This window comes from Coloeus monedula (assembly GCF_965178545.1).
Source record: "Coloeus monedula genome assembly, chromosome: 2".
Classification (NCBI taxonomy): Eukaryota; Metazoa; Chordata; class Aves; order Passeriformes; family Corvidae; genus Coloeus; species Coloeus monedula.
This window is the reverse complement of record NC_138782.1, coordinates 76,600-147,655: the sequence shown is the minus strand read 5'-3', so window position 1 is coordinate 147,655 and position 71,056 is coordinate 76,600. Positions and strand designations below refer to the sequence as shown.

General features: G+C 49.5%; 1 pseudogene across 1 annotated transcript; it reads right to left on the bottom strand.

Annotated features, from left to right (window-relative positions):
• Positions 1-50,968: 50,968 nt before the first annotated feature.
• LOC309586201 (epidermal growth factor receptor kinase substrate 8-like protein 2) lies at positions 50,969-66,373 on the bottom strand (annotated as a pseudogene). Its single transcript has 10 exons — positions 66,299-66,373; positions 65,489-65,637; positions 65,217-65,343; positions 64,748-64,863; positions 55,061-55,172; positions 54,175-54,294; positions 53,177-53,324; positions 51,906-52,089; positions 51,367-51,499; positions 50,969-51,040 (listed from the first exon to the last, which is right to left on the bottom strand). The product of its transcript is annotated as an epidermal growth factor receptor kinase substrate 8-like protein 2 (transcript).
• Between the last annotated feature and the right edge of the window lie 4,683 nt (positions 66,374-71,056).

Sequence of the window (71,056 nt, the reverse complement as noted above, 5' to 3'; positions counted from 1 at the left end):
GGCAGGGGCGATTTCGGGGGCTTAAATCACCTCGGCCCCGCCCTGCGCAGCCGCCCTGGGACCCCGCGCACCTGTGCGGACCCCGCCCCGCGCACCTGAGCCGGGCCCGGCCCCGCCCCTGAAGCCGCCCCCGGCCCCGCTCGGCCCCGCCCCAGAGCCCCGGCCCCGCCCGGCCCCGGGGCCCGCCCTGCCCGGCACGGGGGCGGCTCCATCGCTCGGGGCCCCGCCCCTCTCTCCCGGGCCGGGCCCGCCCCGCGCACCGGGGCCGCACCGGGGCCGCTCTCGGGACCCTCCCCTGCGCTGACAGACACCGCCCCGCTCGCTCCCGCTCCTTGCCACGCTCGGCAGCCACCGAGGCCGCCGCCCTCTCGGCTCAGCCGGCACCAGGCGGCAGCAGCGACGCCCAGCTCAGCCCGGGGGCAGGCACAGAGCACAGGGAAAAGCCGGCTCCGGGCGCTCTGCAGCTCCTGCAGCCCGAGCGTCTCGGCTCCTGGGGCCAGGCGCTTGCTGCTTTCCTTCCTACAGAAAAACGCCGGCTCGTTATTCTCAAAACCTGCGGATCTCTATTCCCAGCTTCTTATATTGCTGTATGCGACAGAGTAGACAGAGAGGGCTGGCTCATTTCAAAATGAATTTACATCTACATCAGTAGCATTTGCCTATAGATGTAAAAGTGAAGAACTTAACAGGTTTTAGTATTCTGCACACAGCCCTCCCTGGGAGGAATGGTAAAAAGTTAAAAACAAATGAAACTTTAAAAGTAGAAAGTTAGAAACAAAGTTACAACGGCAGAAATTTAGAAACAAACAAAGAGGTAAAATACAAGAAACAAACAAATTTCTAAAGGGAGAAAGTTGAAAACAAACAAAGTTAGAAACAAACAAACAAAAAAATTAGAAACAAACAAAATTAGAAAGGTAGAAATTTAGAAACAAAGTCACAAAGGCAAGTGTTGAGCCTTTGACAGGGTACCCCTCCTTCTCGGACCAGGGTGAAAGAGCAGAGGATGCTGCTGTTCTGCTAAGTTCTTTATTTCACGGTCTCACAGCTGTCTTGAAGGCAGAGTTCGAATGGGGTTACATGATACAGCCAAGCAGCAGCAGCAGGCAAAAACAGCTTCTTCTATATGCTCCATACACTCTATTTTTTCTTACAGAAGTGTGGATTCCATTTGTTCATTGACCAGTAAGATTAACACACGATTCTAGTTTTCCTTAAACCCATCCCGGTCTAAATCTAACAGTCGTAAGCCTCACACAAGTGTCATCTGCCCTTGTTCCATAAGGAATCCCTCTACAGACAGGGAGTTGTCACCGGCCCCGTGCTCATGGGCTGCAGGGGACACCTGCACTGAGGAGGAAATGGAAATGGGAAAGAGGGAACTGCAACCTGATGGGACGCACCTCTGGCACCACATTTCCTCTTCTTCCTGCTGTCCTGGAAAACCCCAAGTAAATCCAGTCCCTCAGACCTTGCATCCCTGAACACCAGGAGAGCCGGTGTTTTACCCAGATCCCAGTGCCCTGCACGGCTGCGCTGACACGAGCACAGGCCGATCGCTCCGCCCAGCACCATCCCTCATTTTCTTCCCATTGCTCCCCAAGTGTCCCCAAACCACCCCAGCGTGTCTGTGCCGGGGCCAGGGCCTGCCCCGAGCCCGACCAGAGGCTGTCACCCAGCCCTGCACCAGCTCCCACCCCTGGGAGAGCTGGGAATGCACTGAGAGCTCGGCTCCCCGGGCTCCCCAGCACCCAAACCGGTCCTCAGACACACAGAAATGCCCAACCTGCCCCTCTGGGCACAGCCAAACACCACAATTCCATCATCCCCAAGCAACTCTGGCACTTGCCTCTTCATCTCTGCCCATTTCCAGTACCCGGGGCTGGGACCGGGCTGTCAGTAATAGCATTCCCTAGGCAGTTCATCCCAGCGCAGAGGAGAAGAGGAGCCTGTCCCTGACCCACACCATGGGCAGGACAAGGGGGGCCCTAGCTGGCTTTGCCTACTCCAGCACCACAGCTCTTGGTCCCAAAGATGGGGCGAGTTCAGTGGTTTTTCCTGTCCTGAAAGAGAGCAGAAAAGGGAAGTTAATCCCACTGTGGAATCCAAGACTCCTGCATTTCCTATTTCTGCTCTGATTGCTCACCGTGGAGTTTTAGCTATGGAAAAAAAAGGAGAATGACACCATATCAAATAAAAAGTTGATTAATCCACGTAGGGGCTGTGGAGAGGATACAAAGGAGCTTTTCCATGATTTTGGGGCTTGAAGAGGGACTGAATTTCCCTCAAAGCTGGGAAGGGCCTGAGGATAATAAAGCAAAGGAGCAGCTTCATCTCTCCCTGGCAGAGAGCTCGGGGCTCCATTATGGATACAAATCAATCCCAGCAGGATTTCAAAGGGTTTCTTTAGGATGTCAGGTCCCTCTTTATCAGATCCCTGCTGGGATTCAGGGCCTGCCTGGTCACGGGGTGCTTTGATAAGGGCTGGATTTAAATCCCAGATCTGAGAACAGACATGAAAGGTCCCTGGGTTTCTAGGGGGTTGAAAAACTCAAGCTGGATTTGCTGCAGAGCTGAAAAATCAGGGTAAGAGAGAGCAAGGAGTGGCCAGCAGGCCCAGGCTCCTGATCACGCCCCTGGGATCCATGGGATCCATAGGATCCACGGCCTCTGGCACGCTGCTCCAGCACCCTGCAGGGTGACTGACAGCCGGGCAGGGGAAGGAGCCACCAGCAGCTCTGCCATGTGCACCATCATTCACCTTGCACGTGGCCTAAACAGCCACCAAGCACTGATGGACTGACTGAGCCGAAAATATCGGAGAGATCTCAGTTTGCACTCCAAATTCCCTGCAGCCTGTTCCCTTCCTGATCCATCCCTTCAAGCAGCAAGAGTGGAATTCCTTCCATCGTTGCTCTTTCCCTCCTGTTTTCCACTCAACAAGAAAAAGAGCAGCCACGTGAACAGGAGTAAAAGCCCCAAACCCACAAAAAAGCACATTCTCAGCATCACTAATCCCTGCCAAACTGCCAGGAACCTTCCAAAACTACATCCAAGCTTGGAAACAGGGATCCAGTTGTTTGTTTAAGCAGCTATTGATCCAGTCTCTTCCAGCTAATTAAACTATTCACTATTTAAACTCATTAAACTGCTCATCCTGCTCCTGGCAGCCAGAGGCAAAGAAGAAATCGTGTCTAGATTAAATGGTGATGGTGAATGTGCCCATCCCAGTCCTTGGAGAGGTTGGAATTGCATCCCTGTTCCTCTGCTCTCTTTTCCTTCCTTTTTCTTGGAGTGATTCCCACCCGGATTCCTCAGCTCCAGCTCTCTGAGCAGCCTCAGGGGGAGCATTTCATCCCCTTGGAGCCAACTCCATTTGTTGCATCCTTCATGCCTCAACCACCCCTAAAAGCAGGCAAGTGCTGATGGGCAGTGCAGCTGCTTCCACTTGGGAATGTTTCCAGTGGAACAGGGAGGGAATTCTGAGAAGCTTCCACCCACTGCACGTTATTGCTGGATAAGAGGTGAGGCAGCAAAGGATCAACAAAGGGAGATTTCAGCAAGACAAAGTCCAGACAGAGAGGCTGCAAGTGTGGCTGGGGCTGCTAAACTGGGAAAACTGCAAGGTCAGGCTGTGGGAACATGGATTATACTGAGGTCTGGAACTGGTGTTGGGAAGAGAGGGAGAAGGAGAAGGAGAAGGAGAAGGAGAAGGAGAAGGAGAAGGAGAAGGAGAAGGAGAAGGAGAAGGAGAAGGAGAAGGAGAAGGAGAAGGAGAAGGAGAAGGAGGAGGAGAAGGAGAAGGAGAAGGAGAAGGAGAAGGAGGAGAAGGAGGAGAAGGAGGAGAAGGAGAAGGAGAAGGAGAAGGGCCCGAAGTAACTGCACAGTGAATTTCCTTACCATGAGCCAGGCTCATTCCCTGAGCTGACCAATATCTCCGAGCTCCCCTTCATGGCACAGCCCTGCCAGTAAAGAACAGAAGTTCCTGCTGCTCCCACTGGAATTCTGTAGCGTGCCTGGCATTCCATACGTTCTGCTGCCTGAGAATTCCTGCAGCCGTCCTCGGGAAGAGCACTTCACTGCCACAGGAGGAACAAGAGGAAAGCAGCTGCCACTCTCGGGTTCTGTGCCCTGTAAAAAGTAAAAGCAGATAAAGATCAAAGCTCCATAAAGCTGGAACCATCTCCAACCTCGGGACAGCACTTCTGTGGGAAAAGCGTGGATGGGCAATTAGGAAGGAGATCATCATGCAAATGGGCAAGGGGGGGGAATTAAATTCTGCTGCTTTCTGATTGAGGCCTGCTTCAATTTGCAGCCTTTATAATATCAGTTTAATGGGACTTTTTGTGCTTTTAAAAGGTTTTTATTAGCTGGGGGTTGTCCCTGCCTGGACTGAGGCACAGCACAATGAGTCTCCTGCCTCCTGAAGCCGTGTCGTTATCCCAGCATCTGAAATTAAAAACCAGCACTCTGGGAAACCTCTCTACTCTGAGGAGAAGTGTGAGGAGCGTTTGGGTCTGTGGAAAGCCTGGAACAGCTCTGAGAGACACCAAACATCCTGTGGATCCCAATAAACAGCAAAACATTCCAGCAGCTCCTTCCAACACCGCCCTTGTAGGGAACTCTGTCACCCCAGTGGGTATTTGTGGGAGTAAGGAAGAAATCCCACTAATGACCTCAGTGTGATCACCTCTGGTTCGTCTGGGGATAAATCTCCTTTATCCTTCTGGGAGAATAAAGGAATCCAATGCTGCCTTAATCCCCTGCTCCTCAGAGTCTGCATTTCCAGAATCCATCTCCTGGCCCAGCATGGGAAGGGTTGTCCAGCGCTGGAACAGCTGCCCAGGGCAGTGGTGGAGTCACCAACCCTGGAAGTGCTCATAAAATACATGGATATGGCACTTGAGTGTTCATAAAATACCTGGGTAAATACATGGGTAAATATAGGGATAAATTCATGGGTAAATACGTGGATAAAAATATGGATAAATGTATATGGATAAACATATATGGATAATCCATGGATAAATATAGGGATAAATATGTAGGGATAAATATGTATGGATAAATACAGACCTTGCATCCCTGAACACCAGGAGAGCCGGTGCTTTACCCAGATCCCAGTGCCCTGCACGGCTGCGCTGACACGAGCACAGGCCGATCGCTCTGCCCAGCACCATCCCTCATTCTCCTCCCACGGCTCCCCAAGCGTCCCCAAACCACCCCAGCGTGTCTGTGCCGGGGCCAGGGCCTGCCCCGAGCCCGACCAGAGCCCTGCACCAGCTCCCACCCCCGGGTGAGCTGGGAATGCACTGAGAGCTCGGCTCCCCGGGCTCCCCAGCACCCAAACCGGTCCTCAGACACACAGAAATGCCCAACCTGCCCCTCTGGGCACAGCCAAACACCACAATTCCATCATCCCCAAGCAACTCTGGCACTTGCCTCTTCATCTCTGCCCATTTCCAGTACCCGGGGCTGGGACCGGGCTGTCAGTAATAGCATTCCCTAGGCAGTTCATCCCAGCGCAGAGGAGAAGAGGAGCCTGTCCCTGACCCACACCATGGGCAGGACAAGGGGGGCCCTAGCTGGCTTTGCCTACTCCAGCACCAAAGCTCTTGGTCCCAAAGATGGGGCGAGTTCAGTGGTTTTTCCTGTCCTGAAAGAGAGCAGAAAAGGGAAGTTAATCCCACTGTGGAATCCAAGACTCCTGCATTTCCTATTTCTGCTCTGATTGCTCACCGTGGAGTTTTAGCTATGGAAAAAAAAAGGAGAATGACACCATATCAAATAAAAAGTTGATTAATCCACGTAGGGGCTGTGGAGAGGATACAAAGGAGCTTTTCCATGATTTTGGGGCTTGAAGAGGGACTGAATTTCCCTCAAAGCTGGGAAGGGCCTGAGGATAATAAAGCAAAGGAGCAGCTTCATCTCTCCCTGGCAGAGAGCTCGGGGCTCCATTATGGATACAAATCAATCCCAGCAGGATTTCAAAGGGTTTCTTTAGGATGTCAGGTCCTTCTTTATCAGATCCCTGCTGGGATTCAGGGCCTGCCTGGTCACAGGGTGCTTTGATAAGGGCTGGATTTAAATCCCAGATCTGAGAACAGACATGAAAGGTCCCTGGGTTTCTAGGGGGTTGAAAAACTCAAGCTGGATTCGCTGCAGAGCTGAAAAATCAGGGTAAGAGAGAGCAAGGAGTGGCCAGCAGGCCCAGGCTCCTGATCACGCCCCTGGGATCCATGGGATCCATAGGATCCACGGCCTCTGGCACGCTGCTCCAGCACCCTGCAGGGTGACTGACAGCCGGGCAGGGGAAGGAGCCACCAGCAGCTCTGCCATGTGCACCATCATTCACCTTGCACGTGGCCTAAACAGCCACCAAGCACTGATGGACTGACTGAGCCGAAAATATCGGAGAGATCTCAGTTTGCACTCCAAATTCCCTGCAGCCTGTTCCCTTCCTGATCCATCCCTTCAAGCAGCAAGAGTGGAATTCCTTCCATCGTTGCTCTTTCCCTCCTGTTTTCCACTCAACAAGAAAAAGAGCAGCCACGTGAACAGGAGTAAAAGCCCCAAACCCACAAAAAAGCACATTCTCAGCATCACTAATCCCTGCCAAACTGCCAGGAACCTTCCAAAACTACATCCAAGCTTGGAAACAGGGATCCAGTTGTTTGTTTAAGCAGCTATTGATCCAGTCTCTTCCAGCTAATTAAACTATTCACTATTTAAACTCATTAAACTGCTCATCCTGCTCCTGGCAGCCAGAGGCAAAGAAGAAATCGTGTCTAGATTAAATGGTGTTGGTGAATGTGCCCATCCCAGTCCTTGGAGAGGTTGGAATTGCATCCCTGTTCCTCTGCTCTCTTTTCCTTCCTTTTTCTTGGAGTGATTCCCACCCGGATTCCTCAGCTCCAGCTCTCTGAGCAGCCTCAGGGGGAGCATTTCATCCCCTTGGAGCCAACTCCATTTGTTGCATCCTTCATGCCTCAACCACCCCTAAAAGCAGGCAAGTGCTGATGGGCAGTGCAGCTGCTTCCACTTGGGAATGTTTCCAGTGGAACAGGGAGGGAATTCTGAGAAGCTTCCACCCACTGCACGTTATTGCTGGATAAGAGGTGAGGCAGCAAAGGATCAACAAAGGGAGATTTCAGCAAGACAAAGTCCAGACAGAGAGGCTGCAAGTGTGGCTGGGGCTGCTAAACTGGGAAAACTGCAAGGTCAGGCTGTGGGAACATGGATTATACTGAGGTCTGGAACTGGTGTTGGGAAGAGAGGGAGAAGGAGAAGGAGAAGGAGAAGGAGAAGGAGAAGGAGAAGGAGAAGGAGAAGGAGAAGGAGAAGGAGAAGGAGAAGGAGAAGGAGAAGGAGAAGGAGAAGGAGAAGGAGGAGGAGGAGGAGGAGGAGAAGGAGAAGGAGGAGGAGAAGGAGAAGGAGGAGGAGAAGGAGGAGAAGGAGGAGAAGGAGGAGAAGGAGGAGAAGGATCCGAAGTAACTGCACAGTGAATTTCCTTACCATGAGCCAGGCTCATTCCCTGAGCTGACCAATATCTCCGAGCTCCCCTTCATGGCACAGCCCTGCCAGTAAAGAACAGAAGTTCCTGCTGCTCCCACTGGAATTCTGTAGCATGCCTGGCATTCCATACGTTCTGCTGCCTGAGAATTCCTGCAGCCGTCCTCGGGAAGAGCAGTTCACTGCCACAGGAGGAACAAGAGGAAAGCAGCTGCCACTCTCGGGTTCTGTGCCCTGTAAAAAGTAAAACCAGATAAAGATCAAAGCTCCATAAAGCTGGAACCATCTCCAACCTCGGGACAGCACTTCTGTGGGAAAAGCGTGGATGGGCAATTAGGAAGGAGATCATCATGCAAATGGGCAAGGGGGGGGAATTAAATTCTGCTGCTTTCTGATTGAGGCCTGCTTCAATTTGCAGCCTTTATAATATCAGTTTAATGGGACTTTTTGTGCTTTAAAGAGGTTTTTATTAGCTGGGGGTTGTCCCTGCCTGGACTGAGGCACAGCACAATGAGTCTCCTGCCTCCTGAAGCCGTGTCGTTATCCCAGCATCTGAAATTAAAAACCAGCACTCTGGGAAACCTCTCTACTCTGAGGAGAAGTGTGAGGAGCGTTTGGGTCTGTGGAAAGCCTGGAACAGCTCTGAGAGACACCAAACATCCTGTGGATCCCAATAAACAGCAAAACATTCCAGCAGCTCCTTCCAACACCGCCCTTGTAGGGAACTCTGTCACCCCAGTGGGTATTTGTGGGAGTAAGGAAGAAATCCCACTGATGACCTCAGTGTGATCACCTCTGGTTCGTCTGGGGATAAATCTCCTTTATCCTTCTGGGAGAATAAAGGAATCCAATGCTGCCTTAATCCCCAGCTCCTCAGAGTCTGCATTTCCAGAATCCATCTCCTGGCCCAGCATGGGAAGGGTTGTCCAGCGCTGGAACAGCTGCCCAGGGCAGTGGTGGAGTCACCAACCCTGGAAGTGCTCATAAAATACATGGATATGGCACTTGAGTGTTCATAAAATACCTGGGTAAATACATAGGTAAATATAGGAATAAATACATGGGTAAATACATGGATAAACATATGGATAAATATAGGGATAAATATGTAGGGATAAATATGTATGGATAAATACATGGCACTTGAGGTCATGGGTTGGTGTGACCATGGTGGTGGTTGATGTTTGGACTTGATGATGCTAAAGGCCTTTGCCAGCCTCAACAACCCCAGGATTCCATGATTTTCTGCCTTTTTCTCCTGCTCTGGGGCTGAGAAACTCCTTGAGCGGAGCAGCAGTGGGAGCAGGGAGCCACAGGCTGCACATCAGAGCTCTGCAGGCACTTTTAATCCACCTCTCTTCATGTTCATGGAAGATGGCACAGGAAATCTCTCAGCCCGAAAGCATCTCCCCAGCTCTGCACACCCGGGACAAAGCCGAGGTGAATGATCCCCTCCAAGCTCCTTCCAGAGCCATTCCAGCGGCAACCAGAGGCAGCAGTTCCTAGAGAAACGGCTCCTATCCAATTCAGGAGCCTTCCCTTGGGGAGGAGACATCCATTTCCCCTTCTACCTGTCATTCTTCTTCATTCATGGACTCGATAAGGCAGGAAATCTGGCAGGCTTGAAGTAAAAAACGAGCTGTTCACAGCAAAGAGAGCCTCAGCGGGTAAAAAAAAAACAAACCCCAAACTGTTGGAATCAAGATGAAGTTAATAGGAGCAAAAATAAATAGAAACAGACCCTAAATGTAAATGAACATTACATCACCACTGGCATTTCAGCTCCTTTTCAAATACAGAAATAGCAGCAGATTTAACTTGCAGAAAGTTGCTGTGTTCACACAGCCAGAGCTGCTTCAGGGGCACAGCCCTGAACCTTCTGCTCCCCAAAACAACTCAAGACTCGAGAAAGGAGAAACAGGGATCAGGCAGAGGGGGAAAATCCCAACTTCCCGGTCAAAAGAGGTTAAGAGAAATACAATTCCATCCCTTAACCCTGTGGAGATGGGATCTGTTGGCGTTTGCCAGCTCCAGAGGAGTTCACTCCACCTCGGGCAGATCGGAGGTGAAAGCAAATAATGCAACTGCAGCCCCGGAGAAGGCTGGGCTCTTAATTGACAGAGATTCCAGAGAGAGGGAAATAACCTCCAGTACCATTTGGGCAGCAGGTTTCTCTCCCAGCTGCCACCTCAAATCCTCGAGATCCCCGTTGGCCACCCAAAATTCCAGGCACCATTTCCAGCCTGGAAACAAACTCGGAGTGCTCTCAGAGTGAGACCTTAAAGCTGGAGCACCTCAGCCCCCACACCTGCTCAATCCCTGCTCTCCCAGGGGCTCAGCCTGGAGAAAAGGAGGCTCCAGAGAGACCTTTTCTCTCTCTGGAATTCCCTGACAGGAGGGGGCAGCTGGGGGGGGGGGGGCGGGCTCTGCTCCCAGGGAACAGGGACAGAAGTTCTGAGTCATTTCAGGGAGTGAAGAGTTACAGGGCAGGAAACAAAGGCAGCTGAAGAAGATCTGAGACGATTTTCCCTTATTCTTACACACCTCAGACATTCAATTTTGTCCAAGTTTGTGTCTCGAATTTAAACCCAACTCCTTCCCTGTGGGAAGGAGGAGATGATCCCGGCCTGCCATGTGCCAGAGCGAGAGTGACAGAGGGAAGGATGTTACTTGGGGAAGGGTGGCACACTGACATTTCATCGTGGCTGATATGGCAGAGAGACTTCATTTTTTTTAACAGCAAAAGCTTCAATATTTCACAAAATCTGTGTTCCCTGTGATTATTTGTAAAGCATTGTGGATGGGCTTGGCACTTCCCTGACAGAATCACTGGCAGGGCTCTGCCTGGAGGGATCTATAATTGGAGATGGGAAGAGTGGATGGGAGGACAGGGATGCAGCAGAGGGAGATCAGAAAGAGAATTACGAATTCTTTCATTCTTTTCTGGATTTTTTGGGTTCTTTTAATGTGATCCATTTTAAATCCAGGCTTAAGATCTGATTCAACTTCAGATTTTTTTTGCTGCCCAAACTTTCTTCTGTCCCTGGCTGGAGCAGAAAACCAAAATTTCAAAATTCCTCATGAAATAAATAGGAGGGTGGTGTGGGAACAGCCTCACTTTCCCAGGTGGAAACACTTCCCTCCGGGTTTATCATTCTGGGAACAATTCTGGCCCAAAGAAGGGGAAGCACAGAGTGGCACTGCCAGGGTGTGACACGGCCAGGGCACAAGGAGGCCCTGGGTTCTCCTCCAGGTTTGTTTGTGGAAGGTTTGGGGTGGTTTGGGGTGGCTGAAGGGTTTCTGACAGCATTAATTGGGAGTCAATCCCCCTACGGATCCCCATTCCCAGTTCTCCCAGGAAGCTCCTGCAATGGTCTCTAAGGGGTTAATGGAATATCTGCTTTTCCCTGCACGGATGACGGGGCCCAAAGCACTTCCCTGGCCCTGCAGGATCCCAACACTGCAAATCCCCGAGCAACACCTCGGAGCTGCCGCAGGCACCCAGACAGAAGGGGAAGGTGCCCATTCCCTCAGCTCCCGGCTGCCAGATGGGGGAATATTTTGGGCTTTTGGGAAAAGCGTTGGGTTTCCACCTTTTCCCTGCGTGTGAGGAAACGCCTGGCACCAGGGAATGCTCTGCTGAGCTGGGAGGCCCCGGCATTCCTGGAGAGAAATCTTTAGGATTAGGTGGGGGATTACACCACCTGCTCCCTTTCCCTGTGGCTGGGGGCACCAGGCTGAGGGCACAGCGGGCGGGATGTGCCGGAGACCCAAATCCCACTGGAACCACGGCGTTTTCCATCCCCTTGGGTCCAATTCCGGGCAGGAGCAGCACCTGGAGGACAAAGCTGCGCGGCAGCCGAATGCCGGGTGACAAAACCCCTGAAAAACAGGCTTGAGGAAGTGGCTGGGTGGAAGGGTGAGCTGAGGGAGGTGCTAATTAGAGCACTGGGGGAAGGTGGTAATTAGAGCACTGGGGGAAGGTGGTAATTAGCTCTGCTGCTCACCGTGGCTCAGCCTTCAGCTGTCACTCACCCACGCCTGGAGCCTGTGGAACACGTTCCTGTCCCATCTGCGAGGGAAACGCTTCCCCTTCCCTCTTCCTGCAAAAGCAGAGGAATCCTTGTCCCTGGATGACCAAGGCCGGGCCAGGGGTGGAGACGCCATCCCTGCAAGGCTTCAAAAACCGTGGATGTGGCGCTGGAGGACAGGGGTGGCTGGGGAGCGTGCTGGTGGGGCTGGGTTGAGGGTTGGACTTGGCGATCCCAAAGGTCTTTTCCAGACATTCTCCTGCAAATGGAATGTTTATATAATAAAGCACACAATTTGGAGCTCGTTAAACAGTTACATTTCAGTCAAAACTCTGCACATAATCTCTTCATGAGGGGTTTTGAATTCCACCTCCCCTCTGCAGCAGCGATCCCGTGATTCCAACACGGATCTCCAGTCCCCTTTGGCATTTTCTGATTTCCAGGCAACATCTCATGGCCTCAAAAGCCTTGGTAGACTTAATCAAAGCTGGGCTGAGTCTAAAGTGGACTCGAGCACAACGTTCAGGTGCAATGGATGCTGCTGGAATGGGGGCTCTAATGCCAGGTGTCACATCCTCCCAAACTTCCAGCTCCCGGAACTAGAAAGGAGCTTTAATGGATGGAAAAGAAATCCCCAAACCACAACCTGAGAATGAGTTAATGACTTGGAAATCACCGGGAAGGGCAAAGCGTGGGGGCTGGAAGTCAAAGGGGTTCAGAGTTGGCCTCAGGTGCTGGTGCAAGGATGACACGAGGAGGGGAGGTGGAGGTTGCACTGGTTCCTCTCCCGAGGCAGCCGATGGCATTCCGCAGTGGGAAATGCAGGGAAAAGAAATCCAAAATTCAGAACTGGCTCAGGAGAGCCAGCAGCTGCCTGGGAACACCAGCGGGAGCAGAGACAAGGAGCAGGACAAGGAGAAGGCAGGAAAGGAGAAGCCACTCGGGCTTCTGAGATGGCTTCCAGGGGAGGGGGAAGGGAGCCCTTCCCGTGCCTCAAATACCGGGAGCACAGCAGCAAAGGGATGTGTGTGACAGGGATGTGCAGGACCGGAGGGCACCGGCTGGAATCTCCCTGGACACAGGTGATGCAGCTCCCTCAGGGCACACCTCACCCCAGCCAGGGTGCAGGGATGGCTCTGCCCAGGCTCAGCTGCGCCTCTGGAAACGCCAAATCCCAGCTCCCTGCCCTGGAGCTGCCTCCTTCCTGCCGGGAAAGGAAAAGCAGGACTGAATTTTCCAGGTCCCCCCCACCTGGTTCTGTCTCAGCTTTGAGCTGGAACTTCCTCAAACCTCCCAAGCCAGTCCCAGCCTTTCCCACCAATTTCCTCTGTGGAACCTAAGCAGCCGCACCTCCCTCTCTCTAAATAATCAGAACATTGGCAGGGCTGCTCTCTCCACACTTTAATTCTCTCCACAGTTCAATTTTCTCCTTTCAGAGGTATTAGGAGCTGTTTGCACTTCAGTTTTTTCCGGCTCTGTGCTTTGCTCCTCTGTTCCCAGGCACCAGTTCTCCCTGAGCTGCTCCCTACCTTGTTTAAGAGTTCATTTGTTTGGAGCTCCTTGGAAGCAGCCGCAGGCACTGAGGAGATGCCAATTAGTGTCAGGGCAGTTAATTTGGGGGGGGGAAGGAAACAGGACTTTAAACTGCTCCAAGGCCTGTTCCTCCTGCACTGGGAAATACAGGGAGCACCTGAGCTGCTCAGCTGGGCTGCTTTAGGGTGCAGAGGTGAATTTGGAGCTGATTTATTTGGGGTGCTCAGCAGATGCTGGCCATGATCTCTGCACGTGCAATCCCAGCTGCTCTGCCAGGATGGAGCCTTCCTTAGCTCCCAATAAATCTCAAACCACTCCTTAGCTCCTCATAAACCTGAAACCAGAAGGTTGGCACAGCAGCCTCCTGAGAAGTAGCATTTTGACAGGGATTTTTTCTGAACCATTAACTTTTGTTTGCTGGAGCTTTCCCTGCAAAGCGCTGGATCCGCATCCCGACACGTTCGGGTGGGATTCCTCAGCGCCGCGTCTCGTCCTAAAAATACTCTGAAAAAGGAGATTTGTCCTCTCTAGGTACACTCTGCCCTTTAACAGAGAAAGCCTTTGGAAAGGATTGATGCCGGTCTTATCACATTCATGTATATTTTAATTATGATTATCAGCAGAAGTCATAATTAATGACAATGGAATATCTCCATATTAACAGCTATCAGGAACAGCCCACACAATTTCATGGGGGTGACCTCAGTGCTTCTGTGGGAATCTCAGCCCAATTCCCAGCTGTCCAAAGGCTCCTTTTGCTGGCACTGATCCCACTTTCAGCAGAACTGTGCAGCTCAGTGATATTAAAGTCAGCAAAACTCTCAAGTATAAACCCATTTCCCAGGTTTTTTCACGAGGGAGTGTTCCTGAGGTCAGCCCTGCACCGTTTGCTTCAGAGGACTTCAGCCTCCCGTGCTGGCACAGAGCTCCAAGGGAAGCAAAGTGCCCCAGGAAAGCTGCGCTGGGGGAGAACAAACACCACAAAAACTGGGATTTGCTGGCACAGGGGCTTGGACATCACACATCCTTCCCTGTTCTTGGGTAACAGAGTTATCACAGATCTCCTGAGTAGCTACACCAGTAAAAAAGTGACTTTTCCAGCCCAGATGCAGCTGCATAAGCGTTCGGAGTGGCAAAATGAAAAGAATGTAAAAATCCCACCATGGAGTGAGATGGTGCCGCCTCCTGCACCTGGGCCACCATGGAACACTCCAGGCTGGGGGAAGAGGGACTGGAAAACTGGGAAAGGCCCTGGGGGTGCTGGGGAAAGCAGCTGGACACGAGCTGGGTGTGCCCAGGTGGGCAAAGCCAAGGGCACCTGGGCTGTGCCAGCTCGGGGTGACAGCAGGGCCGGGGCAGTGCCCGTCCCTGTGCTGGCACTGCTGGGGCACCTCCAGTGCTGGGGGCAGCTCTGGGACAAGAGGGACACGGAGGGGCTGGAGCGAGTCCAGGCAAGGGAACGGAGCTGGGAAGGGGCTGGAGAGTTCCTGAGAGAGCTGGGAAAGGGCCACAGCCCGGAGCAAAGGAGGCTCAGGGGGGACCTTGTGGCTCTGCACAAGTCCCTGACAGGAGGGGGCAGCCGGGGGGGTCGGGCTCTGCTCCCAGGGAACAGGGACAGGAGGAGAGGGAACGGCCTCAGGCTGGGCCAGGGGAGGCTCAGGGTGGATATTGGGGAAATTCCTCCATGGAAAGGGCGCTCAGGCCTTGGCACAGCTGCCCAGGGAGGTTTGGAGTGCCCACCCCTGGGAGTGCTCCAACACCTGTGGCTGTGGCATAGGCGGACGTGGTCAGCGGTGGCCGTGCTGGTGCTGGTTACACTCAGTGATCTCCGAGGTCTTTTCCAACCTTGATTCCGCTCTCAAGGCAGCCCCACGGAGGAGCAGCACAAAAGGCACCCCCAGGCTGCGAGCGGAGGGTTCAGAACACGCTGCGGCAGCAGGAACGAAGCTCTGCAGGATGAAACTGAAAAGGGGAGAAATGCCGGGCTCTGTGAAAGGGAACAACTGAGAGAGCCACAAAGGAGCCACCAAACTTCTCACAGGGGACACCACCAGCAGCACAGGTGTGAAGGGACTTCTTTTTGCCCCAGAAGTGTGAATCCACAGCCCAAGCCACGTGCACACACTGCAGATGTGAAGTGTATTTTTACTGCCAGCAAGCACTTGGGAATAAAAAAACCTCAGCCCCAAAGCTTGATGTCTAAACAGCAACACAGAAGTTCTAAACCAGCTGTCGAGAGAAACAAAACACAGCAAAAACAAAGCAGACAGGGAGCAAAACCTTGTCACACTGGCTGTGTTTCCGAGCGTGACAGGTTCTGCCGTGCTGGGAATGCAGCACAAAACACAAAAATCCTACTGCAACTCCTGGATCCCATAGCAGGAAGGACATGGAGATTCCCCGTGGGAATCAGGGATGCAGGACTCGGCTGTGCTGCCATCACTCCCTCAGGAATAGCCAGGTTTAGCTCATTCTGTCTGCCCAGAGAGGGGGATTTGCCCCTGGATCCCCTGGAATGTTCCAGGCCAGGCTGGACACTGGATCTGGGAGCAGCCCGGGACAGTGGGAGGTGTCCCTGCCCGTGGCAGCGCTGGCACTGGATGAGCTTTAAGGTCCTTCCAAGCCCAAATCGTTCTGTGAGTCTTAGAGCCCTGAAATTCTCATGACAGAGGTGGAACTGCAAGAGCTTAAGGTCCCTTCCCAAAAAACCCCCATTGCACGACTCTTCAGCTTCTGGAGCCCTGGGTCCATGGAAATGCAGTTTCAGAGGAGCTCCGAGGAAATGGGTGTTTTGGGGAGAGCAGAGTGGCTGGAAGAGAGGAACAGGAACAGTCTCCTCGAGCAAGCCCTTGTGTCTCAGGGAGCGGGATCGGCTCGCTCCTAACGCACCTGGTGACTCCCAGAGCGGGAGATGGAAATGCAGCCCTGGTCCGAAAGAAACCTCTCCGCATCATGCGCGGGCGCGTTGCCCCATTGCGCGGGGCCCCCGCGCGGGCGCGGTGGCTACTGCGCATGCGCGGGCGCGGTGGCTACTGCGCATGCGCGGGCGCGGTGGCTACTGCGCATGCGCGGGCGCGGTGGCTACTGCGCATGCGCGGGCGCGGTGGCTACTGCGCATGCGCGGGCGCGGTGGCTACTGCGCATGCGCGGGCGCGGTGGCTACTGCGCATGCGCGGGCGCGGTGGCTACTGCGCATGCGCGGGCGCGGTGGCTACTGCGCATGCGCGGGCGCGGTGGCTACTGCGCATGCGCGGGCGCGGTGGCTACTGCGCATGCGCGGGCGCGGTGGCTACTGCGCATGCGCGGGCGCGGTGGCTACTGCGCATGCGCGGGCGCGGTGGCTACTGCGCATGCGCGGGCGCGGTGGCTACTGCGCATGCGCGGGCGCGGTGGCTACTGCGCATGCGCGGGCGCGGTGGCTACTGCGCATGCGCGGGCGCGCTGCCTACTGCGCATGCGCGGGCGCGCTGCCTACTGCGCATGCGCGGGCGCGCTGCCTACTGCGCATGCGCGGGCGCGCTGCCTACTGCGCATGCGCGGGCGCGCTGCCTACTGCGCATGCGCGGGCGCGCTGCCTACTGCGCATGCGCGGGCGCGCTGCCTACTGCGCATGCGCGGGCGCGCTGCCTACTGCGCATGCGCGGGCGCGCTGCCTACTGCGCATGCGCGGGCGCGCTGCCTACTGCGCATGCGCGGGCGCGCTGCCTACTGCGCATGCGCGGGCGCGCTGCCTACTGCGCATGCGCGGGCGCGCTGCCTACTGCGCATGCGCGGGCGCGCTGCCTACTGCGCATGCGCGGGCGCGCTGCCTACTGCGCATGCGCGGGCGCGCTGCCTACTGCGCATGCGCGGGCGCGCTGCCTACTGCGCATGCGCGGGCGCGCTGCCTACTGCGCATGCGCGGGCGCGCTGCCTACTGCGCATGCGCGGGCGCGCTGCCTACTGCGCATGCGCGGGCGCGCTGCCTACTGCGCATGCGCGGGCGCGCTGCCTACTGCGCATGCGCGGGCGCGCTGCCCTTCTTATATTAAAACCAAAATATTCACTCTGTTCCCTGTAGTTTTCCTCGTATGTACCTTCAAAACGTTCATTCTGTCCCTCACAGATTAGCTCAGGTCTTTTCCCTCAAATTGTCTCTGTCTGTCCCCTACCGATAAGAACCTCAATTTTCATCCCAAAATGTCACCTACTAATTGCCCCGATTTTACCTCAAAACGTTCATTTCCTCCCATACAAATTAACTCACATTTTACCCCCAAAACGTTCGTTTTATCCCCTACAGAACGTGCCCAGCATCCGAGCAACAGGACCGCGAATGCCTGGCCCCAGCAGCGCCACCGCTCCGCGATTTGCGCTCTGGCCACTGAAGCCCCACACGGCCGGGACAAGCATGAGGCGGCGGCACCCACGGAAATCGTGAGGTCGTGGCCTGCGGTACGGGATGTTACCCCCTGAGCGGCAGCACCGAGCGTAAAAAGCCGCTGCGCCCGCACGGCCTTCCCGCGGCGCTGCGCGTGGGTAGCTGCGGCCGCTCCCTGCACACGCGCAGCTTTCTTCAGCCGGCGTCGTTGGGCCAATGCGCGCCTGCAGATGCTCCCCGGGGTGGCTGTAGTGCCTCCTGTGCACCAGCAGGTGGAAGCAGCGAGCAGCACCACGCAGCTCTCCCGCTTCCCTGCGCGCACGTCGCTTTCTGTCGTTGCACCCGCGCGGTTTTCCGCGTTACTGCACGGGCACGGCTTCTCAATTTACTGCGCGTGTGCCGCTCTCCAAGTCGTTGCTCATTCCTTTGCTTTTTTGAGTTCTGCCGCTTATGTGCAGGTATTTTTGCTGGGGGTTTTTTATGTTTGAGGAGTTTTATTACTGCTTTTTAACTGCACGTGCACGGCGCTGCTGAGTTCACATGCACGGGTGCGGTGTTCTTACTTGCGGTGTTAGCGAGAAGGAGAAGAGCCCAGCCCGTGCTTGGGTTCGGGAGGAGTGCAGCAATGCGCAAGACGAACGTTTGAAACAACGCAGGTCAGCGCGGTGCAAACGACCCGGCAGGTGAGGGTAGCGCACAGAGAAAGGCTACTACGTGCACAGTAGCAGAAGTCACAATTGTGACATGGAAAAACATGCTTTCCTTCTCGCCCCCGATACAGGAGTCCAGGATGGACGCTTGGAGCACGTCCATCAGAGCACCAAGGACCTCTGCAGGAGCCACAGCCCTAAAGACTCACGATGGCACTGAACACCTCTGTGCTCTGTTAACCAAAGACTGGGGCAGATCATGCCTGAAGAAAGAGTGGTCTCTGTTTTTTTCCAAGCTGCTACAGAAACAAACAAAGGTAGAAAGGTAAAAATGAACAAAGGAGGGAAGGTGAGAAAGGTCGTTTGAAAGTCAAAGTCAGAGAGAGAGAGAGAAAGAAAGTCAAAGTCAGAGAGAGAAAGTCAAAGTCGGAGAGAGAAAGTCAGAGAAAAGAAAGAAAGTCAGAGAGAAAGAAAGTCAGAGTCACAAAGAAAGAGAAAGAAAAATAGAGAGAAAAAGGAATAGAGAAACAGAATAGGGTTTGAGAGAAAAAGAAATCGAGTTTAAAAGAGAATTAGTGTTGAAGAGAAAAAGAGAAACTGAGAAATAGAGTGACAGAGACATCCAGAAACAGTTAAACAGTGAGAAAAAGATAAAGAGTTAGAAAAAGTCAAGTGAGGAATAGACTGAAAAGTAAAGCAAAGCAGAGCAGCAAAGCAAGAAATACGGCAAAAAAATTACTAAACCACACCAAAGGAAGAGAGCAACCAAAAGGGGGGAGGGGGGTATCTTTATTAGGGTTTATTCAACTTTACTGAACGAGGGTTTTTTATTTACACTTCAGCAAAGCAAGTGGAAATAACAACATACACAAGCACAAGCACAAATACAATCCATATGCACACTGGTCAAAGTCCAATTGACATACAGAGCAATATGTGCAAGTGCAGCAGCAAACACCAACACAGAGCAACACAAGCCAACCCCCTATCAGTACAATGTAACAATTGTTCTATTTCTGGAAAATTCATTACATTTTATTGTTTCAGGAAACCCAAAACAACAGCAGCACAGGGAGAAGAAAACACTCATCCACCACACACCTCCTTCAGCTGACACACAAACCCACCCTCGCTCTCGTCTCGAGAGCACCCCATGGGAACGCGGTTCCCGGGAGCCCCAAAATCATCCCGCCTGACAAATCCCCGGCACGGTCGGCACCCAAACCCTGGCGATGAACGGCACCTCACAGACCGGCCGGGTCCCAGATAAACAAACCCAGCCGGGAGGGAAAACATCCCCAGACAGCGCAGCTGGGTTGTTTTTACTCTGAGTTTAAAAAGCAGCTGAAAAGCCTGAAAGGCAAAACTCACACACACAAGGTTAGGACCATTCCACACCCGCACTCTTCTCGCAGGCAGACAGACACAGGCACACACACACACAGTCACACACCCTTCAGCTTACACCCTGACTGCAGCCCTTACTCCAAACATCCCAGCCATGGAGATGCTCCGACACAGCTTCTGGATGCCGCTCCTCGACGTCGAACGGCGCGCGCCGGGAAAATCGGCAGCGTCGGTGACCGCGGAGATCCGGAGCCGCCTCGGGGACCTGCGAGACAACGGGAGGCGGTCAACGAGACGCCGAGGGCTGGGAGTTATTCCCACACCGGGCCCATAAGTCTTCTGCCCAAAAACCCATGAAAAAGAGATGAACCACTAAGTTTTATAACTCTTCTACTTAACCGTGACCCTACGTGCCGGGGCAGGGCAGCTGAAACCCAGAAAGCACACAGGGAAGTGTTTTACCATGTACAGCCCCGTGAAACAGAGTGGGCCGAGAGGCAAGAACTAAAACGCAGGGGAAAGCAGGGATTAGATACAATAAAATGTCGGTAGGGCCTTTTTTAAGCTGAACCTAAGTCGATCACTACATCAGGTTGAACTCTATGTTCACTTCCAAAGACATATGTCTTTTCAAATCCAGACAGCTGGTTTAGAACTTCTGTGTTGCTGTTTAGACATCAAGCTTTGGGGCTGAGGTTTTTTTATTCCCAGGTGCTTGCTGGCAGTAAAAATACACTTCACATCTGCAGTGTGTGCACGTGGCTTGGGCTGTGGATTCTGGGGCAAAAAAAATTCAGGAATCAGGGAAAGAAAGAGATGGAAAAGAGAAAGAGAAAGGGAGTGTGAAGGGAAAGGGAAAGAAAGGTGGAAGAGAGAAAGGGAAAGGAAAGGGAAGGGAAGGGAAAGGAAAAATTAGACACAGAAATAATATTAAACCCAAAAATAAAAATAAATATGATGCCGCTCCCCATCCCGTTCCCCCGTTCCCCATCCCGTTCCCCCATCCCGTTCCCCCATCCCGTTCCCCATCCCGTTCCCCGTCCCGTTCCCCATCCCGCTCTCCCGCTCCTCGCTCACCGCCCGGGCCCGTCCGTGCCCGCCCGCCCCAACCGCTCCCGCCGATTCCAACTGGCCACGCGCAGCCCCGAGTCGCCTCCCCATTGGCCAGCCCTCGGCCCGCCCCGCCTCCCCATTGGCCGCTGGGGCCGTCAATCACGCGGGAAACCCCGCCGCCCGCAGGCGCTGTCCCACGGCGGCCGCTGGAATGCGGCCCGGGCACATCCCCAAGGGAAAAGGAGGCACAAAATGAGGAATTGGGAAGTAAAAGGGGAAGGCTGCGCAGCGCCCGCGGCGCCCCGACAACGAGGAGCAGCCCCCACTCCTCTCCCCATCTTCGCTTTGCACCCCCGAGCCCTGCACGTTATCAGGGAGCAGCCCCAACCCTCTCCCATCATTAACTCGGAGATATTCCATGGTTTTTCCAAACTGCTGAATTTATTGTGCTGAAGAGCCGCTTCGTTCAGCACACACCGGTCCATAGAGCTGCATAGAAAAGTGCTGAGATACAATTCCAGGCTTCCCCAGCCCATCTCCAGGTGTCACCCCCAGCCCTCCCAGGGGCTCCCAGTTCCCAGGGCAGAGCAGAACCAGCACCCAGCCAGCAGCTCCTCGGTCCTGCGAGGTGTGTGGCACTTCCAGAAGTACACGATGCCTTGGAGCAAGCTGGCCAAACAATTCCACACCTAAACCCTTCAATCCCTGCAAGTCAAGGCAGACTCACAAATGCCCAAGAATTCGCACCTGCCATGGAAAAGTTAAAAGATCAACGTCTGCCTGAACTGCATTTGCAGAGTCCAATTGCACCCATTTTGCTCTGCCTCACGCTCGCAAATTGCCCGGAACGTGCTGTGTACAACAGCCTGGAAACCATGGAAAACTCCTGACACTGGTATCCCGACTCTGCCTCCTGCAGACACCCAGCTCAGGGAAACCTTTGCAGCAAAGCACATCCCAAAGGAGCTGTTTTCCCCGAGGAAGCCCAGCAGCGGCAGCGCTGGCCCAGAGCACAAAGCAGCAGCTCTGCTGGGGAAGAGCATCCTTCAGTTCCTCTGCTGCTCACTTGACCAGAGAGCTGTTCCTAGGCCACATTCACTGCCCCACCCTGGATGAAATACCTGCACCCCCCCCTTCCAAGTGCTCACTGCTCCCTGCTGTTCACGTGACCTTTTCTACATCAAACTACCAGGAACAGTACCCAGACAAATGGAGACCTTTCAAAAAAAAAAAAAAAAAAAACCTGGGTTTGCATAAATAAGCACTGAACCTAAAAACTTTTATGTTTCCAGTATTCCAACCATGTCCAGATGGTGAGCAGGTGCTAAAAATAACAACAGAAAAGCACAAAAAGACACAAATCTTCCTTCTCGACCTTCAATATCCTCAATTCAGGAAAATCACCAAACTCAACAGCTCTATATAGAAGGGGAAAAAACCCCACGTGTACTTTGAGCTGGTGAGAAGAACAGGAACCTGCAGCAATTAAGGCTGCACAGTCCACAGCAGCGAGAGCTCAGCACACGTCCAGACAGGCAATTCCAGCACCTAAATTAAAAAAAGAAGAAAAAGTTGATTACTTTTTTTAAAAGTTACTCTAAGTTAGTAAAACCAAACCAGCCTTTGCTCTTGATTTTGGCTCACTGATGCACACACACACACACAAGAAGCCAATGGTCACACAGGGCCCCCTTGCAGAATTCCTGATCCAAACCCTCGCCTTTCCTGCCCAGCACTGAGGGAAATCTGACAGAGGATTCATAAAGAGCCCTCGCTGAGAGCAGTCATCGCCCCAGGCCTTCAGGCTTGGCAAGATCCTGAAGTGAACGGACCCAAATTCAATTCCTAAATCTGAATCTCTGACAAGTCCTGTTAGAAAAACAGCGGACAGTCCATCAGAACACAGAATTAAAAGGCTGCACAAGGAATAACAGAAGCTTTTCCAGGAATAGCACAAGTTCCTTCTCTCCCTCACCGGTCCGGGACCGTGAGACCGAACCTTGGGCCCCAGGAGACAGGAGAGCTGTTATCAACACCCGAACCTCCCAAGCGTTGTTATTGCTCAGAGAGCTGCGCCGGCACTGAGCTACTCCCATGCGCCTGCAGGGCTCTGGGGAGGGGCAAGACGACCTCCCACTCCTGCCTGGAGAAATTTCAACACCCTAAAAAGTCATTTCCCTTCTCTCTCTCTGACCCACGGCCAAAGCAGCTGTGTAGAACAACCCGGGGGATTTATGGGAGGGCTGATTCTCTCAGGAAAGACCCCAGACCCTGAGGAAACAAAACCACCCCAAATTTCCAGCTGGAAACACGCTGCCTCCTGAACGGGAGCGCACAAAACTCTCTAGAGCCAGACAGGAGGTGACAGACCGGCAAAAGCCAAAAGATGTGCTCTGCTTCCATGCACTCTCTGACTGGTAATTCCACAGGAAATTCCCCACGGATCGTCAGCAGTCGCCTACAACTTGTCCTCTGCAATCATGACTGCCTTGGCTTTCTGTGGAAGCGTTTCAAACATCCAGGGAGGGTTCAGGGCCTCGGCTGGCTCGTTTATGGCTCTTCCTGACAGGCCCAGGCCAAACCCAAGCACCCCCCTCACTGCTCCAGCCCCAGGTTCAGGGAAATATTGATACGGCTTAGAAATACTCTCCTTCCCTGAAACTCAGTCCCTCCCTGCGCATCCCCGGAGAGGATTTACTCCGTCCTTTGTTCCCGACAGCACCTCTCCAGCGCAAGTCCCACTTCACACAGACACTGACTAAGCAGACCTAAGGCAATGGTTCCAGCAGCAGCTGCAATCCCGAGCTCCCTCTCCTGCACAGCTCATCCAAGCACTCCCAGCAATCTCACCTCGGCCCAGACACCCTCTGTCCTCAGAGGGAAACACAACCCGATGGCACGCAGCTCTGGCACCACATTCCCTCTTCCCTTTTTCCAGCACACCAGGCTGCTGGCAATGGCATTCCCATGGCAGTTCATCCCAGCACAGAGAAGAGGAGCCTGTGACTTACCCGCACCATGGGCAGGACAAGGGGGGCCCTAGCTGGCAGGGACGGGTTCTTCTAGCACAGAGGTTTCTGAGCCCAAAAAGGAGCCTTGCTTTGGCTTCCCTGACTTATTCAGCAGCCCTCTGGAAACACGTGGCAGGGAGGGAAGCTGCTTTTCCTGACACCATTCAGCTGCCAAAACCAGTAACCCCTCCACAGTGCTCCTGCAGCCTTGCCTGGCCCTGGGGCCATAGAGCAGGAGCCTTGTGGGCATGAACCTGCCCCTGATTCATCCCCTGAGCAAAACCCGCTAGTGAAAGGTGGTGAGAGCAACCAGGGCAGGGGTGGTAAGCAAATCTGGGACCCCTTAGGAGAGGCCTGTGCCACCAGAAATGTAGAATGGTGTCTTTCAGTTGAAGGGGACATACAGTGTTCATCTAACCCAGTTGCCTCACCAAACACGCTATCTGACATACAAAATAATAAGCAGAAACCTTATTTCTGATATTTCCTCACTTCTAAGTCTCAGAACTTGCAACTAAACCTACTCCATCTGAAAATCTGCGAATGTCATTTATTAGATTATTTGTAATCGTCCTCGCTGCTGAAGGGTTAACATGGTGTCCTTACATCCTGATGCTTATCAATAATTAAGGACACAGCAGAATTCTTCACTAAAATCTACTGTAGTCTTTTCCAGAACTGATTTCTAATCCTTTCCAAGACAGCTGCACAATTTATTATTAAAAAAAAAAGTGCTGAACCATATTTCACAACTTACCAGCTGCCTGCCAGGGCAGAGGGGTGCATGGCTCTGGCAGGGAGGGCACAGCCTCAGCACCAGCCTGCCTGGAGAACCTAGCTCTGCTCAGTGCCTCAAGCAGCAGTGCCTCAGGAAGGACCCTTTCCCAGCCCATCCAAAAGGACATAGGCACTTACTGGTCTGGCCACAGGGAGGGGGTGAGTGCTGCAACGGGGAGGCTCCTGCACAAGTTTGGAGTGGGCAAAGAAGGCACAACTGAGAAGGAATGGCCACCTCAGCCCCTCTCCTTCATTACAGCTCTGCACCTTCCCCTACCTGTAGGTCATAGGGAGAGGTGACAATGGGCACTGAGGGAATTAGTTGGCTGAGCAAGCTGGTGGGCAGAAGGTCCAAGAAGCTGACTTGCAAAAAAACCCCAAAACCTAGAACAGTTCATCGTGATTAACCACATATCAGAAATGCCTTCCTCTCTAATGGTAAAGCCACTGACACACTTCTTCTTCTCTTGCTTTGTCATTTATCTCGTAAATCAACCCATCTGCTTTCAAACCAAACGTGCCAAGTAAATATGAAGATTATTAGGAAGCCTTTTTATTTCCCTAGAGCAAATTAAACAGCTGGAGGTTACATTTTTTTTAACATTGCCAAGCTGTTACCAGGCGTAACAAAAGGCAGTTGGCTGCACACACAGCCCCGCAATGTTTCACTGGGCTGATGCAGCAAAATCAAGGAACTTGTGCCTTGCACCCAGCTGCAAATGCCAGAGACGCACCGCTGATTTTATGGCAACTGTCACACCAGGAGAGCTGATCCTCCCAGACAGTGGAAGTACACAATTAGGTCACATTAAACATCGAGAAAATGCCACAGCAGTTCCACATGCCAACTACAAGGGAGTGACACTGGAAAACAGTTCCTAGCTGGCAAGAGCCATCCCAGCATCAGTGCATAATAAACTGCTAAAAGTTGACAGATGAAGTCTGAGGGTGCAGAAGCGTGAGCAATCACCCAAACAGAGTGATTCATAACATTTTCCCACAAGGCAGAGAAGTAAGACAGGCAAGCACCAAAGCCTGGTTTATTCCCCCTGGGAAGCCACCGCTACCTCCTGTTCACAGAAACAGAGGGGCTGGGTACAGCATTCCTTCAGGAGGGTTTCCTTTAGGGCCAGAATAACAAGATGAAGCAGTGGTGCTCACAGCAGAAGCTTCAGACTTGTGTAGGCTTTTTTATCCATGTACAACACCAAGCTCCTAGCCTTACCACAGGAGCAAAAGTGTTTGCAGTGTCCTGACCATTGCACCCACACACTACAGAGTACGTCCTTGGCCAGAGGTGGACTAGCGAGAAAAGCACAGCCCAGTCTGCTTACAGAAAGCCTTTTGCATCCTGTCAGCACCACCTACATTCAGCTTAGTCCAGTCTTGCACACCTGAAATCAAAGGTAGTTATGAAAGGCAGCTGTTGTCACAGATAACAGACATTCTGTTGCACAATTATTTGGTGCTCGCCACAAATTGCACTGAAACAACTTCTATGCCATTGCCACAACAGTGGTAATTCTTTAAAACATGAATAAAAGGGCTCTGTACAGGAGGGCAATGCTGCATGGGGAGAGAACACACCACACCATGTAAACTTCAACACTGTGAGAAGTGTCAGTCTATGTCTTTTTACTCCCATATACTCCCATGTATCTTGAAACTACTTGTGGAGTCTACTGATTACAAAAGCATGCTTAATTTTGCCTGTGATCAAAGACACAGCCATGATGCAGCAGCAAGCAGTGCACCTCAGGGAAACATCACACAGTTTTTCAGATGGTAAGTGGGCAGCACAGCTTTCTCAGCACATGAATTAACACCTCAATTCTTTAAAAGTTTCCATTTTACCAGTTTCTTCACCAGCACTAGTTGTCGTGATCAGCAGTCCTGTTGCAATATCTCCTCTGCATGCATCCTCACAGAGCATCCCCATGGTTCGCTCCCCAACACAAGAGCAAGGCTATTCTTTACACTTTTAGGTCAGCCCTTTAGCACAGGCCAAGAGCAGCAGCTCATCCCAAAAGCAGCTGTCAGAAAGGCACAGGCAGATACGCACGCAGGAAGTAACCTCCTGAGGTACTGCTGCTGCACTGCCCATGACCAGGTCTGAGAGCAAAGCCACGCACCAGCACATGCTAAGAACCAAGCTGAGGGCTTAGAGGAAACAACCAACCTCCAAGATATTTTGAATTGTGAAACTTAACTTAAGCTACAGCCCAGAACAAAGAAGTTATGACACCCTCATAAACCAGATTTAGTCTGCCCTGTCATGGCACAAGATTACAATGTCACACTTTCACAGAATGGTTAAAGATTGGAAAGGGACCACTGGAGGTCACCTAGTTCCCAGACATGCAAGGGTCCCCCAAAGCAGCTTATTGAGGATTGTGTCCAGATACCTTCTGAATACCTCCAAAGAGGGAGACTCCACAACTTCTCTAGGCAATCTGTTCCAGTGCTTGGGCATCCACACAGTAAAGTTCTTGCTCGTGTACATCAGTTTCTGCCCGCTGCCTTTTGTACTATCGTTGGGCAAAACCCAACCAGAGCCTGGCTCCATCCTCTTGGCACTCTCCCTTCAGATACTGATAGACTTTGATGAGGTTCCCTCTCTGTCGTCTCTTCTCGAGGCTGACCAGGGCCAGCACCCTCTGCCTTTCCTCACACATGAGATTCTCCTTAATCATCTTTGTCACTCTAAGCCGGACCCTCTCCAGAGGCTCCATGTCTCTCCTGTCCTGAGGAGCCCAGAACTGCACACAGCACTCCAGATGCGGCCTCAGCAGGGCCGAGCGAAGGCGCGGGGTCCGTCCCTCCCGGGGAGGCTCCGGCGGCCTGTGTGAGGGCCGGGCAGGAGCGGGGCGCGCCGGCCGCTCCCTCTCGCGGCCGCGGGGCCGCGCTGGGCTCGCAGCGCTGCGGCTGCCGGGCCCTCGCTCCCGGCAGGGCCCGGCCTGGGCCCCACCGCCCGTGCGGGAGCACCGGCCGCCGGACCCGCCTCCCGGGACACAGCCCCGCTCCCGCCCGACCCCGGCCCCGCTTACAGCACCTCGAGCCCTAAGTGACAGCTGGGCTTCGCAGGACCGAGCGCCATGGAAAAAGGGAATCCAGCCGAAATACGCACGCCTCACACTCCCAAGCTGTAGGGTGGGCTCTGATGAGAGCAAGAGCTCATCAAGACAGGCCCAGCCTAACCTGGGGGAGACCTGCGACAGAGGAGCTTGAATGTCCCATACCTGGGAAAGCAACAAAAAGCCTTAACCCAAAATTATTTAAGTAGTTCATATTCAGCATAAGTTTTCCTCCCTAATTCCCCATGCCCTCCCCACGACCCCAGCCAGCCTGGGTTTTGTAGAGTAATTTTAGGGCTCCGTGTTTCTGACCAGATCTCATCTACCGTGACATGTGACAGAGCCCAGTGAGTGGAAGGCTCCAGCCCACAGATCCCCAAGAAAATCTAAGATTTCCTTGCTGCTCATGCAGTTTTCTCAGACTGTTTGTCAAAAGTTATTGGTGGCTATTTTTTAAATGAAAGGAGTAGAGGGAACATAGCTTTGAGGCATATTGGGCTAGCATATTGTTCAGACTCTGTACAGGGACAATAAAGCTTTTAGGATCTTTTGATTGACATATATAATGAAGGTAGCTGTCAAACCTTTGTGCAGCAATTTTATTTCGTATTGACAAGCTATTTCACTGGCCAGGGTTTTGCATAAAAGGAATAATTCACATTGTTGTGGTGCTGCTATTTACAGAGCCTAGAGGACAGTGGCATCACTACAATATAAAGATTAATATTCAAATTTCTTTTGAAATACATAACTCTGTATGCAACCTATCCTACGTGCACATCTTCATACAGGGAGAAAGGCATTGTTCTGCAGAGAGAAGGGGGCCTGGAGCTGCTGGGGGTTGTTGTTCATTCACTGAATCATCATGTAGCCTTTGAAAAGCCACTTAGTCACTCTGCAGTTGAATGTTTCTCTCTGGGGAGCAGAGAACAAAGCCTCAACACAAACTGCCATCACTGTTACCAGTCAGTGGCAGAGCTCACAGAGCCAGCATGGGGTCAAGGGGCTGCTCTGAGCAGCTCTTGTGTGCACAAAGCCCAGGACAGCTGTGCTCCTCCCAAAGAAGCTTCTTTCTCCTGCCAAAGCAGTGGCAGGGTCAGCTTGGGCTACCTAAGACAGCAGTTGCTGCTTGCCCACTACCTTTCTTTGATTATGAACAATAACTTGCCAAGAAATCACTAGCCTCAGAGAAAACAGGCAGAAAGCAAACGAGAGGGCAAAGCAAAACATAAAGGGGGGGGGGGGGGGGGAAATACACATAAGCAAGGATGACTCTCACACCATTTGCTATGCAGTCAAGCCCACAAGTGGGTTGTGTATCTGAAGGTGGAAATACAAAGACGTGTCCTGTTCCCTGGGGAAAGGTAAGCAACTTCTCAAATGATCTTTAGAGGCTATTATCAGTCTCGCACTAGCACTGACATACCCTGTGCCCAAAGCCACAGCATGCACACACTGTATCCATAAAAAGAGATATTCATAGCTCTGCAGCTCATAGAAGTGCTGTGCCCGTGCTCTGGTACCAGTTTCATTTAAAACAAAACAAAACAAAAAAAAGTTTGAGTTGCAAGTGAGGGCATGGAAGAACTTGCACGGCAAGAATTTGGAAAGAGCATGGTAATCCAGCTTGGTCAATGGGCACACAATTTTTTAAGAGTGTACCACGTTTGTTTGTTCAGTCATTCCTATATTCATTTTCAAGTCCAGAGACAGCAGCTTCATGTCTAGCCCCAAAATAACAGCACTGTCTGAGACAAAACCAGCTTGGTCAGGGGTACCAGAGCTTTTCCCAGCCCGTTTATGTAATAAAGCATTATATACAACTGTTGGAAAACATACCAGTTTAAAAATCTTTTATCTATTACTTTAGCCAGGTTTGCTCATCTTTGCCCCAGGGGAAGGGAACTGAAGCTTCTTTCCAGGGCATTGTTTCTCTAGGTGAGGCCTGATGGGCTTAGCATTTCAACAGACTGGGAGTAGCCCCAACAAGATAAAGCCATCGATGGAACATCAACAGAACCAACAGAACCTCAGTGGCCATCTAGGAACATCTACCCCAGACTCTGCCTCCAGCAAAGACTGATAAGAAATTCAAGCAATGAAGATCTAATTAACATCAGAAGCGAAGAAATCCGGATCTAATAGGAGAGCAGATACTAGGAACTACACAACTTGAGACCAATGAACACTGACCCAATTAGTTTCTATGAGTTTTGACTGCAAAAAAGATCTGAAAATTCTAGTAAAGATCATGTGTCATGGAATGATTCTCTCTGCACACCCGGGCTATGTGCGGATGAGATGATTTCTGTGGTACATCCTGGCCAGAGAAGAAAGTAGTGCCTTGACTCTCTAACATTAAAAATGTTGTTGGAGGGCTTTTTGTTTTTCCTGCAGTTTCAGTGACACAACCAGGAAGCAGAACAGGAGCTATATGTCCCTGTTACTTGGGTCCTAAAATACAGAGAAAGAAGACAGGGCAGAAAGCAAAGAAGAAAAACAGAGCTTTGTCCTCATTCACATGATAGCCCTGTAAGGCTCTAACCCAAAAGATGTAACTGTATAGTGAAACATCTATGGGGGACTCTCTTGCCTGGCACAGAGGGGTTCTGCAGATAGACTTCCAGGGTGGGGAAAGAGTACCAAGTCGGCAACACAAATTACTTCAGGCCAAACTCCAATACATAACTAGAGATTCCATAGATACATCCAGCCTTAAGCCCAGGAGCAATACAGGTGGGGAGAACGGAGCCTGGGTGATTAAAACTACCTATTTAAGCAGTTCAAGGCAGCTGGAAGCAGCACTGGTGCCTCTGGGTTTCTCTGTTCATTATTTAAGGTGAACATAAAAACACAGAGTGCAGGAGCCCAAGGATGTTCCTCACTGGCTTCAAGCTGGCAGTTTGCTAAAAGCAGCGCTCCTTGGTTTCCTTGGTTTGCCGACCAGCAGTGCCACCTCCCCTCCCTGCTGCCACGGTGCTCAGCCTTCCCCAGGGTTAACAAAAGGGCACGTTACTCTGCTTCGCCAGATTTCAGCTCTGAGAATTTCATTCTGAACAGTTCAGCATCTGCTTTAGCCAAAACAGTTCCGCTATTTCCAGGAATATTATTAAAGGAAAAATATACTGCTTGGCACACGCTACCTAAATTCAGGCAACCTTTTATATGAGGATCTCTAGCTTCGGAAGGGAAATTTTGAAATCTGGCAGAGAGGTGACCTTTGTGGTAGAAATGTGTCTATCCCTATCAAAACCTACCTACCTTTGGCCAGATTACAGAGCAGGGAAATACTGCAGTTAAGGGCACGGTAACGAGTTCTGAGAACTGCAGTTACTTGCTGTTTCTGCTGTGGGCAAGAGGTCCCTGATCTCCTGCAGAGCTGCAGCTTGTGCTCACCCACTGCCTTGGCCAGTTACGGCTGCACAGGTCCTCCATGGCTGGATGACGAAATTACAGAGCCAAGGGTGAGCGGAGAGACCAGCATTCCATCTGACGCCTACATACATTCCCGTAACTTTCGGATACGGGACAGCCCCATCTGCCACACAGCCCAGGGTCAACGTCAGCATCACGAGTGCTGCGCAGGCACGAGGGCACTGCAGGAAACAAACTGCGACCAAAAAACCCAGGGCCATTACAATACATCGATGCACAGCTGGAAGAATTAATGTCAAGCAGACAATGGCATTGCAGACGTCCCCTAATAACGAAGGCTTGAATCTGCTGTCTCAGTAAAACTCTCTAAACGAGGTTTGTGTGCAGCTTATGGGGAGTTTCTGAAAGAAATATAAATATAGGCCATCATTCTGCAAAGCTTCACAAACCCAAACCCTTGCATTCAGGTGCCATCTCTCGGACTTTGCTGCAAAATCAAGGCCATTCACGTTAAAAGCACAGACAAGAACATCTGCTCAAACTGATGTGTTTTAACTGTATTAGTTAATTATCCAGACAACTCTTCTTATGTCATGGAAATGCAGTTTGAACACTGGCAGATAAATGCTCTTGCATTAAAAAGGGAGAAATCAGTATTTGCTGTTGTATGTAAGCAGCCATTAGAAGAAACAGTCCCACCTTTCACCCAAGCATACCTTCTCCCCATCTTCAGCACATTATGCAGTCCTTCTGTGTATCCGTGTGTGGGATCTCAGGACTCATATCCATATACCGAGAACTGGCATGTCATCATCATCCTGGAGAATGATTTCAGTTCATTAAGTGCTGCTAGGAAAAAGATATAATTCCTCTCACCAAAAGCCTCAACAGGCTACAAAGGAAGAGTACAAGGAAAAGTTAACTTCTTTCTTCATTATATGTATGCCCTTTCCTCATGCATAAAGCAGGAGCAACACAGAACTTCTATACATATAAAGAAGTTCTATAAATAGATAGATTATATACTTCAGTACATATATGTACGTAGATAGATACAGATCTATGTATTATTATGTACATACTTCAGGTCTGGTTAAAGCACAGCGGCGAGCAGAGGGGGTCTGTGGTGCTTTCATTCCGTGAGAGAAGAAAACCGTACCTCCTGCAGAAGGCAAACTGTCCGTGCAGACTGCAGAAGGCACTCAACAAACAGTTTTGGTTTGTCACTCAAGTGCTTGGTTAATGATTCACCCTGAACAACCAGGCAAGGAAGAAGCGAGCTTGTTCTCCTTCAGTGCACTGGCTGCATTAAGAAGAAAGAGCTCAATGTGGAGCCAGTGCAAGAGAGAAACTTCCCACCTGCACTGCTGCAGGAAACTCTTCCCAGGAGTATGAACTGGGATTATGTATCACAACAGCAGGTATGGCTGGAACTATGGAACCAACCCAGCCACACACGGACCTTGTGATATATTTTTCATTAGCAGAACCCAGATCCTTTACGCAGTAGTTGCCTCCCAAATGTGGAAACTGCAAGATAAAAAGCACATTTGGGTGACTTCTTGATGGGTGACTGCAGAGCCACAGGCTCATCTCAGATCTCCCACAGACCCAGCCTTGGAGTGCCTGCAAATTCCTTTTTTCCTCTTATGCTTCTGAATGGTTAAAGGCAGCGTGGCGAGCCATTTTACAGGGGATTTCAAGAAAATGACACGCTTGATGTTTACATGTTTTTGCCCATGAGACAACTTTGATATGCCTTGTGAAACACATGCTTTCACAGAAATCTGAGGAGGAAAACGACATCACCAAGAACAGTAAAATCTTGTTCTGTTTGGAACAGACAATTTTAACAAGACTGTTTTAACGGGAATAGCATTTGGTAGATATTTTTAAATGTTGGCAGCAGTTTTTGCTAGACAAAATTTTATGATATCATTCCTTGGATAGATTGCTAATCTGCAAAAACCCATCATTTGAGACCCATTCTAACATTACAGAAGTCCCTTGATTTCCATGTACACAAGGTCAGGCCATTTATGAGTGTAAAGTGTCCCCAGTACTTAATTTTTCCAGGTGACACCCGGTGCCACTTGGCTGTTTGAAAGACAATTTGAGCCAGTACACTTCCACAAAGGACTGCACAGAAGGGCCATGTTCTTCTTCCCTTCTAAGAGCTGCATAAGCAGATATAAATGCTTCTGTGTTCAATAACTAAAATTAAGATTCCCTTTGCTTGTAGCCTCCTTCGAGAATGTCACTATTCTGTTTGAGAAACCACATCCTGCTCTGCATCCTATGTGGATTCATTCTGTCAATCCAGGGAGATCAAGTTCAGCAGCCTCCCCAGGACTGCTGATAATCTCCTGAAAGTCCACAGTAAACATTTCTTTACACACTGGATCAGATCTGATGAACTATACAACTTCACACCAGCCAGGAAAGTGTGTGGGACTGACTTTTTAACCAATGCAGACGTGGGGGTACACTTACAGGCCAACTATAATTTTCCCTAGAGAATGCTGAGCATATATTTTTTCCACTCAGAGCTATTGTTCCATGTTTTCCCAGGACTTCAGAGTATGTCCAGCAGTGACTGGAACCCCCATGCAGTAAACCCACTCAGGCTTACCAGGAAGCTTCTGTGGGAGCCTCAAGTTTCGGTGCAGCTCAGAAGCTGCACGGGCCTAAAGCATCTCCACGGGAACACGAAGCTTCCCTCGTGCATTTCATTTCTTTATCCGAAATATTCTTCCCACTCAGCCACAACCTAGAAAGGAAAAAAAAGGAAAAGAAGGAAGATCAATTAATTTTGACATAAGGAGTCTTGACTATCCCAACACACTGCAAGGTGAAAAAACATCCCTGCCCCTCTAACAAATCCCCCTGATACTGTCTCCATCAAGTATCAATTATTTAAACGCTGTATTAAGGAGAGTAAAGACACAATGCTTGGAATTCTCAACAACGGCTCAGCTTGGCTACTCCAAGCACTTTCCCACCTGGGGAGCTGAGCAGTTCCAGATTTAAACACCACATTTAATACAAATCTGACAGCAATTTGATTTGATTTGGCTGCCAGCATCGGAGCTGCTTCCACACAGACACACGAGGCTGCTCCGAGCTGCCATTTCATCGGCGCCTGGGGACAGGAACAGCACCCGCACCGGCCACCTGGCTCAGCCCGGGCTCCATCCAGCACCCACCGAGAGCCGCTGCGAGCTGAAATCCTCCCGGCCCCTCCTGCCGGGGAAAGCCTGCCTCCGGCTCCGGCTGCCCCCAGCTCCCACCTCCCGGGGAAAGCCTGCCTCCGGCTCCGGCTGCCCCCAGCTCCCACCTCCCGGGGAAAGCCTGCCTCCGGCTCCGGCTGCCCCCAGCTCTCACCTCCCGGGGAAAGCCTGCCTCCGGCTCCGGCTGCCCCCAGCTCCCACCTCCCGGGGAAAGCCTGCCTCCGGCTCCGGCTGCCCCCAGCTCCCACCTCCCGGGGAAAGCCTGCCTCCGGCTCCGGCTGCCCCCAGCTCTCACCTCCCGGCAAACAGCAGCTCCATCCTTGGTGGCTGCTCCCGGCTGCGGGCAGCCGCCGCCCTTCGGGCAAGCCGATGGCTCGGGCAGCTCCGGTGCCCGCTCTTCCTCGATGCTTTTGCGTTTTCCTGCAGCTCCCCGGGCCGGAGGGAGCGGGGGGCGGCGGCGGCGCGGGGGGGGGGGAACGAGAGCCCGGCACGGCACCGCGGGGCGCGGGGACCTCTCGTGGGAGAGGCGCGGCGCGCGCGGCACGGAGGTGTCCCCGCCGATGCCTGCTGGCCGGCGCCCACGCGCCTCCCGCCCGCCCCCGACGCCGCTGACCCCACAGCCCGCAGCAGCCCCAGGTGTGAGCGGCCAGGATGAGGAGGGGGCGGCTCCTGCCAGAGGCCGCTCTCCGAGGGTTCCCCGGGCACAGCTGTGCAGGGAGCTGCTGGTCCAGAGGGGCAATGGGGGCATCCCGAGTGTCCCTCCAGGGACAATGGTCGGAGCATCCGGCAGGAGCTGGGGAGCAGCCGGAGGCACCTGGGCACAGAGCACTGCTCCCAGAAAATGCCCAGGGAAAACCCCTCGTGCCAAGGGGCAGCACCTGAGCAGGCAGGGCAGCATGTGGGGTCCCAGGGAAACATTCCACTTTCCCCTTTCATCTTGGCAGCCCTTCCCCAGTGCCCCCCCCCCAAAAAAGGGGGGTTATGAGGAGAAAAGGGATTTAAACGGAGGGAAAAAAACTTCCTTTTCCATAATTGTCTGTGTTTAAATTGAGGGGGAATCCCCGTCCTCTGCAATTTTAAGGGCATCAGTTGAAGAAAACCCTGCCTTTTCCATGCTCTTAGGGGTATCACTTGACAGGGAATCCCCATTTTCCATTATTCTCCAGTTTAAATAGAAGGGGAAAACCTTGACAATGCTATTTTATTGATTGGAATTGAGCATAACTCCCCCATTTTCATCATCCCAAGGTTTAAATTGAGGGGAAAGCCCGGTTGTCCCTCCTTTATAAGGGTTTGAATTGAGGGAGAAATCCCCCTTTTTCCATCACTGGAGAGACCTGAAGTAAGGAAAACCCCTCTTTTTCCAGTATTTTAGGGGATTCAGAGGAGAGAACCCATTTATTGCTATGGCATCTATTTAAGTAGAGACAAACACTCCCTAGTCTCTCATTTTAAGGGGTTCAATTGAAGGAAGCTCCCCCTTTTTCAGCATTTTAAGAATTTCAATCTGTACTTCAGGGCACTTCTAGCTGGGTACTGGCACCTAATCTCTCACAAGGGAGCGAGCCCAGCACTCACAAAACCTTCCTGCTGCCAGAGAGCCCATTATTTTTTCAGTTTTATTTATAATGAATACATCCCTAATTAGAGACCCCAACAGGAGTTACACCATGTATATTATTACTATTCTTCTCCACCCTCCATAGTCCTGTGACTCAATAGCCACCAATGAACAATTACAGAACTTAACAAGGAATCATGCAACTCATGTGTCTACGCTGCCAAAACAAGAAGCTTTTTTACCCCTTCAGTGGATGCAGCTGTAGTAAAACAGAAGGCATCTACAGAGCCCTTTAGTCACCTGGAATTTAAGGCAGAGCAGCCAAACAGCTGCAGCTCCTCCCAGTGCTTTTATCCCTTCTGGTAAAATTGCCTCCTCCCTTTTCCCGGGCATTGTGGGAACGAGAGGCGGGCCCGGCCAGGGGTATATTAACCCCAGCCCTGGGTAAAAAGAGGCCCATTCTTTCTGTGGGGTTAGTTGGGTTGAGGGTGTCTTCTTATTTCCATGAAGGGGGGGGTCATTCAGGTTTTCTCAGCTTTCTTTCAGCAGGTGCTTTTGGCATCTAAAGCAATAGAGGCTTTGAAGACACTGTGAAGAAGATAGCATTGAGTGCATAGTTCGTGATTTTTGGATCGAGTGTTCAAGGTTGTTAAGGTGCTTGGTGCTTTTTGTATTTTTTTTTTTTCCTTTGCCTTGTTTTTCTTAGAAGCACTGCAATTTCCTGAAATTCCAGATTGTGTCAGTATTACACTCCAAATTTTTCAGCAGGTTCATTGTGCTGCAAGAGGGAGCTACCCTGGGTCAGAGATGACATTGGAGATGGAGGCTTCTGATAGGTAAGTTAAAGACTGCACGTATGAGTGGGAGCAGGGTCCCAGTTAGTAGCTGACTTGTTGGGATTTGGCTTGTATGCCCCTACACTGATGCATTGATTTTGGTTTTCTTTGTCATAGCTGACTAAGAGGCCAACCTGGTGATCCCAGTGCCTTTGGAGATGGCTGAGGTGGACTCCTTTGCATCCAGTGTGGATTCACATCACTGGTCATCTGAAAGCTAAGTTGGGGGCTGGGGCCCGGAGAAGGGATGATAGCAGGATAGTGGGTTGGAAATTGCTGGGAGAGATTTAAAAAGTAGTGTAGGGGAAAGGGATGCTCTCCAAGGGCCTTCTTAGGTAAGCTAAAGGGAGTAGCCCTACTTTTGACTGCAACTGTAGGGTGTGCAGCGCAGAGCAGTTCCAGTGTGTGTTGTCTTGTCCGGTGTGTGTTCTGTGTCTTTGGCTTCCCTTGGATCAGATCTCTCTGCCTTTTACCCTTAAGGGGCTCATCATAAGCATTGGCCATCATCTCTAGCTTCTTGATCTTTCATACTTCTCGGTAGGATGCCAATATCACTTGTTCTTTTACCAGTGGGCTTGGCCACATCTTGGAATCACATCTTGAAAGCATTGAGTCGGATCTCTTTGGAGGCCTTGTTCCCGGCTGTACTGCCATCCATCCTTTCCAGCCTTGAGCTGTAATGTCCTGGGGCTTGTAAGATTGTCAGGATATGGGAGCATTCTAAATGTGGCCTTGTCTCTCACAGCCATCTTGATCATTGTGACTGACAGTTCTTAGAACAGGTCACTGTTCCAGTCTTTTCTTCTGCTCCTTAGAGCCTCTTTCATCCACCATTGCCATACCATCAGTTGTCTCTTTTGGCGTCGTCCCTGTCCTTGCCATTGTTCTTCTTGCCGAGAGCTTTTTTTATCATCCTCATGTCACACTGCTTGTAGTATAATGTGTTGTTTGAGTTTGTGTCTAGCCTGGAATTGCTCTGCTCTGTAGAGTAGTCTTGGGGGGGGGTTAGGTGGAGAAGAAAGGAGACTTTACAGGGAGCCTTTTGCTTTGCTCAGCCACTTGAGCCACGCCTCGGATGGAGTGACTGTGGCCAGTCTGTGTGGTGTTCAGTGGAGATGTGGGAGTGGTGCAGTGGTGTCTTGCAGTTTCATAGTAGTTTGTCCTAAGGCCGACTACTGTGGGATCCTAGGCAGTTTGCTTTGAGGAATGAGAACTTGGGAAAGGCTAAGCTTTCCCTGTCTGTCTGGGTAACTTTGACAAATAATTCTTTTGCAGAGGGAGAGCATGTAAACCTGATATGAATGGAGGAGACCAGAGGAGCACAGCAACGAGGTGGGTCAGTGCCTGAAGTCCAAGCTACGGCCTGACTTTGGGCTCTATGTTTACCTCACTGTTGGGATTTTCATTTTGAAGATGCAAAGCACTTGGCACAGCAGGTTATTGGCACCGGGGGGACCATGAGCTGGATGAGTATTGATTCCAGCACAGAACTGGATGCTACTGGAGTTGTTGTATTAGTGATGAAACTATAAGTAGCCTTTGATTTTTTTTTTTTTTTTTTGTTTTACAGGTGGTCTGCAGCATTCAAATTGCTACTCCAACGTGACAGACACCCTTGCAGAAAGAGGTCACAGCCGAGCACTTTCAGGTGGAACCTATCTTGGCAATGCAACCCTTTTGGACACTACATGGGCATGTGCCTTTCCATTTTGTTTTGCCCCTTCTCCCCTGGGAAGGTTGGTCATCATTCAGCTTTTCAGGGGTGGTGTTTCATTTTGGTTATGTTGCAGGGCTGTTCTTTGTCTTTATTTTTAGGAAGTAAACCTGGATATCAGGTTGCAGGGCTGTTCTTTGTCTTTATTTTTAGGAAGTAAACCTGGATATCAGCAGTCAAGGTCAAGTGAGTGAGGTAAGCAGTGACCAGTGGACACAACCAGTTACTGCTCGGGTGCCAAATTCTGGGGCAGCTCAAAGCATGCATTGTCTGAGCATCCATTTGTGTGTTTTAGGTGGCCCACTTGTATTATGCCTACAGGGGCTGAACCCCCTCATGGACCAGCTGATGGAGCCAGTTTATCACCCTTGAGCTGCCTGTCCCTGTGAGCCTTCCAGAAGTATTACAGGGCTCTGCGATGAAGCCTGTACCTTTTCTGTTTGAAGGTGACATCTGGGCAGCCTTTGGCAATGGCTGAGGAGTTGTGGCGAGTCGGGGAGGGAGGGAGGAGCGAGGGTCCCCTCAAGTTTCAGCAATGCCACATCACCTTGTCTCCCCTTAACCCAGGGATACCCTGCGACGGCGGCGTCGGAGTGCGGCCCCAGCGTGTGAGCCAAGGACCGGGGCGTTCTCAGGAGCCGGTGAGTAGTGGAATTGTTGGGTTTTGGCTGATGTGCTGCTGAGTTCAGGCACTGATGTTTGGTTTTCTTTATTGTAGTAGACTGAGAGAGAACAGCCCTCTGAGGGCAGGAACTTCCCAGATGATGAGGTGGCCTTGTTTTGCACCTGATGAGGATTTGCATCCCTGGATATCTGAGAGCTAAGTCGAGGGCTACACCTCAGGGAGGGGGATGAGAGTGGGGTGCTGGGTCAGGACTTGGTGGGAGGGATCTTTGAATTAGCTTTGGAGATGGGGATGTCCACGAGAGGGACCCTTAGGCCACGTAAAGGCAAAGTCTTGCTGTTGATCGCAATGCTGAGGTGTGCAGGGCAGAGCAGTCCTGGTGCGTGTTGTGTTACTTGTCTATTGTGTGTTCTGTGTCTCTATTGTGGGCATCTTGTGTCACATGTCTTTTGCCTTACCCCTTTGAGGGGCTTATCAGAAATGCTGGGCATCATCCTCAGCAGCTCCTTTGCGTTCCTTGGCCCGACGCTGGTACCCTTGAACCTTTGACTTGCAGGCTCGGACATGCATCGGAATCACATCTCTCTTTAGCACTATTGAGTCAGACACCTTTTACAGTCTTGTTCTGAGCTGTATTGACAGCTGTGCACCGCAACGATCCCTTATAACAGATTAGGACTTGGGAGAATGTGAGGATAGGTAGAGGATTCCAACCGTACGATTCTCGGGCATCCATCTTTGCGGTTCTTGGCATAAGTCCTTCTGTTAAGGTCTTTTCCTGCCAGAGTTCTTTGAGCCTCATCTAGGTCATGTCATTGGTAATTCTTCTTGCTGAGAGTTTCCTCTCCTTGTTGCATCCCCTTGTTTGTCATCTCCTGTGTCACAGGTGTCTGTGTGTTTGGCCTGGGGCTGCTTTGCCCTGCTACATAGTCTGGGTGTAGGTGTAATAGGATAAGTCCTAGGGACTTGACATTTGTAATGTAGGGATTAGTTGGACTCAAGATGGTATTTCTAGATTAACACAAAGTGTCTGGAGCTGCTAAGTTATGATGCAGTACTTTGACTTTTGTCATCACTTTCTTTCAGATGCAGATGGATTGAATCTGTGGCAGAGTGCCCCATACCAGGTGAGGTGGTTCCCACAGGAAGGTCAGTCACTGTTTGTCTTTGCAGGGCAAGTGTAAATGGTGACTATGTTACAGCTTTGTTCTTCATCTTTATTTGTAGGAAGTAATGCTGAAGATCAGTGGTTGAGGTCGATGGAGCGAGGTGAGCGGTGACTGGTGGCCAGAATGAGTTGTTACTGCTTGGGTATCAGTTTCTGGTGCAGCTCTAAGCATCCGTTTTTGTTTGTGCATTTTAGGTGGTCCACTGGGAAGGTGTCCCAGCCCTGGGATGCTGGAGGCCAGGTGGGTGCAAGCTTAAGCTATAGGTGTGGTGTACTTGAGTTGGAGCGGGGAGGCTGTGGTTTCAGTCTCTCAGCATGTTTTTTTGCTTTGCTTCTCTGCAGGTGCTGCTGCTGCCCTGGGCATGCCAAGGGACAGAGGCGAGCAGGTGAGTTGGCATTTAGGTGGGGCGACTGATAGGTGAGAGGTACGTGGCAGCATGCGAAGCGTGTCCCTTTTCGCTTTGCGGGTATCGTCCGGGCCACCTCCGGAGTCGGATGGAGATTTGAGGTGAGCCTGGGCCAGTGGTGCAGAGGGAGCCCAGCCCGTGCATTTATTCTTCTGGAGGGCAATAGTTGCAGTTTCTGTTTTGTTGTCTTAGGTACCACAAGTAGGTGCAGAGCCTAAGTTTGGAAACGGCTGGTGAGTGATGAGCCTCAGCAGTTATGAGGGAGAGAGGCATTGTGCAAGGGGTCACTTCTGGGACGTGTCATCACAGTCTGAATTTTGTCATTATTCTCCATCTTTTGCAGCCACCCAAGTGGGCTGTGGGCCATGTATTGACATCCACGGTGCTGAAGCATTCTTTTCTGTTGAGGATGGATTTCGTCTGCTGGTCTTCAGAGAGCTAAGTGTGGGGACTGTTGGTTGGGAGAAGGCAAAAACCTTTGGAATCACAGGAGGCAATTTGAAGTTAGCTGAGAGGAGAGGGCTGTAGTGGGCCAGGCCCCTTGGAGGTTAAGGGAGAAAGGGTTTCTCTTCAGCATCACTTGAGCCTTTGCTGGGCCGGGCAGTTCCAACCCATCTCCATGTTCTCGTGAGCTTTGCATCATTGGATTTTGAGTCTCGATGTCATTGTCCATCTTTTCACCCGAGGAGCCTGCCTTCAGGTCTGGCACGATTGCCACGGTCTAAAGTTTGCCTACTCTTCAGTGTAGCCATGCTTTTGAGCACTTTTGAGCATAGCAAGCACGTGGACATCTTGCATCTTGGCCATTTGTTGGTCGGTCATGTTTTGTGATGTCACTTCTGCCTTTGGCAGCAGAATCCTTCTCTAGGGATCCCTTTGTATCAGCTGGCAGTCGTTGCCTCCTTCTCTAGGCCTACTGCACTTCTTGAGCATCCTCTTACCAGCTTTGGCACTAACTTCTCATAAGGAGTTTACCTTTCACTGTCACGTACTACTGCCGTAGAGCCTTCTTTCCTTCGGTGTCATGGGCCTCTGGCTCATCTTGCACTAGCAATCTTGGGTCCATCAGGTAAAACTGCTGGGCAGTTTGTTTGTGTCTATGTGATGTGGTCTGTGTCCGTTGTCTTCAGTGTCATAGGGCTTTGTGTTGTCTCAATGCTTTACAGGCATCGTTATGGGCCATATTGGCAGCAGGAGCACTTGCATACTTTCCTGGATCGGGCTTATTCTGGCGTCTTTATGGTTTTGCTTTTTGAGACCAGAAGAAGTACACAAGGTGTTCCTATCCATCTTCCTTCTCAGTTTTGGTAGTATCTTTTTTTTCATGTGCCGTTCCCTTGGACTTCTGTATGAAGTGTACTAGACCCTCCTCACTGCAGTAGTTTTGTAGCTTCTGTCGCCTCAAAGCATCCTGGTCTCAAAAATTTATCTTCTGAAGCGTTATCTCAAGTCTTCATGTCATCTTTGCTTATATTTGATGCACTGTGTATCCATGTGCCACTTATGCTTGGAGCTGCCCTGCCCTGGCACATTCAGTCATGGCTAGTTTGAACAGTTTTAGAACTCTCCTCTCCTGTCTATGGGCTTTTGGGTAGAAAGTTTATGGGGCTGGTGTGGGGATAACTCCTAGCTGTCAGCTACTTTGCAGACTGCCTCATGCTGTCTTGCAGGTCCCTAAGGCAAATTTTGATCCCTATGGTCACTGATGCTACCAATTTTCCCAGGATCTACTGTTCCACATCAAGGAGCAGCAGATGGAAGAAGATGTTAAAGCATCTTCTTTAGGGGGGAGTGTTTCTAGTAAGGGCTGCAGTCAGCGTGTAAGCTGAAGAAGGGGTGTCTGAGAGTGTGTCTGTCTGTGTGTGTTGACTGGCTCTAACCTTATATGTGTGTTGTTTTTTGCCTTTCAGGTTCTTCAGTTCATTTTAAAATTTAGAATATGAAGAACCCAGCTGGTCCTGCCCATGCTGTGGGGTCAGTCAGAGGGACACAGGGTTCCTCTTCTCCTTTGTGCTGGGATGAACTGCCTAGGGAATACCATTTCTGACAGCCCAGTCCTACCTGTGTCCTTTGGAAAAGGGCAGAGGTGAAGAGGCGACTGCTAGAGTTCCTTGGGGATGATGGAATTGTGGTGTTTGGCTGTGCCCAGAGGGGCAGGTTGGGCATTATTTGTGTGTCTGAGGACTGGGGAGCCGAGCTCTCAGTGCATTCCCAGCTCTCCCAGGGGTGGGAGCAGGTGCAAGGCTGGGTGACAGCCTCTGGTCGGGGCAGGCCCTGGCCCCGGCACAGACACGCTGGGGTGGTTTGGGGACGCTTGGGGAGCAATGGGAAGAAAATGAGGGATGGTGCTGGGTGGAGCGATCGGCCTGTGCTCGTGTCAGCGCAGCCGTGCAGGGCACTGGGATCTGGGTAAAACTCCAGCTCTCCTGGTGTTCAGGGATGCAAGGTCTGAGGGACTGGATTTACCTAGGGCTTTTCAGGAACAAGGGGAAATGTGGTGCCAGAGCTGTGCCCTATCAGGTTGTGTTTCCCTTTGGGGACAGGGAGTCTCTGGGCTGAGGTGAGATTGCTGTGTGAGTGGCAGGGAACAGGGAGCTGAGAATTGCAGGCACTGATGGAATAATTGTCTTAGGTCTGTTTGGTTTGTGCTGGTGAAAACTGGGATTTGGGCTGGAGAGGTGCTCTTGGGAACAATGGATAGAGTACATTTGCTCCATGGATGTGTCAGGAAGGACAGAGAAGGGGAGTATTTATAACCTGTTCTCAGTATTTCATGCAAATTTGGGGTGGAGCAGCGATGCAGGTGGGTGGGTTTGGCCTGGGCCTGTCAGGACTAACCACAAAGAATCCAGCCAAGCCCCTGACCCCTCAAGGCATCTGTGAAACACTTCCACAGCAACCCAAGTCAGAAATCCAGTGATTAGGGAGGTAAAATTATAGGTAATTGCCTATGATCTGTGGGGAATTTCCTTTGGAATTATCAATCAAGGCAGGGCCTATCTTTCAGCTCTTTTCCTGGTGTGCAGTTTGCTCTCTGGTTTAAATGAGTTTGTGTGCTCCTGTTAACAAGCAGTGTGTTTTCACCCTGAAATTTGGGGTGATAGGCCTTCTTTAGCGTTTTTCCCACAACTGAATCATCCCTTCCATGAGTAGTCCATGTTGTTCTACACAGCTGCTTTGGCCGTGGGTCAGAGAGAGAGAAGGGAAATGACTTTTTAGGGCATTGAAATTTCTCCAGGCAGGAGTGGGAGGTCGTCTTCCCCCTCCCCAGAGCCCTGCAGGCGCATGGGAGTAGCTCAGTGCCAGCGCAGCTCTCTGAGCAATAACAACGCTTGGGAGGTTTGAGTGTTGATAGCAGCTCTCCTGTCTCCTGGTAGCAGTCCTAGGCGGAGGAGGGGAAAAAAGGAACTTGTGTTATTCATGGAAAACTTTCTGCTGTTTCTTGTGCAATGTTTTAGATCTTTGTATGATTTACTATCCAGTGTCTGTAGGTAGAGAATGACTTATTGGAGGTAAAAATTGAGATAATCACTAATGGAAATGGTAGGGAAAACTTTTGAAGTGAACTTGAGGTGACCTGTAATGGAGAGCATGAAGATTTTGAAGTAAACTATAGCAATCAGTTGTGCACAGGTAGGGAAACCTTTGGGGGTAAAATACAAGGTCACCTCTAGGTGAGGGAATGAACACTTGTTGAGGTAAACTGAGTGAATCAGTTGTGGAAGTATTAGTAAATTCTGGGGGTGAAACTTGATGTAACCTCCATGGTAGAAAATAAATCAATCTTTTGAGGTAAAAAGGAAGTAATCAGTGTTGGAGAGGCAGGGAGATTGAGAGTAAACTTGAGTCTGTAGTCCAGAGAATGAACATACTGAAGTTAAATGGAGGTAGTAACTTGCAGACAGGGAAAAAATGTGGGGGTCAAGTCTGAGGTAATCTCTAGGGGAGACAACATTTTTGAGGTAAACTGAGGCAGTCACTAGGTGACCGGTTGGACAAGTTTTGGGGGGTAGAAATTAAAATGACCTGTTGGGCAGAGAATGGACATACTGAGGTGAATATCAGGTAATAAGTAGTGGACAAGTAGCAATAATTTTGGAGGTGAAAGCTGGGGTGATGTGTGGCAGGGAGAGCGTACATCCTGAGGTAAAGTGAGACAGTACTGGAAAGATAGTGAAATATTTCAGGGTAAAACTTGATGAAATCTCCAGGATAGAAAGAGAATATTTATAGGTCAAAAAGAGTAAATAGTTAGTGGGCAGGTAGGGAAAATACTGGGGGTAAAACCTGAGGTTATCTCTAGGGGGAGAGAATGAACATAGTGAGGTAAAAATCAGGCAATGACTAGTGAATGTTAGGGCAATTTTGGGGGGGTAAAACTGGAGCTAATCTCCAGAGTAGTGAATGAATACTTTCTTGTAAAAAAGAAGAAATCAGAAGTGCACAGACAGGGACAGCTTGGAGGGAAAATCTGAAGCAATCCCCAGGGAAGAGAATGAACAGCATGAGGTAAACTGAGGTAGTCACTTGCAGAGACACAGTGAAAATTTTGGGGATAGACACTGAGACATTCTGGAGGACAGAGAAAATTACTTTTTGGGGTAAAAATGGGATGATGGGTAGGGCAAAGCTTGTGGGAAAAACTTGAAATAATCTGTAGGAAAGAGCATGAGCATTTTGATGGAAAAATGAGATATTTATTCTTTGCTTCCCTTTGGGATAACTTAATCTGCACCCTTCCATGAGCAATTCCTTGGCTTCTCCTGGAGAAAACCCCCATGGCAGAGGCAGTGTGCAAAGGAGCCCAGAGCTGTGCTTGGAGCAGAGAGTGCTGAGAGCTGCGTGTGCCTCTGCTGCCCCAGGCTGGCAATATCCCCATGGAACAGACTGGGCAAATGGGATTAGAGGAAGCACAATCCCTTCCTGGAAGAGGTTTTCTCCTGTGCAGATCAGGCATGGGGCAGGAAGGGAACTTTGGAGATCAGCTGCTTTCCCCCAGAAAGCATCACTCACACCAGCATGGATGACATGACCTGTGCCCACTGCTCACCATGCACCTACCTGGCCAGAATCAAGAGCAAAGGTGGGTTTGGGTGTGAGCACTTGAAATAACTTTGAAAGAGAAGCAATCACCTTTTGCTGCTTCTTTCTTTCTTGCAGATGCTGGGATTGCCTCTGGGCACATGTGCTGAGCTCTCCCTGCAGGGAACTGTCAGCCCTGAATGCCTGTGCAATAACTGCAGCTGCCCAGGCAGACACAGGAAACTATTCCACACATGAAATTGCCATGACCCAAGGCACTCCTGGAGAGAGAGTGTAGAGAGTTAGAGCACTGATCCTGCTCCCTGCTTTCCCAGTAGTGCATGAACATGATTTCATCCTGATCCTGAGAGCTCCAAGGACAGTAACAACTGAGGTGCCACTGATGCTGCCACTTTTCTGATGGGCCTGGCCCAGAACCATAGCCCAGCAGGGGTCTGTGGGAGCAGTTCAGTTCCCCCTCCCTTCCTGCACTCTGGGCAGTTCCAGGAGCCATCTGATCCCTTTCCTAGGTTGCCACCACAGCCTAAGCTCCCCCCCCCACTGGGCCATGATGGCATCTGCGTTCCCAGAGCCAGCGAACGGCTCCGGCCCTCGCACCACTGCTGCACATCAGGCCGGGCTAGGGGAGCTGAAATAAAGCCTGGAACTCTCAAGGGTAAACTGGCACCACAACCACAAACCTCCCTCACTTGAGAGTAAAGAGGTGTCCCTGTATTTATACACGTCCAGGAACAATACTCCTCTAGAGCAGTCGTGGATTTACTTTTTTATCAGTTGAACTGGCACTGCTGCCCCCTGATGCCATTAAATTCTCCATCCCCACAATCCCTGGTTACCCTTGGCTGTGGGGTTTTTGCTGTCCCACAGTGAGTTAGGAGGGATCTCTGGCCAGCCTTGTTGTCCAAGAGCATTCAAAATCCTAATCCTCACTTCTCTGACTACTGAATACCTTAAACGCCACTCTGCGTTGTGCAAAAAAGTGCCTTGGGCCCACTGGGAACTGCACATCTCTAACAGCTGTTATCAGTTATTCCAACTGAGTAAAATAATTATTAAGGAAAAGAGGAACCAGTTAACCCTAACAACTTTTGCCTGATGTTTTCCTCAGGAATGAGTTAGGAGCGCAGTAGCAAGGCCTTCAGACAGGCACAGTGTCTGATATAAACTATATCTGGGCACACATAAAAAATAGGTTATATATAAATAGATAGCTATATGCCCTAATATATAATACATATTTATATTACATAACTCTGTAAGGCATAAATATCTGCCCTACATCTAACCAAAACTATTTATCACCAACTACCTCTAAATTACCCCCTGACCCCTGATGCTAGGAATGTAACATTTTTAGGGATCCTAAAATCAAACAGATGCAGGAAAATAAACCACGATTTTATGCCATTAATTCCAAGATGTTTTCCTGGATGTGTGCTGCTGCGTCTGTTTTTCTGTAAGATCTTGTGCCTTATCCCTGAAGTGCACTCAGAATTGTCAGGATCATGAAATCCATTTGGGATTTTACTGTTGCTGCAGTATCCAGTGAGATGAGTTTTTTCAAAATTATTTCTCTTGGACCGAGCACATCTCCTCAAGTTCCTTCTCACTTTCTGCATCCTGGAAATGCAAAAAGGGAAAAGATCAATGTACAGCTCAAGTGAAACAAATAAAAAGCATCATTTCCCTTCTTTCTCTCCAACCCCAAATCAGTTTTTAAGCATATCATGGAATCCTGGAATGGTTTGGGTTGGAAGGAGTCTTGAAGCTCATCCAGTTCCACTCGCTTCCACTGGGCCAGGCTGCTCCAAGCCCCGTCCAAGCGTGAGTCTGAAAAACCCCAAACAAGTCCCAGATCTAGACAGCCCACTGGAAGAAAACCCAAAATTAATTAGAACAGCAGAGCCTGGCTTCAGTCTGGCACTTCTCCTTGACAGCACACAGAGCTGAACGGAGTGGTCAGGGCACACTCGAGGGCAAACTGGGAGAAATCACGGCGGGGTCTGCCCTGGGATGGAGACCCAGCGCCGCCACCGAGCGCCGTCCCGCTCGCCCCCCCCTCCGGCCCCAGGGTGGGTCGGTCCCCGCAGCGCGCGCCCCTTCGGCCGGGCTCGCCCACTCTCCGTGAAGAGGGGCGGGAGAGGGGGCTAAGCAGAAGCTGCGGAGACAGGATCCCCTCATGCCGCTTCTCACCGTTGAAGTCCCCGGTGTCGGCCACCACCGTGGTGTGGTGCTTGAGCTGGTCCAGCGCCGACTCCACCTTCTGCCGCTTCACGGGGGACACCGACACGTCCGCGGCTCCGGGGGACTCGCGCGCCCAGGAGGGACGGTACGTGCCCGAAGGGCACCGGCCCGCGCGCTCCCGCCGCCCGCCGCCAATCCCAGCCTGGCTGGGCAGCAGCGGCCAATCAGGAGCGCGGACAGGAGACGGACGAGGCCGCGGGAGGAGCCGAGGCGGGGCAGCGGGAGGGAGAGCGATTCTGATTGGCTGGTTCGTGAGGGCCGGGCGGGGGTTCGCCTTGGCGACCGTGACGCCGCCATCGTCCCCGACGGAGCGTATCGGGGGAGTCTCCTGGCCCCGAGATCTCTCGGGCCCGGAACCTCCTGTCCCCGGAGTCTCCGTGTCGCCAGAACCCCCGGCAGTCTTCCCCGCGGCCGGTACGGCGCCCGACCCGCCCCTGAGCCACCCGTCCCTCGTGGCCGCGCGGGGCCCGGGCGCGGCCGGTGCCGCAAGGTGGCGGCGGGCAGCCCCTGAGGGAGGCGGCCGTGAGGGAAGGCTCGGGGCCGCGTCGGTGGTGCCCCGCTGCAGGAGCTGAGCGCTCTGGGCTCCCTTCCCCGCCGTTGTGGCAAGGTTCGAAATGGTTTATCGAGTGCAGCTCCAGGCGCTGAGAGAGCCCTCGGCCCAGTAAGGCAGGTGTTTTGGGCTCGTGGTTCGCCTGAACTTTATTTAGGCTGTAAAAGAGGTGATCTTGTTAGTGTGGGCCCACTTGGAAATTGTACTCTCCAAAACATCTACAGAAGGAATTACCAGTTATTTCAGCTGGGTAATTTAATTGTTAAGGAAAAGAGAAGACAAACTTTTGCTTCTGGAAACAGGATGGCTCTTGGCTGGAAATGTTGGAGAATCCGTGTAACAGGCTCCTAGTCATGGGGTTATGCTGTTCCCTCTTTCTGTATGGTTCCACTTGGGACAGCTGCCACAGTCGTTCCCCTTCCAGAGAGGCAAGAATGTGCTTTTGTGCAGCCTTCTCATGCTTTGCCCCTATTCTTAAGACACAGCTATCCAGGCCGTAACATCCTTCCTGTTGAATGTCAGTCCCCAAACCCAAAAGGAAATGTGTGGTTTCAGACATTCTGCTGAGTTTCTGAGACTCTCAGTGACAAAGCATTATGAAAACCCAGTGAAAGAGACGGAGATGGAGTTATAACTTAACTATTTTAATAAATCTTGTACAGTGCATGGTTATATCATTGTCTCCTTCGCTCAGTTACATCAATGTACAGTACTTTATAGCAGTGTCTGCAGGCAGTACAAACAGAACAGACGCACAGCTCAGTCGCGTGGAAATTTGTAAAAGTGGCCTCTGCAATAAGGTCTACTGAGCTATTTGTTTTAGGAAGTGCTCCTGTGGCTCCCGGCTTTACAGAGCTGTCATGTACACTCCTGTTAAAATCCCAGATAACCGTAATTCCCTGTGATTTGCTTTCCTCTACACCCCAGGACTAGAAGATGGTGTGTTTCCTAGCTCAACATTCGTTTTTATTTTCATTTTAGAAACTTTTTCGCCTCCCGTGCTTGCCATCCTGCCTCCCATCTCCACCCTAATCCGGAGCCAGGGCTTCTCAGGAGGATTGTCCTCTTCATCCCTCCCTGACAAGGTGAGTGCCCTTCTCAGATCCTAGCAGGGCTGTGACTAAACCCAGGATCCTCCCCTGCCTGCACCCTAATTCTGCTGGTGAGAGCAGTGTCCTGTTTCAAATGAAGAAAACAGATTATCCATTGGAGACGCTTAAGAATGAAGCCAAAACTAAGGTGCACTGGTGTTCTCAGTTTTAGACATGAGCTCCCCAGATGCTGTTTTAAAGCTTTTTCCATTAAATGTGCAATGACAGGCACAAATTTGGACGAAGACTCAGCATGTGCTGAGAGAGAAAACCCAGCTGTCCCTGGGCTGTGGGCAGCTCTGGAGCTCTGTGTGCTTCACTGCTTTGCAATCAGATTGGTCTGTCAGTCAAACAGAGCTAGAAATGCAATGTGCCAAACTTGCTGTGGACAGGAACTACGCTGCTTGCTTGAGTTTTGAAATGGTGAGTAAATTTTGGAAGCATAATCACTTAATTCTGCTTCTAGGGAGAGGGATTTTCCTCACCCCTATTTACAGATTGCTATATACAAATGCACATAACTTTATGAAGGAAAACGGGAAGTAAAGAGCAACACCCTGTGCTAAATTAGAGGGGTTTTTTTCTTGTGGCCATTTAATTTGTGTTAAACCTGCCTTTCCCAGTGTGCTTTGGGGTTTCAGCTCTTTGGGAATCATTTCAGCTGACTTTTTGCAGTGAAAATGTGAAGATGGGGACAAGTGACCAACACCCTGGGAAGGGCTGTGGGTGTGCCTGGGTCGGGAGCAAACGGTCAGGGCTTATCTTCTCCTGGTTTGAGGCCCGGTTTGGCAACACCACCGCAACATTCCAGTGCAGGATCCGTGCCCCAGGGAAGGGCTGCACAGCTGCCCCGAGCCCCAGCCTCTGCATCAGCAGCGGTGGGCGGGTGGAACTCACCTATTTCCAGATTCAAATCCCTTTGTTTGTCACTCCTGCTCATTTCTAGGCACTGAAAGCTCATTTCAGCTGTTCAGAGATAGCACTAGCTGGTCCATGGATTTAAGGAAGCAGCCAGACTTTGGGAATGTGTGTTGCCATTCTAGCCTTGTCCAACGAGGGGGCACAGGGGGACAGGACAAGGACAGGCAGTTGTCACCGGCCCTGTGCTCGTGGGCTGCAGGGGACACCTGCACTGAGGAGGAAATGGAAATGGAAATAGAAAGGGTTAGGTTGCCCAGAGAGGTCATGACTCACCATTCCTGGAAGTGTCCGAGGCCAGGTTGGACAAGATTTGGAACAACTTGGGCTTGTGACAGGCATTCCTGCCCATGGCAGGGGGGTGGAGTGGGATGAGCTTTAATGTCCTTTCCTTAAACCCAAACCATTGCAGGGTTCTAAAGCCTTATTCCTCTGGTCCAGGCTCCAAGCCTTGAGGCTGGCCTCTCTTGTGCTGTGTGCCACGCCTGCTCTGCCAGGGGAGAGTGGGGAGCAGGGGACAGCCCTCGGAGAAAAGCTTTGGGGGTCTTTTTTTGCTTGAAGCCAGCCCTTGTACATCCAGCCCCGTGTGAATCCTGCTCTGATCGCATGCACGGAAAATTTCAGTATAAAATATATAGTTATAAAAAAAATACTTCATGCAAAATTAAAACACCTTTCCCAGTGGGACATGGTCTTATTGTCAACCCTTCCCAACAGTGTTCAAGGAATTGTCACTCTGATGGCAGCTGGACCCCAAGGGGAGCTCTGCTGCATCTGGCCTGGGCCAGGAATCATTGCTTTCATTCCCTTTTTTTCTGCACTACTTAGGGCTAAGAGTTGAAATAAAGCAGAGAGACTTTAATTTGCAGAATCAATCCTTTCCTGGCGGCGCTTCGTGATTTCTTGGAGCTCTGACTCCCCTCTGCTTTTCTGGAATGGAAACAAAACAGGCAGTTTGGATTTGAACTTCAAGCTGCAGTTAAGTGACAGTATTTAATTAATGCTGTAAAAGTAGAGCTAGTTTCAAAGAGATAAGTGATATCAGTAAAAAGCAGATTAATTAGTGGAAACAGGGGGATCTTACAGATTTGCTCAAAAGACACTTCGGAATTTTTACGTGTGTTTTATTGCTGGTGTAGGTTTGGTTGCATTTTTTTTCCCCACAATTGTATTTTTTAAAATGCCTGTTTAATGAGCTATCTGACGCTGCTGGTACAGCCCCCATTCCAGCAGGAATTATCCAGAAAAATGCTTACCTCCAGCTGGTTTTTCTCCACTGTGATCTTGCTGTAGACTCTGTTTCCCTCATCACCGCACACCTTCTTCAGCTCCTCTCTGTTGAGGGAGAAGAGCTGAGCTCCGGTGAGGATGCCCAGGTGTTCCACGGTCCTGGGGAGACACAAAGTAGGGAGGTGACGATTGTGCTGCACGTGGCCTCGTGCCAGAGGTGAGGAGTTGGAGATGGGAGGCCAGGAGCTGCAGTGGGACCATATCACGGGGCCCTGGGGCTGTTCCAAGGTGGCAGCTGCAATTCCAGTAGCATTTCAGGCCTTGGATTTAGTTAGTTAACTGTTTATCTCCAAGAAAATATTTATACCAGAGAAAGGGAGTGACTTTGGGCTCTGAACATTCTGGTTATAGAGCCTGGATTGAACAGGGTTGAAATCTAATTTGCAACACAGGCTCTGTAAGTAAATCCAAGTGGCTTGTCCCAGGTGAGATGGTGCCGGTGGCCTCCCCCGCTCCTTCTCCAGGGAAGGACGAGCATTGCACGTGGCAACAGGGCAAATCTTACTCTTTGCTGAATGACTTGGCCTCCAGCCAGGCTTTGACTTCTTCAGTGCTGGATTCAAAGGTGAGGGGCACGAAAACTTGCTGAGGCTTTTCCACTTTGAAATTCCTGTGGGGAGGCTGAATTTTATTGTTTGTGATCTTCTTTAGCAGCTCGTCGTTCAGCTCATCCGTTTGGTGAATAAGTTCTGTAGAAACAAGTAGGGAATGAAAGCAAGTCTTCAGTCAAAAATGCCATTAAATGTTTGTGGGGAAACTGTAAGGCAGATGGGGATGTGGCTCAACATTCTTATTTAAATTCAGCCCAGAAAAGTGATTCCCATTTTCCTGTGCCCCTGTGTTGCCATTTATTTTGCTCCCATCACCCCTTGGCTGGTGCCTGATGTGGAAGCACAGTTCTGTGAGAATCTACAATTGGAGGTTTGGAATTGAGACCTTTTCAGTCCTCTCTGCTGCTTCTAGTCACTAATTTGCTGATCGCAGAGCTCCAGGTTTTGCTCCGCAACAGAACAGAAGCGGCAGGAAGCACAAACTGGGAATGAGCAACACACTCATGATGGGATGAGCTTGAAGGTCCCTTCCAGCCCAGGGCATCCTGTGCTTCTGTGAAAACTCCAGTGACTCTTCATCCAGTATCGCTTTCCCCATGAAACTCCTGAAGACTGTGGAGAATAACTCAGTGATACGAACAGATTTGTGTCCTTGTATGGTGGGGCTTCCTGTCGTCCCAGAAGGGCTCCTGCTTCCAGGAGTGGACAGGGTGGGATAAGGGGTGAGGTGAGCAGGGCCCCTGATCTCTCTCCTGCTCTGTGAGCCCCACAGCATGTGCAGGGTGAGGGAGTGATGCGGATCTCCTGTTTGGCCGGGAATTCTGTGGAACCACATGAAGGAAGCGGCCAGGCGGGCACTGTGTGTGTGCCGGGAGATGAGCAAAAGGAAGTGAGAGAAAGGGATTGACCTGAGCTGTTCCTTAGACACACTTAAACATTTTGGAAGAGAAAGGAAACTCTCTCCTTGGGAGGAGGAGGAGGAAGTTAGAACTGGAGGAAGGAGGCATGGGGTGATCACTTATTGCCCTGCTCGGCCCGGGCCGCCCGAGAGCCCCGGCGGTGTCACAAGCCCCAGGGCTGCTCTCTTGGCTCTTGTCCTGCCTGGAATGGCCTCCAGACACAGTGCTGCTGCATTGCTGTGATCAGTAAAAGGTGCAGGGGAGCCCCTTGGGCAGGTCTGGTCCCCCGAGCGCCCAAACCCAGGGGAGCCCAGAGTGGGACACACACGTGCGTTCTTTGGCGTCCTGTGCAGAGTGGCGCGACAACATCTCAGTGCCCCACTTATCCCCGGCGTAGCTGGCAGGCAGCTTGTGGGTTGGGCTGGATGGGCCATGGCCCCTGGGGCTCAGGTCTCCTTTGTAGCTCTGGTTAGACTGGTTAGAAAGGGAAAGAAAAGTAAGAATTTTTTTTGGTCGTTTTTAATTTTCTTAAGCTTTCTGCCTCACACCCACGGAGGGACAAACTGCCGTGTTCTCCTTGTGCTGATGTGGGGCTGGGGAGACCTCAGGTGGAGCTGCATGGAAGAAGTTAATTTCTGGGAATGAAGAACCCAAAGCAAAGTCTGAAGTTTGCGCAAGGGAATTCCTAGTTGTGCCAAACGTGTTCGATCTCATTGGAAGGCAGAGCCTCACTGCTCCGTAGCTGGGATGTGAAGCGGGACCACTGCCAAGGGCCTGGAGCGGACTGGAAAGTTTTTTGACGTTTTGATTAAACTAGCAGGGATTTATCCAGAAGCCTGCTGGGCCGCCTTAGGCTTTGCCCAAACGCTGCAATACCAAAATGGGGAAGCAATTCCATGCTTCCCTAGGGTGTTTAGAACACTCCAGCTCCACATTTCTGCAGTGCAAGTTGCAGTATTCAGTTAATTCTCACTTAGATGGTGTTTCCATCTGCCTCCACTCCAGTAACGTGTTCCTGGTGCTGAACTGAACTGGCTGAGGGAAGTGTCCATCTTTAATTTAACCCCCAAGAAAAATCTTGATGTGGAAAAATATGGAAAGCAGGAGGCTGGTGCACAAATAGGAAGGATAGGCCTTATTTGGGAAGACGATCGTAGCAAAATGTGAATTTTATCATAGGAGACTCAGGAATCTCCTGGCTTTGTCTACTTCTGAAGGTCTGTCCTGATTGGTGCATAGTATCCTAAGAAATCAGGGAGGTCTAATGACAACATTATTCCCAGAGGCAGATTGTGCCCTGCAGCTGATACCAGTCAGGTATTACCTGACTACAGACCTGTTTGAGCTCTTCCAGTTTCACCACATCCAGGATATTGTACGGAACATAACCGGCCTGCCCACTCCGGTTGAGCAACTTCCACCACTGCTTATTATCTTCCAACACCTGAGAGAGGGACAAAAATAAATCTGCTGTGGGAAAATGGGATTTCAGGCATAAACAACCAGGATATAGCGGGGCCGAACCATCCAAAAGGTGAAGTTGCCAGAAGGACATCACTGAGGCCAGGAGCTCTAATCAGATCTGTTGCTCTCAGATGCAATCCAGGACTGAAACTTCTCCTGGAAAGCATCAGAATGTATCGTAAGGATGAACAGGAGAGCACCTCTGCGTGCTGAAGAACTCATAGTTCCTACATAATGTCCCTGTTTCTCCAGACCTTTTTTTCCTAAGGACTGAGTTTCTGATGTCTTTTTGCATTAAAATAAATAATTAAATAAATAAAAAGCCACATTTTGCAGAGAAACCTTTTCCTCAGGTCACAGATCAGTGTCAGCCCAAGTCACGTCCCACCTTGTCCAGCTGCCAACAGTGCTGCAGTAAGAGAAAGGTTATGAGAAAGGTGCTTTTCAGAGAAAACAAATCCTCGTGGAGGAGGAAGTGGTGATAAGGAACCGACCCAGCGGGGGATGAGCAGGGCTCTAGAGCGAGTTGTTGTCCTCCCTCCTCACTGTGGTTAAAATGGGACCGATGTCTTTGAGCTGAGGAAATGACACGACACAGCACAGGCAGCCTGCTCCAGCTTTGGGTTTGAGCAAAGCTTTGTGTCACTGCTGAGATACCACCAGGGAAAATGGAGTTGGTGCTTGTTGCTATCCCGAGCTCTCTCCTGCCCCTGGGGGACACACCTTTTCCAGGAGCGGTCACGTACCTCCAGGATTTCATCCTTCAGCACCGAGAGCTCACTGGCGTTTCGCGCGGTGAAATCGTAGCGGATTTTGGCAAATCTCTTGGGCACAGCCACCCCCTGGGCCTCGAAATTCCTGCAGAAGAGAAGTGTCCTGAAGTTCATTAACCTGAGCTAGACTGTTGGAAGGACTCTGTGTGGAAGCTGGAATTGTATTAGAGGATCATCATAAACTAAAAATATATGTGACAATGTGGCCAGATTGCAATGAATCTAAAGACAGGACAGGGTTGGCTCGAGCTCACAGAGCTGCTGCCTCCAGTGTAAACTAACCGCCTTGTGAAAGCAAATGGTTTTTCACAGACATTATTCAAATAAAAGGGGAAAGGGGAAAAAAAACCCAACCAAGAAAAAAGGAAGGTTCCCATTAGCAAAAAAAGCCTACATGAAAAAGTGAGGTTGTGAGCTATGGCCGAAGGGCCGAGTTTGGTGCTGATTCTCAATCAATTCAGCAAATGACAGTGCAATGATGCAACTGTTTTTTTAGTCAAATTTAGTCCTGATTCTTCACAGTAATTTGCCTCAAGAAAATGAGCCCCATATCCTTTGGTGAGTTCCCTGTTGGCTGAGGCCCAGACCTTCAGGCCGTGACTTCTCAACATACTTGCAGTGAGACTGGCTCCCTCTTAATTGCTTCTTTTTGAAGTATGGTTTGTCACTATCATCCTGCTGAAGATGAACAGGGCTGGTGTCTCATCTTCATGTATTCTTCCCCCTCCTCCCCTCTCCTTCTTTTCCCCTTTTTCACCTCTAAATAAATTTCTTCAAGGCGATTTAACCCTGGGATAGTCTAATCCACTTTAGTCCTTCGTGGTCCACCCTCAGATAGATGTGTTGGCACAGAAGAAGTAAGGGTGTTCCTTTAGGATCTGATACTGTAATAAAGGGAAGAGAAAGATGAAACAGGCATTTCATGTTTGTCTGTTTTCTCTCCATGTCGTTTCGTGAACATGTACTCACACTTGGCCAAGAGTAGTGCATTCAGACACTGCATATGAGTGTTGAAGAGGGGACTGAGAAGGAAGAAGCTTAGTGTTCTGCAATAGGAATTATGCTTTGGGGATTTTACGAATTGTTTCCCTCTTTTTCACCATCATGCTCTTCTTGCACACTTCCTTGTCTTTTGCTATTGAGCGAAAGTCTGGAGGCTCAGAAAGCCCAAGTTTCATCTGAGAAAGATTTCCTGTGTCAGAGAGAACGGAAGGGATTCTGTTTCCATCCTTTCATGCCAGGAAGGATGAACTGCCTGTATCAGGAGGTGCCGAATTGGTTCTGGGTGCTGCTGTAGCTCACAGAATTGCAAGACCCAGTGCTGCAGGAGTTCAAATAACAGACCGGTGGAAAGGCTCAGGGGCCACAAGCTGTGCTGCATCTCTCATGGACTTGCAAGGAACCTCTCCTTTGGTGTCTGTGCAAGTGCTGGCTGATGTGGGCACTAGGATTGCTCTTTTAATCAGGCAGCTCCAGTACCTTTCAGAAAAGAATTTTCATGGCACATCATGAGCCATTAATCTCTTGACTAACCATAACATTTCCTTACTCCTTGGTTTTACAGCATTACTCAAACACTGACATTTGTCATTTCACCAGCCATCTCCCTTGACCTCTAGCATCAGGCACTTGCAGGGGGAAGGATCTGGTCTCACAAATATTTTCATACTCTGATCTCTGTGATTTATTAACCATGAAGTTTTGCCTTCAGAACTCAAGATGCCATTTCAAATAATTTCATGTGCAAAAGTCGAGTTATTGGGCAAAAGGGATCCTTGATAGCTGGGTACAAAGGACAGCAGGACTGCTGTTGCTGTTTTCTTTTCAACTACTGTGCTTGCTGTGTGACCTTGAGGAAATAGGTTCACTGCAGCTTTATGGTTCCGTTTTTGCATAGGGAAAATAAGGGCAGTGATAATTGCTTTCAGTTGTAAAACACTTCAAGATTTATGGAATATGAATGATTCTTACTAAGTGAAAAGTGTTGCAAAGCTGGCTTAGTTGCACACTGTGCTAACAAAATCCCCTATCAGCCTATTGACCCCAGCCTGAAACACTCATTAAAGTTTATAGGACATTTTGGTGGATGAGTTGAGGCAGTTGTTCTGCTGGAAATATCATACTGAAAGCACTTTTAAATCCATCATCCGCTTTGACTTTTTTCTCTATTAAAACTAAACACAACTGCTTGCTCTTTCCAGTTTTCTTAGTTTAGTTTTTGATGGGTAAGTACTCACTGTTAACTCAGCTTGTACCCCCATGGCATCTGAGACATTACAGTTCATTCTAGTCATAGCATAAACACACAATAGCTGTTGTACTGAGACAAAAAGAGTTATAAAACATGTAAGATATCCAATGGACTGGTATTAACTATCAAGTTGCATGGTCACTTTTGAATGTCAAATGTTCTTTTTATGGATACTGCATTAATTTAATTTGTGCTTAAACGTTAGCTAGGCTAGACATTGGTGTCTGAAAAGTTTACATATTTTTCCAATGTCAAAATGTGTAAATTTAGTATTAAAGAAACAAAACATATTTACTTGTACTAGAGGAAAAATACTTTCGTAGCAAAGAAATTAACTGAGGTGCTCTTTAGAAATAGGTCTGGCTTGCTTACAGAATTGTTGCTTATGCAGTAAAGCAGATCTACAGATGTTTTCTTTTTTTCTTCCAGATAAAACTTGGATTGTTTGAAAAGTGGGGAGATATTTCACCATAGTACAAAAGAAGATACAGAAGAGGAGAGCAGAATGAGAGCTCTGCAAGTGCCACATGCCTGCAGCCTGCTGTCTTTAGCGATGCTGTTCCTTCCAGTCACTGGAACGTCAAAACAAAATATCCCAAGACTGAAGCTTTCCTATAAAGGTAAACTTTTCAGTAGTTTTTCTGATTCTGCCACTTCGGTTTCGATGTGATACTGCCAGCAGTTCTTTTTGTATTACTAACCAGGAAATACATAATAGAAGCCTTAAAGATGGATGAATTCTGCCTCGGGGCAGTATTAAAATCTGGGTTTTTTGTTGTGTCGGGGCACATGTTTCTGAAGTAGAAATGTCTTTTAAAAGTATTATTTCTGTTTGCTCCAAGAGGATGTTAACAGACTATACATAAATTAGAGGGGAGTGGTCCTTGAAAGGCTCTGAGGTGCATTGGAGACATTCCTGTGTGGCTGGTGCGGATGATGTGACACATGGAGGACATTCACACCTTCCTACAGCATCAGAGAAAGTTGAGAGCGCTGACTCAAGTGTTTCAAGGGGACTGACATTTATTTTTGTAATAATTCTTTTTCTATCACTAAGTGGGTATGTTAAACTCTTCATATGTGGTTTTCTTTCTCCTTGCCTCTTTGGATCACAAAAGCGTGATTCTCTGCAGAATTTCTTAGTCTTGTGTGTAGTTCTTGTTAAGAATGGTACCGTCTGAGGGATTTCAACACAGACATATTTATGTATTAATGGCCAATTTTTTAAAGAAGGTGGATTTCTTTTTGCTTTGCATGTACAGTACACCTCCACAGGCACAGAGATGTGTCACTGACACTTCCTTCTTTAGTGAAAACAAATGCTCTCCAGTTAGTTATGTTTCAGCTATGTCAGCACCTTGCCCTTAGGGGAGCTATTTCTGCTCTGTTTTTCAAACTTATGTCTTCCTATGCATTGCAGAGTTACACTCAGGATGGTGTGATGGGACAGGCTGTAGAGCCTTCATCGGGGCTTATGATATGTTTATCATGAGTTTAACACCCAGAGAAATGTATTGAGTAAGCAGAATGACATGCTATTTATTTACAAGCTTCTCTTTTGCTAGATTTGCATGCCACTGTGCATGCTATTCCACTGTGTATATAAATGTGTTTGGATGTGTTTGTGCGAGAGAGACAGAGGAAGCAAGATCAAGGGATCTTGACAACATTTTTATAAATTCAGGGAACAGTTGCACTCCCTGAAGCCAATGCATACAGAAACTGAAAGAGCTGACATGAGTTATGAAAGTTAGCAGTAAAACCCTCCTGACATACAGCCGGCCTTCTCACAGCTAGGCCTTTTGAGCTAATTCCCAAAAGCAGCATATACCATATGGCCATGGCATTTACTGTGGATTTGACGCTCACGATTAGTGAATTCCTCTCAACTTCAAAAGCAGATAGCCTTTGGCAAAATCCTGATGGATGCCTTTGGCAGGTAAAGAGGGGGAGAAAGAAAAATTATTGAGGTCAACACAGGGGAAAAAAAATGGCTGAAATCTTAGTTTAAAATAGTGGCAGAGACCTGCTGGGAACAGTTGGGAAAATGCCTGAGCTCGTTTAAAAAGACAGTGAGCAGATGATTGATATTTAGGCCCTGACCCAAACTTTTCTTAGCAACTTTATAAACCTTTCAGTTTGGCTTGAGGGATACCGTTTCCTGTCCAAACTTATTCACCTATATCCCTGTAGGGGGGGAAAATCAACAACAGATACAGATGCAAAACAGCACATAAATCTTAGTTTTGAGAGCTGTGATGGAACTGAAAAGTCAGAAGAAAGAGAATTACCAGAATTTATTGTGCCTTGTCTTACTTTCTTGGGGGGTTGGAAGGTGTATATTTTTCCACATGGAACAAGAAATAATTTAATGCTGTTTTTTCACATTTATGTATTGTAAATTATTCCAGTATGGCTTATCATAATTAAACTATATTTTGCGTGTTGACAACAGAATATCAGATGTACTGAATATTTAATATAGTTGTGAGAATTAAGTCCACCTTCCTCCCCCCAAATCTTTCAGACAAAACAATTCCAAGGTTTCTGAGAATAAGATGTAGGAGAAATGAACTGTTTTGCCAGTTCTCATAAAATTGTTAGTCATGTCACTGACAAGTCCTGGCATCTCTGTTCTTTGGAATTCATACTTGAACTCTCATGAAGAGGAGAATACAGGGCTCTTTTCCTTCTTTATGGAAAACAGATGAGAACTGGCCACATCAGGCAGTTCCAAAAACCTGGTCACATGTGTCTTTGAAGGGAAGGTTTCATCTCCTTTCAGGTGCAATGTGCTTATGGCATAGCTCCATCTTCCCAGAAGAGCTGAGCATTTGCTGGGCCAGGAGAGCTGGAAGTAAGCGGGACTTTGCTCTGCAGTTACTGAAGCTTCCAGTTGCATCAATCAGTGGTGGATGGAGGAAGAGGGAGAGGGTAGGGTGGTTAAAGATGTGTCTATAACTGCAGGAGTGCTTCAATAAACCACAGCATGTCAAAGCTCCTTTGTGTTCAAACAGCAATTGAAATTTTAGACCTTCTCTGAATGGCAGTTATAGGTTTCCTTCTTCTCAAGGTTGTCATCTTAACGAATGGGAATCTGTGCAGGAAATGTTAAGATATTCCAGTGAGTGATGTTGGGATCAATGTAAAGTCATACAATGGATTTCCTTTATTGTTTGTCCCAGTCTAAAGATGTGTTCTAAAAAATTGTGCATGTATAAAACTAAAACTACACACAAATCAATTAAAATGTGTTGTAGTACAGAATCAAAGTCATATATTTTCCACCTGTGTTAACCGAATACACTATGATCTTTAATCACATATCTCATCCTTTCACATTTTCCCTGATCCATTAGTTGAAAAATTCTCTTATTCACTCAGACTTAACGTTTAGATACTCGTTCATGTCATTACTATCCCAGAAATTGTCACTCCTCTTGTGATGTTTTTAGGGTGCTCTCACTCCATATACCTTACTTATTCTGTGTATCTTAGATACTTCTACAAGATTGAGGTGCTTTTACTATTACAGCTTTAATATTAGGAGAAGGTAACAAACTGTCTTCTAATAGAAGATTATGATCTTTAGAAAACCAGGGGATGATTTTGAGTAATATTCCATATTTTGACTCTCTTTGCCTAGTACTGCTTTCAGTCTAAGACCAACAGTGTGTATTTATCACTCATTTTCATGTAGCTGGAGATAACCTGTGACCTTCATCCAAACTGCAGAACTCCACAAGCACAGAAGTGATATTCAGCTTCCCTAAGAAGCACGTCCTTGTTGTCTGCTGCCTCATTTAACATCCTCATTCCAACCTCTAGAGCAGATGCAGAAGGTTTTCATATACCAGTCTAATTCATTAATGTCATTTTCAGGACAGCATCAGTTCTGTTACTAAAGAATGGAAGGCTCAGTGTCCTAATTCATGTATGTTTAATTCATACAGTGTAGACAGTCTTGTTTCTGTTTGATCTTCTGAGTAATAATTTTTCCTAATTCATTGGGAGGTCCTTCCATAAATATCGTGTGTGTGTCTTTTTAGATTTTACTTCATAGGGAGAAGTAAAGAATAGCCAGACCAGAAGGTTGATTGCCTTCTGAGAAAAAGAAGAAAAAAAAGCAAATTTTTCTCAATTTGTGGCTATCCTAAAATTTTCCTGCCGAAAGAGAGAATCCTAATTGCAAATTTAACCCTATTGATTTGATTTACTTGGCTGCTTTTCATGGACATTTTAGTAAGTGCAGTCTGTGTTCTCAGTGAATGCATTTATATTACAAAAGTGTGCACCCTAGTTTCTTGGCTGGGGGGCATGCCCTAGCCCAGATTTGGACATTGTCACCAGTGACATCCACAAACATCTATCATTCCCGTGTGGGAATGTGGCCATTCCCCAGAGCAAGCCATGCTTACTGTGACAGCGGTGACTTGGTCAGAGGACCAGGAATCCTGCATTGTGACACAGTACAGGGGAATAAGCAGGACTGAAGGCAACGTTTGGCTTTTAAAGCAGGATTTACTTAGCACTGTTAAAAACGACTGTGGTAGTAATTTACATCTAATAAACAAAAGCATTATTCTCAGCTGATTTGTTTTTCTCCATATAGAATGAATTAAGATGCAGTCTCACTCTCACTGAAGTCATGGCAAGAGTTTTTCCACTGAAGTAAATTGAAGCAAGATCAAATTCACGCTCCTCACTTTTTTCATCTTACCTAAATAAACTAAAGACAGGTAGTTCTTTCTCCTCTGCTGAAGGATGACAGTGCTAAATCATCAGCTCCACATGGAAATTAGCCATGTTTAAGGATTGTTTAGTTTCACGCAGTGTCTTGCGCACAGGATTTTCTTCCCCCAGAGTGATCCATTCTTAAAACATGGTGAAAAAGCAAACAGAGAACATTTTGGTGCCAGGAATTCTTTTGAAAATTTGACTGGGTGAGTGCATTTCCTTAATGTTCAAAAATTATCCTTTGAGTATGCTATTTAACAGTGTCAAGCATTCTGTTCTCTATATTGTTTTTGCTTTAAACCTGTTTCATTTTAGAACTGATGAGATGCTTAACTGTTGCATCAGAGCAGTTAGTTTGTTCAGTTTCAGTACAGCTGGCTTATTTCCATGTCATGCATCATTTAATTATACATATAAAACATAGTTAAAATTGTACAGCTCCATGAGCCTCACTTAAACTGTCTGTGGCACTGCAGTAATCCCAGTACCCTGACGGGGTGTTGCACAGCTGTGACTGGTTGGAATGTGGTAAACTGGTGATGTGTAAGAGAGCCTGGAAATGAGCTTGCATTTTGCAGCTGTGCTTGCTCTACTGGAAGAGGAAGTTAAACCAGAAAAAAACTGCTCTTGTGGCAATATCAGCATCTGTAAATCTGAATGCTTAATGAAAATCAAGGAAAATGTGCTGAGTGAGGAAGTGGTGCTTTTCCCTTGTTTGTCATTTAATTAATTTTTGGTGGTTTGTTATTTCTCAGAAAAATCTATCTCAGATTCCTCTGTGGAAAAACATGAAGTGTTTATGTGGGAGTGAAGATCCTAGTATTGGATGATTGTCTAGATATGCAAAAGACTTTGCCTGTTTTGTCTCAAAAATGCTTTCTGGAGGCAGTGATCATTGACACTTAAAATGTACCCTAGCTTGAAGATGGATGGGCACTGCTGTCCATGTGTATATGCTGTCGACTGAGTATAAACTTGAAGGCATCTATTACATCTTAGTAATGGGAAAAGCAGCAAATTTCTTACAGACATTTTTTTCCTTTTTTAAGCTAGTGAACTTGAAGGTCAGATTCAACTATATGTTGCATTTTCTGTCATATAATTATCATATCTATAATGTCCTGAAGAGCAGCCTCCAGTCAGTGACATCAACAGTTTACACAGCAGTTGAACTAAGAATAACCTTGGAGAACTGACCCATGTCAACCTCTTATGAGTGTAAACTGTAGTTCACAACAGTTTCTGTTTTTTCATGATCACAGAAGGGCCTCAATTGGATAAAAGAAGAATTGTGTTCAAAAAATACAAAACTATTCTGCTGAATGTTCACTTTACTGTATCTCAGAAGATGAGAGGAAACAAAACTGAAAGAGTAATACTTAATAAAGTATTTTTGCTCCCTTATAAAAAGAAGGACAGGACAACATCAAAAACAGCTTCCCTAGAAGAATGCAGGGAAGATACATGATAAGTGGCATCAGCTTGGAAGAGGGATCAAAACTCTTTCTTTGATTGCTTTTACTAATGACATCTGTTTAAGCAAATCCAATTCAGAGCAGTTTCAGGAATCCCAAACTTGTTCTCTTTCTGAGCACTATTTGGAGGGCATGATCTGCCTGACATCAGTGTCTGTCTAGCAGTGGACATCTGTGGTCACTATGCAGGTGCTCGATTCACATCCTGTTTCCTTTTCCTCCCTCCCCATTTCTGCAGTTCCATTTATAGGTGAGTTCCCCAAAGAAGAGCTGAGGAACATAGGGGATGACTCTTCCGTACTCACAGTCCTTTGGAGATAAATACACAGAGATAGCAGAAAGAGTCAGAATTTCCTTTAATAAACCAGCGCAATATCAGACAGGAAGGGCCAGGAAGTGCTCCAAGAGCTAGAGCATTACACAGACGGGCTGGGAGGGCTGGGAATGTTCAGCCTGGAGAAGAGGAGGCTCTGGAGAGCCCTTAGAGCCTTTTCCAGTGCCTAAAGGTGCCCCAAGAGAGCTGGAGAGGGACTTGAAGAGCCTGGAGTGAAAGGACAAGGAGGAATGGCTTCCCGCTGCCAGAGGGTGGGTTTAGATGGGATATTGGGAAGAAATCCTTCCCTGTGAAGGTGCTGAGGCCCTGGCACAGGTTGCCCAGAGAAGCTGTGGCTGCCCCTGGATCCCTGGCAGTGTCCAAGGCCAGGCTGGACAGAGCTTGAAGCAACCTGGGATAGTGAAAGGTGTCTCTGGCCATGGCAGGGGGTTGGAACGGGATAATCTTTAAGGTCCCTTCCCACCCAATCCCTTCTGTGATTCCATGATTCCAGCGTCTCTACACACATGGAGAGCCAAAGCGCAGTGCAGCATCTTTGGCACCTGATCCTTAAGGTCACTTTGCTGGGCTGATGTTGGGAAACAAGACCTATGGATGGAGTGATGAAGTCACTCAATATTTTTGCCTCCTGCAGTGGAAAACACCTGCGATTCCTTTCCTTGCAGAGCTGCTGGGGGTTAAACAGCAGACAGTGCTTATGGGAATAACCCCTCAGCTGATCTTTGTCTTCCCTTGGTGGTTATTAACAGTGGCAGGGAGTTGTCTCCAGGATGCCCAAACGTCCCAGTGTCACTGTACGTGTCCGTGTGCGTTCATGAGGTTCCGAGGCGGGAGCCAAAGCTCCGGGCGTGCGGATCCATCACCTATTTCCATGTGGAGTGATGTTCTGTTTGAAGGCATCCCCGACCTGTGTCTGCTCAGCTGTCTGGCCACGCTTGAGTGAGGAGTTCCAGTAAGGATATCCATTGGCTGAGGAGAGCTGGAAAGGCAGACATGGAGTCAGTGTTACCAGGAAAGGGGAAAGCTGATCGGAGAAAAGGAGAGGGATAGTGGTAGATGAGTCATGGTCTGGCAGATTTTGGTCAAGGTGTTCTCCAGGGAAGCCTGTGTCCCTGGAGCTCAGTTACGCTGTAGGGTGCTGTTGCCTTGGATTGGGAGAGGCTCATTATTGCTGCCCTTTTCCAGCCTCATTTGCTTTCTGTATTTAACTGGGGCAACCAGATCCAACTGAGTTTTGAGCCAACTACTTGTTGCATGCCACCACTACCCCTGCAGCTCCATTTCTCTGGAAAAGGGGGAGGGAGAGTGAGGAGACAGGGACACAGGACTAACCTCCTCTTGCAAGTGTCCAATGTCTATTTCCCAGGGAGCTCCACGGAAGATTTCTGTGGGCGGTTCCCAGCCGTTGCGGAATTTGGGGATGTAGGTGGGGATGTTCGTGTCTCGGGGCCACTCGGCTCTAGGACAGAAAGTGGGAATATGAGGTGACATTCACGAAGAATGTGTCTTTCAGGGCATCCCCTGAAAGAAGAAGCAGGAGCATCAGGGAATCCAAGCATCCCGTCTGCGTGGGGAGCCTGGGGAGATGGCAGCTCTGTCCTTACCTGGATCTGGTCCATGTCTCCCCCAGGGAATCCCAGAGGTTTATCTCTTTGGGTGTCAGGTGTCCTCTCAGGAAATCGGTGGTGTCTTTAGAAAGCAGTGGGCTGAGGACAGACGGGGCCAGCTCGGGGCCACCGCAGCTGTTGATGATCTGGGTCACACACAAACCACACAAAGAGGAGAGAACTTGCAGGAAACGGTCAAAATGTCAAACCAGGGACACACAGATGAGCAGGAAGCGAAGACAAAGCTGATCCTTGGATCAGCACAGTCACTGCAAGAAACATCAACCTAAGTCTTTGAAGGAGACTGGACAGTTCAAGGGAACATGAGATTTTTTTGGATTGGAGTCAAAGGAAGAGCTGATCTACAAATGAGCTGTTGTTACAGACGAGTGAAGTGTCAGAAGCTGACACTTCAAAAAATGGAAAGTATCTTGCTATTCCTTTGTGGCTCCTTTTCCAAGTTGGGATTTCTGCTTCCAAGCATTTTCAGTGCAAATACTGAGCCGTATTTGCCTGAAGGTGAGACCAGACAGATTCCCAGTGGGGATTCCAGCTGGCTGCCCCTTTTGTTCACAGTAATGCCTTATTGACCCGGTGGAAGGATTCATATTTGCTGGGGTTCCTGTATTTACTTCAAGCTTCAAACCGGATCAGAGGCCAGGAACAACCGGCATCGCTTCTGGAAGTTCCTGAGAAAGCTGTGGCCAGGTATGAGCAGTTTTCCAACCCTGTTGCACAATCTATCTACTTGTAAGTGTGAACTAGAAATAAAAGGAGTTCCCAGTGAGACCTGGGAATAAGATTTACCAGTTCCAGCGGCCTGAAGAGGAAATGCACCAACTCTGAAGCACGGGGGTTTTGGATGTGCTTCCTTAGTTTGGCCTGAAAAGAGAACATAAACACAGTTTAACCCTAACCTGAGTGTGCCTTCTCTTTTCTGTCACATGGGGCGAGTGTTGTGGACTGATGAGAAGAGTAAGGGATGGAGGAGTAGGAATCATTCATTTTTATTTTGTGTCCATTTCTAATTCCCAGTGAATTTCAGGCGGGGGGGAATACCCTCTCTGTTAAATCAGTGCCTTTAAAGCTAATTTGAACAGACACAGAAGACCTTGGCTTATTTTGAAAGTCCTAGTGAGGAAGGGCCAGGATTGCTGGTGCTTCTGCCTCTTGCAGGGTTGAGAATCCCACTAGTTCCATGGATGAAAACAACAGGATAGGTGTTCTGAGGGTCCCCTGGCAAACTGCTGACAAGGGAAAGTCTCCACCAAGGTCTTGCCTGGGGCACCCGGAGCTGCCCTGGCCACTGAAAGGCTCCAAATCCAGTGGTATTTGAGGTGAGCTGTGGCAGAATGGAGGAGCAAACACTTGGGATTGATTTACTGCAAGAACTGGGTTTCAGTAACAGCAATCAGCTGAGCTGTGGTGAGAAACCTCTCCAGTTTGTGCTCCCATTCAGCTCCTTCTCCTGTCCTGGACTCCTGGCACTGTTGCCATGGGAGACAGGCTCCCCGCTCCTACCGAAATGCAAAGCATTTGAAATGCCGGAGATGAAACATTAATGTGGAGTGGGAAGTGCGAAACAACTGCTGGCAGCAGGGTGACCCAATGAACGGGCACTTCCCAGGGACTCGGCAGCCCCATGGTGAGGAACGTGGCAGGACCCCACCACAGTGTCCCAGCTCTGCTGCGTGCTCCACCCTGGGCTCTTGCCAGGAGATCAGCTGCTCCTTCTGATTCTGAGCAGGCACAAATTAGCCATATTTGCTTCTCAAAGAAAAGGCTGGAGCTTGGTATCCTGCTTTAAGGTTGTTTACAGTCTCTTGGTTTTCCTTATTAATAACTGCCCAGGAAGGAGCTTGTAGGATGTGTTCACTGGACAAGTTTGGTCACAACTGACAGAATTCCTGCTGCAGTGGTGAGGCAGGGACTGAGCCTGGTTCACTGTCCCCAGAGCTCAGGTAGTACAGGACAGTCAGGCCAGTAAAGCCCCTGCTCAGGGCTGGGAACGAGATCCTGGCCAGCTTTCCCTCTCTGCCCCTCTCTGCAGTCCTGCTGGCCTATGTCATGCCCTGGGGCCACTCTGCCGTTGCTCAAATGGCCAAAATCCACTCATCCAGGAGTGGGAAAGGGAGGGAGGGCACAGGAATTCATCTTCGGTGGTGAGGCCTGGAAATTTTCAAGGCAACAAATTGATCTTTGGATAATTACAGCAGAGCAGAGAACACGGTGCCATGGGCTCTGGCAGGGCTGTGCTCAGCTCTTTGTTCTCTCCCAGGTCCAAAAGTGTGACCAGTTCCAGCAGCAGCAGCAGCAGTGACAGCTCAGCCAGCGACTCCTCTGACAGCCAGGACTCCTCTACCTCCTCCGAGGACAGTGACAGTGAGGACAGCTCCTCCTCTGTTGAGAGTCTTTCTGAAGAATGGCTAAAAAGCAAAGGTCATGATAACACAGCAGGCTTAGTAAAGATGCAGACACTGAGTCCTTGAGCAAGAGGTTGCATAGATAACAGAATGTGCATTCAGATAAGTAAGAAGACAGAAACCATATGGAAGAGGAAGATAAGACCACCGTGTTTGCAGATCCCACGGAATAGCTCCCACCAATGAGGAGCTCGACTTTTGCAATATGTATGAGCTAATTAAAGGTACTATAAGTAAGTGTAGTTTTGAAAAAGAAATCGAGACTTGCTGAACATGATGCCTTGAGTGCTTGTCTCCCGCGACTCCACCCAACACTCCTCCTCCTCCCCCTCCTCCTCCTCCAGCAGCTCTTCCTCCTCCTCCGACTTCGACTCGGATCCGAGCTCCTCCAGCAGCAGCAGCAGCAGCAGCAGCTCTGAGGATGAGCCCCCAAAGAAGAAGAAGAAGAAATAGCTGGGGAGCTGCAGGACTGGTGTGGAGTGGGGGACAAGCCCCTCCCAGGGGCTGGAGCACACGGCTGCCAAACATTCAATGGTCAACATTTCTACTGCTCACACTTTCCAAGTGTTTTGCCTAGTTGTTCCTAGGACATGGAAGGTATTAAATGGCTTCCTGAGACGTACTGAGAGAGTATTTTTGTGCTTTATCCTTTTATGGAAGATTTTACTTTTTTAGTTCCAAGAAAAATTAAAAAAAAATCTATCATCAGATTCGTTTCCATGAGCTGAAGTCCAGTAACCTGGATGCTTACATGCTGGAAAGCAAAAGCTTTTTATTGCAGGTTATGTTGTGCATCGTGTGCTGTTCCTCTGTTAATGACAGCTTCACTTCCATTGAGAAAATCCTCTCCAACTGTTAAAAGCAGAAGTTTTTCAGCGCTGCTGTGGAGCTGTGGCATTGTTGAAGCTGAATGCACAACGTGTCCCACACAGAGCCTCCCATCTCATCAGCTGGTGCCAAATGGATTCTGTGCTGCTGAGCTTGTGTTCCAATGGCTTTTCCTGATGCTTCCAGGTCCAGTCTTAAGTGCACCATCCAGCTGAGCTGTGTTGGTTTGTTACTGATCAATGGAGTGCTTGTCCTGCCCGCAGGCTCTGGGCTTTTCACTCCCCTGTGGCCTTGGCTCGTGCGTTGGAAGTGTTTGCTGAGACACAGAGTGTTGGTGGTGGGAAGCAGCAGCTCAGTGACTTGGGGCTGCTGCTGCTTTAGGAGTTTCATCTTTGTGCCTTTTTTTTGTCAATTCGGTGTGCCCCAGTGAGACAAGGGCTGCAGTGGGTGTTCTGCAGAGCTCCAGCACAATATTGCCACGCAGCAAAAGCAGAGAAATAATAACAGCCACAACTGGGCACTGTTCTCACTGGATGCTCAGTAAAAAAGAGACTCCTTGAAATAAAGGGCTCAAAGGAAAGTGTTTCCCTTTGCATGTGTGAAATGCAGGATTGCCGAGTGACAGTCTGCAGAAATTCAGTCATTCTTTGTTTGTGGGAACTGCCCTGGAGAAGGAAGTGAATGCAAAAGCCCCACAAGCCCTACAAAAGCAGATGCAGACAGGCTGCAGAGCAGGGATTGCTGGATGCAGAGTGGGAATTCGTTGTTCTTCTGGTGCATTGAAGCAGTTGCCATTAGGATTTTATTTGGTGATGCAGTCTCCTGAATTTCTTCTTGTCGGAGTGCCCTTTGTGGGGAGGGGGCATCACTTGTGGAAGAATTCTCAAGTATCTTGGTTTAGGTAGAATACAGTAACTAAAGTATTTTTTATAATTTTTATGGAAAAAGTAGTGCGTAGACTTCCTTTGGAATAAACTGTACTTCTTTAAATGTTTGTGTGTGTGTGTCTGTGTGCACTCCTGTGTTTTACAGAACACGCTGCAGACTGTAAATAAAACTACCAGAAAGGTGTTGAAGTCTTGTGGACTGAATGTACCATTTAATGGGAAAGGGAATAAATTATTAAGCAGCAGTTGCTAAGTGGATGCTTCCTGCAAATATCTGAAATCTTTGTGGTGTTTGTGTGCAGGTTTCAGCTGGAGTTGCCCTGGCATTGCCTCCCAGAGGGGCAGGATTGCTCCCCAGGAAGTTCTCCAGCCAGAAGTCCCTCTGGATCCAGATTATTTTTTTTAAAAAGTTTAGTTTGTCTTGGCTTTTTCTTTTTTTCCTGCCCTTTCTGGTTTGTCTCTCCCTGTTCTTCTTTTACAGAGGAACCCCTCCCCAGCCTGGCCAGAGCCGCAGCCTCCTTCATGTGCCGCTGCCTCACTCGCTGCTGCTGGTGCTGGCTCAGGAATGTGCTCAAAGCCCGGCTAAGCAGGAATTGTTCCGGGCCTGCTCTGTTGAATCGCTGCCGCCGCGAGCAAAGCTGCCCCTGCTCCTTGAGGGGAGCGCTCGCTGCAGCCCGGCAGGAAAAGAGCCCAGGAAAAGCCGCGCCCTTTGCAGGAGAAGCGCTGGGAGCAGAGGGGAGAGCGGGAAAAGGCAGCGAGAGCAGCTGGGCGGGCGGGGCGGCATCAGCGCTGATCCCTCCGCGGGCAGGAGCGCATCACAAATAGTCCCTCCGGCGGATCACTCCGCGGGCGGGCGCTATCACCGCTAATACAAGTATTTATAAATTCAAAAGAACTCATTAACACAGAAGAAAGCAAGTATGCTTCATGCTGGGTGGGAAACATAGGGTCTAAGGGATAAGAATTTTAAAGTTGTTGTTTTTTTGTTTTTTGTTTTTTTTTTTGTTTTGTTTTGTTTTGTTTTTTTTTTTTATGAGAGAACTACATATCCCATGGCACCCACAGAGTTCAGGACGGGTAGAGAGGATGAAACAAACTTTAAAGAGAACCTTAACTGAATTAATAACTGAAACTCAAATGTCATGGGGTATGTAGTTCTCTCATAAAATTAAAAAAAAATTAATATAAAATAAACAACTTTAAAATTCTTATTTTATTATTATTCCATGTTCTTCTCCCCCTCCTGGATGAGGAATAGGGGTCGGTATTTGCGGCTGTGCACTGTAAGGAAATAAACGAGGAGTGGCTGAACCTGCCATCGCAGGTGGCTGTGATCTGGCCACTGGAGGAGAGGGTGCAGTGGATCTGGGTAGGGTACTGCCAGCATGCGGGATGGGTGAGGGGTGGGGACCCAGTGCTGCAACCTC